The 69880-nt window shown below is 42.4% G+C and overlaps 4 protein-coding genes across 5 annotated transcripts; all 4 read left to right on the top strand.

The window, feature by feature from the left end:
- The first annotated feature begins 12566 nt into the window (after nt 1–12566).
- LOC146753076 (kinesin-like protein KIF20B) lies at nt 12567–21492 on the top strand. 2 transcript variants are annotated; one of them, XM_085531118.1, is made up of 7 exons: nt 12567–12685; nt 12878–13016; nt 14321–14505; nt 17418–17529; nt 17982–18053; nt 18516–18662; nt 20468–21465. In XM_085531118.1, the coding sequence occupies exons 1-4, from the start codon at nt 12635–12637 to the stop codon at nt 17508–17510; spliced, it is 468 nt and encodes a 155-aa protein (XP_085387244.1). In that variant the 5' UTR covers nt 12567–12634; the 3' UTR covers nt 17511–17529; nt 17982–18053; nt 18516–18662; nt 20468–21465. The 2 variants fall into 2 exon arrangements, 1 of the variants encoding a protein (XP_085387244.1); XR_014940296.1 differs by lacking the exons at nt 12567–12685; nt 12878–13016; nt 14321–14505 and adding an exon at nt 16582–16764 and having other exon boundaries at nt 20468–21492.
- A 112-nt stretch (nt 21493–21604) lies between these two features.
- Nucleotides 21605–28582, top strand: LOC146753075 (kinesin-like protein KIF20B). Its single transcript, XM_085531186.1, has 5 exons — nt 21605–22054; nt 22549–22610; nt 24129–24324; nt 26764–27967; nt 28408–28582. The coding sequence occupies exons 1-5, from the start codon at nt 21862–21864 to the stop codon at nt 28565–28567; spliced, it is 1815 nt and encodes a 604-aa protein (XP_085387312.1). The 5' UTR covers nt 21605–21861; the 3' UTR covers nt 28568–28582.
- A 365-nt stretch (nt 28583–28947) lies between these two features.
- Nucleotides 28948–41624, top strand: LOC146753074 (kinesin-like protein KIF20B). The gene is made up of 16 exons (XM_085531083.1): nt 28948–29083; nt 29484–29544; nt 29790–29915; nt 30179–30318; nt 31515–31670; nt 32599–32789; nt 33230–33368; nt 34098–34220; nt 34617–34778; nt 35729–35893; nt 36528–36647; nt 38156–38356; nt 38795–38875; nt 39603–39729; nt 40267–40409; nt 41442–41624. The coding sequence occupies exons 1-16, from the start codon at nt 28961–28963 to the stop codon at nt 41520–41522; spliced, it is 2139 nt and encodes a 712-aa protein (XP_085387209.1). The 5' UTR covers nt 28948–28960; the 3' UTR covers nt 41523–41624.
- An 8784-nt stretch (nt 41625–50408) lies between these two features.
- Nucleotides 50409–52968, top strand: LOC146753073 (uncharacterized). The gene is made up of 5 exons (XM_085531082.1): nt 50409–51411; nt 51834–51905; nt 51997–52098; nt 52807–52907; nt 52951–52968. The coding sequence occupies exons 1-5, from the start codon at nt 51384–51386 to the stop codon at nt 52966–52968; spliced, it is 321 nt and encodes a 106-aa protein (XP_085387208.1). The 5' UTR covers nt 50409–51383.
- Nucleotides 52969–69880: the final 16912 nt, after the last annotated feature.

Raw genomic sequence — 69880 nt, 5'->3', positions numbered from 1 at the left:
ATTGAGTACTTCTTCCCTAGAATCCCGTCATTTACCTGAAATAAAAGAAAAATACTCAAATATCTGTGTACAGAAAACTCGATTTTTTTGGTAAACAACACTCCGAAATCCTTTGACGGAGTTCCTGAGCAGCAGAGTGATTAAACCAACAACTGCTTTACCCTTTCTCTTCTTGTAAACAAGTGACAGAACAGTAGAGACCACACTGCAAAAATGCCTCAAGAACTCAGAAACACAGAGGGGGAAGGTAATTGACTGCATTCACACCCTTCCTGTCACAGAAAAACCAAGTCATCAGCTTTGCTGACATCCCGTTCAGACAACCAGCAGTGTTAACTCAGACTTGGAGAGTTACTGATCATAGGAAATAATTCCTCTCGACAGATTTCTTATGGATTCATTTGCTTCCTCAAGGTCGTCCTGACATTTGGCAATTTCCTTCAGCAGCATTTCAAGCCTTTTCACTTCTGCATCCTTCTGCTGTAGAAATATCACATTCCAAACAGGATGAACCAGATCATTTTAGAAACAATTACAAGCCAAGTTGCATTTTAGTGTTAAAAGGATCCGATAAACTTCCATTTCCGTGTTTCAAGTACATTAAAGAAAGAAGCATTAAACCTGGTAAACACAGCATGGCTTCAGATAATGACCACCAAGTGAAAGGGCAAGTAACGCAATAAGCGTCCTTACATTACCGCACTGCTTTTAGATTATCCAGAGAGGCTTCTTGCTCCATCAGAGCTTCTTCTCTTCCATGGAGCTGCAAAAATCAAGGGGAAAAGGTTGAAATAGCTCCAAAACCTGTTCAATTTTCACTTAATGCCAATTTGGCACTATAAAAAAAAAAAAAAAAAAAAAAAAAAGGTTGTTGACTGCTATACCTTTGAAGTAGTATCACTCCATAAAATGATGTACTGTTTGCCTCTGAAATCTCTCTCTGAAATCAGTTAATTCAAATATGGTTGGAGTTTTAGTAGCTGAAGCTGGTTCCAGGTTTGGAAACAGCTGTGACTTCTTTCTCTCCCTGAGAAATGTAAGATCTGTGTCTCCCTTCCAGTGTTTGAAAAGACCTGAGGTGCAGTGAGAGGAGCCAGAGAGTGTTTCTTCTGCTGCGTGTTTTATTCCTCACAGAGTGAAAATAGTCACGTCTCAGAGGTGTGAGAATAATCCTATGAATTTTGTGACCAAAGCTTTTGTAAAGGCTTCTTTTTTACTCAGTGATGTTCCAAACACAGAGAAGTCTAAGTCTGTTACGCCCTTCAGACTTACAAGCCCAGCAAGCATACAAAAAACTTCTGCATAAGTGTTAAGAGCTTTATGCGTCAGCAAGCAAGCTTCCCATTCCTATTTGTGTACAGGTGCCTTATTACACTATTGACAGCTTTTCAGCCTAGAGGTCTGGCGTAGGTTTTGTGTTTCCAGAAAAAATAGCGTGTTGGTAATTTTATTAAGAGAGCCACAAGACAGATTTGGGAAGGGAGACGCACGATCCTCTCCCAAAAGGAAGGAGGCAGCAGTATTGCTGCCCATCAGTCCAAACTGTATCAGCATCTGTCGGTTCCAAATGTCCTTTCCCCACAAAAAAGGCAACACAAAAATCAACTTGGTCTCTCCTTACCATCACCCTCTTCAGGTACGTATCCAGGCTTATTCTTATAACAGAAGAACATTGAAGGCGCATTGAGAAAGCCAGCACGAGCTCTCTGCTCTGGGATAGGTGCTGGTTCATCAGCAATTATAGCACCATCAGATGGAGGATTGTCTGATGGCACAGTCGTCATCTCAGCTTTGGACAGAAATTGAGCCAAACGTGAAGACTGAATTACTTCAGAACAGCAACACTAACCCCACAGTGCCCTTATTTCTGAGCTGAGCTGTCTGCAGCAATGTGTACTACTGAATCAGTGAGTAACTGTGAGGGTTTGACATCCCAGAAAACATTAACCAGCAACTGAAGAGGACTGGTTTCAAATTACTTGGGGGAAGTCTGTGCTTCTTACCAACTAACCTCAGTCTATTACCATGGTAGCTGTTACTGAAACTTTTACTGTTCAAGAAGTCATCCTTTAGTTGCATGCTCCTGAGACAACCAGAACACTGCTCTCAGTCTCTGAAATGTAACAGACAGGTGCATAACAAATATTATAGGTATTAGATATTTGAAACGCATGTAATTACACACCTGAACAACAGATACTAGCAGACTAGGTTGACATTGTGAGTTAGGATTCTGACAGGATCAACAGTTTTCATCACTTGCTTCATTTTGGACTAGGCATACAGAACAGCTAAAGAAAAAGACATTTTCGAGTAATTCTGAGTGGTCTTTGGAGCATCTACTTGCTCAAGTTTAAAGGAGAATCGCTGAAGAGAAGCTCTGGTATTAGTTTTGCTTGGATTCCGGCAGGCAGTGCATTAGGAGGCAGCATGGTTGTTTCTCACCAAACAGATTATACAGTCCCATTGACCTTCCTGCCTTTTTAGCAAAGACAGATCCACATTTCTCTTGTGCAGTATTACGGCTGGCTTTGAAACTTGCAGCACATTCAGTAAGAGAGGGCCATTACTGTGTTTCCCACATAGCTGGATTTGGGCTTTGGCATGAAACAGTGCCACAGTGTAGCTGTAAGCAACACCACGGCATCTCTCCAAACAAGCTGTAGAGCAAGAATGACTTTGTCAGCTACTGACAGATCTGAGAAGCATTCATCAATGATCTTCATTAGGCAGTGCTTTCTTTGAAGACAGGGTTTGTGCTCTTCTTGTGCTTCTGCACCATCATTCACCATCATTCACAAACTCATCTGCCTTTCTTTGCCAAAGCTAAGCAACAGTATTTAGATTAATGAGAATCAGCTGGAATGCAAGTAACAAAAAAGCATTTGGGGTAATGCAAGCTAGGAACCAACCTCGGCAAGATTCCAGTGTGAACCACATTCTTCATAGCTTCAAATGCTAGGAAAGCATCATCAGTTTTGCCTTCAACTGCATCCAGCACTGCAAGTGCTATATGTTCCTCTTCTTCATAGGCTGCAACCTGAAAGACCTACAAGCAAAGTGAAAAACAAGTTATACCTAACGTACACACTGATACTTGGAACAGCTGGTGCATGCCAACAGCCAGGAAGGAATCGGGTAGGAGAAAGTTAACAACATTGCTCCTTTTCCTCTAAGACAAGAAAATACTTCTGGAAGAAAGTAGGTGCTCAGGGAGGTCAGTGTCATCCAAGCAGATACAGTTCTACAACTAAGAGAAGTTCTCAACAAATACTGTTTCCCCCTTCACCAGATACATTCTGATACTACCAAATCTCATCGTTAGCACAACCCAAAAGAAACCCAACAACAACAACTACAAAATAAATAAACAAACACAACAAAAAGCCCAAGCAATGTAAATGTGGCTCATTTCCAGCTGGGACAGACCTGCTTTCTTCAGCTTGTCAGGTATGATGCAATGTGTTGGTTCTAGGAGAAAAGCAATGCTGATAACACACCAATGTTTATAGCTCCTGCTAAGCATGTTGTGCACAGACAAAGCTGTTCTCAGGAAAGGATCCAAGGAGCTGGGAAAGAACAGAATTAGGACAGCTGGTTTACGCTGGCCAAAGGGGTGTTCTGTACAGTATGGCATGGTGCTTAGCCATCTTCTGGGTCTAACCACAGCCAAAAGCTTGTATATTGTCATATAACACCCTCTACTCTACTCTTAGATCAATCCATCTGCACCTGAATGTCCACATGATGGAAATGCTTGTAGAGAGGATCAGTCAGTTCAGGAACATTTTTGTTCTCCCTGATGGTTTCCAAGCTAATCAGAAGTTTCTTTGCCCAATGTATTCCTTCTGGTCACAGAACAATTCAGACTAGCACCCTGTTGAAGAAAAGAAATAGAAGCTATCTCAAAAAATCCAAATCAAGTGTTACCTTGTTTGGTTCTTACTGGTTTTTCCCCATGTGCCGGGCTGTGTGCTCTGCTGATTCCCATTCCTGCCTGTTCATGCAGTAGGGACCAATGTGCAGCAGTCTGGTATTTATAAGGAAGACTCTTCTAATGCAGTCTTCAAACAAGAATTTACCAGCAGTTACTGTTAATTGTTTATTGCCTTCACCCAGGACTTGGAAAACCAAATCTAGAAGGAACTGCATTAGAAGACCAGTGGATTATTCCAGCTTGCAGTGCCCACATATTTGGGAAGCTTGCTTCATCACTTCATTCCTACATTGGCAGTGAGTAGTTACAATTGCTTTATCTTTTTTGTGTTATCACAAATGTTTTAGAGCAAACAGCTGTGTCTTGTTGTGTGCTTTCACAGTGCCTGTACGTGTTCTGGTAACCTGCTTTGGATGCCTGAAAGCAACTTTTAACTACAGCATAAGCTCTTAAAACTCAGAGGATCGAGGTGTACCAGCAATTTAATCTGGTGATATTATCCTCAGGATGATAGGAAAAAAACTGGACTAATGTGACACTGCCTGCTGTAAAACCAAGTTTCTGTAGAACTTTAAATACATTTATTAAAATCCCCTCTCCAAACCAGAAGCACATGATGTCTGTTCAGCCTTCTAATTTCACGTCTTGAAACAATCGAACCCAGCACGCCCCATAGTACCTCTGAGCATGTATTTCTGTGCTTCATGCTAATATGTTCCCAATGCAGCATTTGCCCCCACACACCGTGTGCACACAGCCTCACCTGGCATAAACAGCTGTATGCGCACAGTGCTGCTGACTTCCCAGCACAGAATGCCCTACCACAAGGTCTAGCCTGGTTCCTTCCAAGCTGCTAAGAGCAGACATAAAACACGCGTTGTTTTAGTTTTGACCATGTGTGTATAGTTATACAACTGAACACTTAGACAGCCAATAGGTAATGTAATGTAAATGTAAACACAGGGTATACAGATGCTTCATAGAAATGATTAATATGATAGAAGGATAAAGGGAAAATGCTCACCAACACTGAAGGTCCACAGTAAAGTCAAAAAAAAAAAAAAATCACCAGAGGAAGAAATCCTGCCTTAGATCTGGTCAGCCCTTACATGAGATCTGGGAGAGGTGGAGCCAAGCTCCACCCCTTCCAGTAGCACAGCTGAATTACCTTCACCTGTGCTCCTGCAGCTGACTCATTGCTTGCCTCAGGTGGTCAATCAGATGTTCAGGCTGTGATCAACAGTTTCCCATACACTTTGTTAAGGTCAAAATACACTTCAGAAAAGCTGGTAAAGCAATTGCTCTGCCAGTTGTCCTCCAACTTTGCTGTCGCTCTAATTTGGCTGTTAAGATCTGCAAGCTCCACCACAAATTACACACCAACTTTGCTTTCTTTCAGAGCTGTTTTTTGAACACCTGCCATGTGTTCAAGGGATGGACTTCTGCAGGGACACTCCAGAACTGGTTGGGAACGCAGCTGTCTCAAGCAAACACAAAACAGTCCAAAACTTACCTGAGAACATCTGGCACAACTCCAAACTTGAGTTTCTCACAATGGTGATGTGTTGGTGCGTCTGGGAGGAGGTGACCCAAATTTACAAGGTGGGCATCTCTGTCCTTTTTCCCAGCTGAAATGCGTTTGAGGATCCAGACTCAGCAAATATCTTCTTGTCTTGTTTGCATTATCACTTCTGTCTTCAGATTCATTGTGCTGATTCCCTTAGTTGTCAGAGGGAGTGGGGTGTGACCAGGACTCAGCCGGGCTGTGATCAAACTGCATGTACAGCCTCAGAAACTGCTCAGGAAATGGTTGAAAGAGCCACTTCTTCTTCCTTGAAACTTCTGGCCTGCTGCAGCTTTGATTCTTTAGGGAAGAACAGACATAGCTGTGATTGTCAGGGTCTTTGTGGTTTGATTCTGGTTTCTGGGGCACAATGAAGTGCGTGGAGTGCAGGGTGATGGCACTCTAAGGACATTTCCATTTGGGTTGGATTTCCAGGTTGCTATGTTCAGTTAGGGGAGTCGTGGCACTGAGGTCTGTGTGCAAGGTCTTGCAGGCAGGCTCAGACTGTGCTGATGGCTGAAGTTGCTGTCTCTGTGTGCTTGCAGCCAGCACCCTGCTGCCCAACTCATGCCACCCACGTGTTTCCCTGGCGTGTTGAAACAAGCAGGAAATCCTGAAACTTGGGAGTTTCAAAAGCAGTGTGATTTGTCTCCTCGGGCAAAGTCCTCAGCCAGAACTGCAGTAGAGACACCCCCTGGAGCCAGCAACTGGGGGTCGAAAGTACTGGATTGGAAGGGGTCAGTGCCAGGCACCCAGCTAACCTGTGGAGGTAACAATGTGCCTAGAACTAATTTGGCCCTGGACTTCCAGAGAGCCTACTTTGAGTTTTTTCTGTTGCCTACTTGGAGGAATCTCACAGGCTAGAGTGCTCAAAGGTAAGGGGGCCATGAGAGCTGGGCAGCATTTAAATAGCGCTTCTTTGGAGCTCAGGATTGGTGCATCCCTCAGAGAAGGAAATAGGGAAGGGGGGTGTCCTGGAAATGGGTGATGCTGAGATGGTGAAGATGTTGAACACCTTCTTTACTTTGTTTTTCACTTCAGTGACTGCCCCTTGGGACTCCTGGGCCCTGGAGGGAAGAGAGAGAGCTTGAGAAATGGAGAGCTTCCCTCTGGGTGAGGAGGGGGTGATCTGAGAGCATCTGGTTGGGATCAGCGTGCACAATCCATGGACTCTGATGGGATGCATCCACATGTGTGGAGGGAGCTGGCAGAGGTGATTGTCAAACTCTTTATCATCTTTGACAGGTCTTGGAGAAGTGCCTGAAAGCTGGAGGAGAGCCTGTGACACTGCAGTCTTCAGAAAGGGCAAGGAGGAGGATCCGGTAAACTGCAGGGCAGTCAGTCTCACCTCTCCCTGGAAAGGTGGTGGAACAGCTTGGTCTGGATGCCATCTCCAGGCAACTGGAAGGGAAGAAGTTTACCAGCAGTAGTCAGCTTGGATTCACTGGGGAAATGTCATGCTCAGCCAACCCTGCAGCCTTCTGTGATGGCATCACCAGCTGGGTAGATGTGGGGAGAGCAGTGGATGTGATCTACCTTGACTTCAGCAAGGCTTTTGATACTGTCTCACATGACATCCTGGTAACAAAGCTGAGAAAGTGTGGGATAGATGAGTGGATGGTAAGCTGGGCTGAGAACTGTCTGACTGTCTGAGCTCAGAGGGTTTTGATCACCAGCACAGAGTCCAGTTATAGACCTGTGGCCTGCACTGTTCCTCGGGGTTTGTTCATGTGTCTGGTCTTGTTCAGTATCTTCACTGATGACCTTGATGAGGGGATAGTGTCCACGCTCAGTAAGTACACCTATGATACAAAGCTGGGAGGAATGGCTGACACACCTGAAGTCTGTGCTGCCATTCAGCAAGACCTGGACAGACTGGAGAGCTGGGCACTAATAAACAAGAAGTGGTTTAACAAAAGCAAGTGCAGAGTCTTGAATCTGGGAAGGAATAGCAGCAATTATCAGTACAAGGGCATGCAATGTTGTGTGGGCACATGGTGTGCAAAGGAAGAACAGTGCTGGGATGGGCTGTGGTGGGCCGAAGATGCATAGTGGACCGAAGATGGTAGATGCTACTCTGGACCAAAAGTCATGCAGCAGCTCATGGAGTGTCACTGGACAAATCAGGCTGTGCGCTGTTTGTGAATCTCTAATTGTGATGGTTTATTGATTGACTGCAATCAAACTACAAGTACTGAGTTGGGCAGCAACTGAAACACTGCGCACTGCAGACGCTGCCTTGTGATGTTTCTCCTCTCAGTCTTTCAGCTGCAGCTTCTGCATCATCTCTGCAAGGCTGTTCATCGCTGCGGAGAACTGGAAAGAAACAAAGCAAGCGTAGAAGTAGGACAGAAACAATCTAGGGAGATCTCATGAAGAAACTCTGACCAGTAAACATCCAGAATGGCCCCGTGTGGAACAGCATGTTCCTTTCATTCAGGTCACTGACACTACTTCCCAGGACACACTGCCTATGCTCTGTCGTGGAAAGGCTGTTTCAAAGGTTGCAGTGCCCGACATGGCAAGCTTCTTTATCACAGCAAAACCTTCTGGCTGTTACCAACCACATCCTTCTCAAGACAGAGGAAGGCATCCAAGCTCCCCATGGCAGCTCTCACTGACAGTGTCATTTCCTCAAACACACAGCTGGCTGCTTTTCTATTCCATTGCTTCCCTCAGGATTTTACCATCTCTTTCATATCTGACAGATGGAGGCACTGAGACCAACAAGAAAATGTGTGTCTGTGTTCACCAAGGACTCACCTCTATATGTGCAGCTCTCTGAGAAGCCTTTTTCAATTCCCTTCTCCTTTCTTTTTGTCATTGTCTTCTTTCTATAAAGCAAGAATACCAATGAATTCATTTTGTTAACAGCAAAACTGCAGAAACATGGGTGCTGTGAAAACAAATGGCAGTCCAAAGACAAAGCAAATGGGACTAGGAAGTCTCTCAGACATTTCCAGGGGGACATACAGAAGACTACTGTGAAGTTAACAGAAAGAGATGCATTTAGGTATGCTGGCACCTCACTGCCTTTGGACTTTGTAGCCTTCAACTCTTATCCAATCTACAGAGCAGGAAAAAGCAGGACGGTACCTTCACCAGGACGGTACCGCAGCACCTTCTTACCTCCTTGCTTGGAGCTCAGTGCTGGGGCAGGCCCAGGGTGTGCTGCTAGGGCCGGCACACTGTCTCTGTTCTGGCCCCTGGCTCTTTTGGTAGCAGGCAACTGCGCTGCAGTCTGTTTCTCTTTGTCCAAACCCTTGCGTTTACACCCAGCCAGGGTCTTGGAGACAGAGCTGGGACCTGCTGTTACAGGAAGCCCTCCAGCCTGAAGATGAGCTCCCTCCGAAAGCACTTCCTGCACCACTTTCACATAGATGTTTCCATTTGGCTCCAGGCGTACATCTGTTATAATCAAGAAAGGAGAAGCAGTAAGATTTAAAGAGTGACCAAGGCTAATTTCTGTAGCAAAATGGGCCACAATACTAGGAAATCTCATCTTGCGTGTTCACAGTAGCGGATCTTAGGATCTTAGCTGAAGGGTGGGTTTGCATTTCAAATCTGGACAGGGAAGGTAATTGTAAATCCCAGGGATGAAGACCTCAAGCAACACGCAGCAAAAGGAGTATGAAGAAAGAATGGACAGAAAGCCTAACTAGAAAGACATTGAATTAAACCCTGATGCCTGTTGTGCATCTGTACCTCTCTTGGGTTCCACGTCACAGGCTGCAGTCCTCTCCAGACTTTCCGCAAGGCTGCGCTTGGCTGGAAGACCGCTTGTGTCAGCTTCTGGCAGAAAGGAACAAGCAATACTTGAAGAGCATCTCCTGGGAGGAAGATTTGAGCGCAGCCAACCACCAACTTCCACTATTCAAGTGTAGTTCCTACCACTTGCCTTTTTGCTGCTACAGCATGGTGCCATTTCTGCAGTAAGCACAGATCTGCAGTGGACTTCCTTCACTCTTCCATCACACACGCACCCCTTCATGCAGCCCTATTTAGAAATACCCACATTCTGGAAAATACAGACAAAAAAGAAACAGGCAGAAAAGCGGCACTAATACTTTGTCACTGGTGGGAATCTCCACAGAAAGTGCTGTGCTAAAGGTGTGAGGTTAAGGGATCATCACTATCAAGATAAAAGTCACAGCATGGAAGATTTAGCGATGGCGTGCTGACTAGAAGGAAAAAACAACACTTACCTTGGAGCTTGTTCATTTTCCCTCCTATCATCGGATATCTTATCATCATCTACGTAGCTCTGAGGTTGGCCAAAGCCTGTTGCCATGAACTTTGCTAGACCAACAGTGCTGTGGCTCAGAGGTATTACACCAGCACATAGCATAGGAGAACTCCATAACCCAAGTGTCGAGGGAAGAAGAAAGGGGAACTGTTACAATTAATTACGTTCACTAAATTGGTAATTGTAGGCTTCTTGTCACACACTACTGCCTACAGCAAAACAGCACAGATGTTGACAACTGTGATTTCTGCATACAAGCAACCACTCGAGGCTGAGCACACTCTCCTGTCTCTTTGCCATTCCTAGAAAGACCCAGAAGAGCCCAGTGTTCTCTTGCTGTTAGTTTACATCCTCCAAGCACTTCCAAAGGCACGCTGCTCTGTAGAAAAAGCTGAGCTGCCCAGAAAGTTTGTGCAGGAAGAAGGCAGCAGTGTCAGTGCACGTCATCCTGGGGGATCTGAATGCATTTGTGAAGAGAACAGGGAAAGAAGAGGGAAGAGAGCAAAACCAACAGGCACTAGCACTGCTGCCCACAGGGGGCGGGGCTTGAGGCAGGGCCTGTGCCAGAGGGGGGCCTGGCACAGTTAGGGCCAGCTCAGGGCCCAGAGCAGAGGGGGAGCAGGCAGAGGCAGGGCCTTGGGGCCCAGGATGGAGGAGGACCAGGCACAGCTGGGGCCAGCTCAGGGCCCAGAGCAGAGGGGGACCAGGCACAGCTGAGGCCACTGCAGGGCCCAGGTGAGAGGGGAACCCAGCACAGTCGGGGCTGCTTTGGGGCCTGGGCCGGAAGGGGGCCCGGCACAGCCAGGGCCTATCCCCCTTTTTTGCACATATGAAATGCTCCCAGCTGTGCTGCACAGCAGAACATCTTTCAATGGAGATGAAAGCTTGTGAAATGAAAGAATCCTTTCTTATTTCTTTCACATTTGTGTTTGTTGACTGCAGTTCCAACCAGGTGGACTCGCAGTGTCTTGCAAGTGCCACCTGGAAGCAGGTACAGACTGGAGACACAGCACCCTCAATGTCCAGGTGAGTAACAGCAGCCAAGGAGGCCTTTGGGCTCTGCAGGGTCCAAGTGTGGAGCATTACACACAGGAACAGCTGAGTATAAAGACAGTGGCAGAGCTGCAGAGCTTGCCATAGTAGGGAGGCACAGTGGCTCAGCTCATTTCCCACAGTAACACAGGAAATAAGAGCCATGAGGGAAATGCAGATGCCTTCTGCCCCCATCAGAGGGGAGGAATGAGCTGCACTTCCACAGAGACATTCCTCTCACAGCCACTCACACCTCAGGTGTGGAGGGACAAGCTGGGGCTGCTGGTGGCAGCTGTGGAACACTGCCATCTGTGGTGCTCCATCCTGCCCTGGAGGGGCTTGTAGAGCTGAGGACCTTTGTCACTGCACAAATGACTGCAAGCAGAGATGTAGCAGAGGGAACATAAAGCATTTAATAACTTATCATACAAAGCAATGAGTAATAGAAATGACAGTATTTCCAACCAAATATCCCCCATCCTAGCAGTCATATCTGATCTCTACAGTCCCACCCAAACAATTTCCCAGCCCCCTCCAATTCATCCTCACTATCCCACCCCTGAATTTCCCTCCCCCAATTCCCACACAGTAATTGCCCACACTAATTACCAGCATGCAGGGCATGGGGAACACCTGTTCCTTGTGTGCAGGCACCTGGAAAAAAAAGAAGTGTCAGGGAATTGGGGGTCTGTAGCAGGTTGTGGAGGCTCTGTATAGAACATAACCCCAGACCACAACCCCATCAGCTGCTGGGGCAGCAGCATCCCTGTCATTGGGGGATGTTGCCAGTGGTGGACAGGGACACAGGGAGAAGCCACACCTTGGTGTAGCTCTGATCTGCTCATGTCCAGTCCAATCCTCTATAGCACTTTCCATCTTCTGTCCTTTGTTCTTAACCGTATCCTTCCTTCTCTTCTGCTCTTTTTCTTTCTTTTAGGTGTCTTACCTGTATCTGCTTTTCCCCTCTTCTGTTCTTTTACTGCTCTGGTCAGCATCCAGTGTCTGCACCACAACTCTAGGTTTTGGGATGGAGAAAGGTACACAGGGCATAGATTTGTACAAGAAAAGCTCTCTTGCTGTGCCCAACAGGTGACAAAAAGGGGCCCTCAGGACCACAAAGGCAGCTTGTTTCTCCAAAAAAAAAATAAACTTAATTCTTTTCTTTATAAGAAGCATTAGAATCTTATAGAGAAGATGAAAATCATCTTCACTATGCTTTTAGACTGCGCATAGACCAGACCAAGATGTGTGGTGTTGCTTTGATACCTTATGAGGAGCACCGGTATCAGTGGATGAAGCTAACATTGTCTCAGAAGCACAATAATGGAGTACTTTTGTTTATAGTTGGCCTGAATGCAGTACAGGAGTGTGTTGCAGTAGTACTTGTTCTGAAATTCTAGGCTCTGACTAAGAAGTTTAGCAGGGTCCAAAGCACTTGTGAAAACAGTAAAATATTATTACTTCCTGTGTTAACAAATGAGTCTGTTACAATAGGATGATGAAAATAATGCTGCTTTAATGTGCTAATCATCAAACAGAGGATCTAGTCAGATTTCTAACTTCCAGCTCTTTAATTTTAGAGGTCTAGTTTGGAGCCTAGGGGACGCATACAAGTTTGCCTGCGTATTAAACCCTTTACGGCACGGGAGAGAGCAAATGGGTCACCGGTAAGGCATTTATTTAATCATAAACAAAAAAACAACCCTTAAAGTATATATGTTTTCTTTCCTGTAAGATGACCTTTTAAAACCTTTTTCATGCCTGCATTACTTGTGCTTCCTTGTAATAGGGATGTGTTTCACTTGAGGACTCAACAAGCATTATACTGAAGTCCCCTAAGAGCTCATTGGGAAGAATGAGCGATAAAACTTTAGGACAGGCAACACAGAAGTTCACCTTTTCACAGGTAAATTAATTGTCTTTAAATGATTTTAAGTTATTTATGGAAAAAGTTGCTTGTCTTCTGTTACTTCATATAAAGCAAACAAGTTTTCCTTAACTGTCTTTAGAATTATCAACGTGTATCTGACTCCTTACAAGTACCTAAATATTGCTTAAACAAAATAAAGAGATTAACCAGCTTCTTGGTAACATTCAGGTGTTTGGACCTGAAGCAACTCAAGAAGAATTCTTTGAAGGTACTGTGAAGCAACCAGTGAAAGAGTTCTTAGAAGGATGTAATTGCCTTGTTTTTACGTATGGCGTTACAAATGCTGGGAAAACTTACACATTCCAAGGTATGAGCAGAAATGCTTTTTCCTTGAATTAATTTCTTAAAGTGAGAACTACTTCTAGAAGAGAGAGATGTTATGACTTCTTACCTAGTTACTCAACAGGCCTTGTACGTTGCCTTCTTTTGAATACTAGTAGCCTTGAAAAGTCGTCTTCTTCCATAACAAATATTACTAAATTTACAAGTGTGTAAGACAGCATACACTACAGTAACTTTGGTTTTTGTTCCTACTATAAATGCGTGCATCTTAAATGCTGTTCTTTATTTGAAGGCAAAGTATGTCTGAGTTTGTTTGATTTATTGTAGGCAGAAATTAAACATTCTGAAACATTTGATCAAGGTATTTCAATCTTTTTCCAAATTTCTGATTTTAGTAATAACAGCAGCATAGAAGATTGTGTTCCCTGAGCTTTAGTAGTACAGAAATAATACATCAATCTCCTTTCTGGCTGGGAGCAGTTGTTTTTTATGTTTAATATTGTCATAACAAATGAAACGATTGGGTTCACAGGAAACAAATTCCCCTTATTTCTGTTATTTAGTGTTCTGTTACTATGTATTTCCAATAGTTTTATATGCGTGGAGCTGAAGACTTTCCCATAGTAATACCTTTTTAGGACTTAAATATTAAGAATCAACAGGGTAGTATGTTCAAAAATTATCTTTCTATGCACCTTCCATACAGCACTATAGAAATTCTTCTGCGTATTGTCCTCTCTTGTGTTCATGACTGACTTTAAAACACTGAAGCTTGCTTGGTATTTAGTGACAGTGGAAAAACTAAGGCGTGAAGTAGGCAAGATGTGGAGGTAGTTGTGTGCTCCAAGAAAAGGCAATGGGAAAGGAGCTGAGTTACTTTAACAGTTTTTATGAGACTTGTAGATATTTCTAAATAGGGTTTGTGGGACGAACGGAATGTTGTAGCAGAGACATCACTCTGGTTGTTATTTCAGGGTTGTTTCAGAGCGGGAAGGGAGCCTGGTAAACAGTTGAAAATCTGCACGTCTGTTAAATGTGGGAGTTTGCTGTGGGTTATTTTTTCTTCTTAAGGCTAAGCTTATGCAGAATATTCTGGCTGTTTTAAAGTGATGCCCTGTAATGTCTAAGGAATGGGATGTGAGCTGGTGCTTAAAGCCAGTATTTTTCAGGGAACAGTCTAGTAACACTGCAAACATTGCTTCAGACTGTAACTGGCCTCTAAATTCTTTGTGTATACTTTGAGATTAGAATCAGTTATCTTTGTCTTCATTTATGTTTATATGTTGCTTACAATAGTAACCTGGCCCTTCTTTTGTGTATTGCTTACAGGGACAGAAGATGATGTTGGTATTTTGCCAAGGACGATGGATATGTTGTTTAAAACTGTTGGAGGAAGGCTATACACAAAAATGGATCTGAAACCTATTCGGTGGAGAGATTACGTAAAACTGACTAATGACAAAGTGAGAGAAGAAATTGCTCTTAAAAATTCGTTGCTTCGTCTGACAAAAGAGGTAGGAAACTACTTTATAAAGAAATGATGAGTACATGCATCTTGTGATAGTTCAGTGTTATCCTTTCCATTCTGTAATGAAAGAGGGTTCTGTATTTACACACAGTTTTCTATTTGTCTTTCTGTTCCTGCTGAAAAAGAATGAAGCATCTTATTAGTGGTGTGCTACACCACACTGGGGTATTTTAGTTGTGGAGTATGTTAACTTGATCTTACTGATGAGGTGGTTAAGTGTGGACTTCACAGTGTGAAAGGCAGGTGGCAGTAAAATTCCTTCTGAATTATTTCAAGAGCACAGCTGAGTATGAAGTCTGGCTCCAATGATCTTTAAGTATTTCGGGGAAAAACAACACCTGTCTTCTACATGAACCAAAGATGTGTAAAACTGTTCTAGGTTTAGTGAGTATGTGGAAAGAAAATGCAGTGGACAGCTATATGCTGATCTCATCCTACTCCATTAGAGAGTTAAGATGTGATCGTGCGATATAGGTGCCTCCTCTAGTTTCAAGACCCGTGTTCCTAGGTAAAATACTTGACCTTATAAGCTAAGTAGGTACAAGCTTTGCTGACTATACAAAGCCAGATCTGGGTGAGTGTCATGTAGATGAAAACTTCTATGTTAAAAGTTTTACTTCTAAGCATACTGTATCTGGTAGGTGAGATTACTCCTCTTCAGTAGATGAGAATTTCTTTCTACTTTTGTGCTCTATAAAAAAGCAACACAACCTGAAGCCTGGGAACTGAGTATACATCTATGAACATCATGAGATCTACATGTTGGGAGCTATTCTGTATTTTCTATGACCAAACTACTTAAAAATATTATATTTACAAAATTTAGTCATAACTTCATTTGTGTAACACTTTGATAGCCTGAGTTAAGAAATAATAAGCTGCTTATCTACATTAAGTGATCAAGTATTCTACCTTAACTTCCTTTTCTGAGAGTTGACCTAATAAGCCATAGGATATGGAAGTCCTGAATTAAGAAAATCCCAATAAGAAAAATATTTCAGGAGTCCAAGATTCATGAAGGGTAAAATGCAGGTTATAAATGGGCTATTGAAAATCATCTTATTAAATAACTCCTTTTCCTGTTGGGGATTCTCTCCCTATTTGTTCTTTTTCTTTCTGAATCAGGAAGCTGAAATGCATCAGATCTTATAGTAAAGGAATTGTCAGAAATGAGTAGTAAGGTGAAACCAGTCAAAATGTGTAGCCAGGATTTTTGTGTCGGCACCTTGGAACTATACTGTATTGTTTTCTGGTAGAGCAATACAGCTGCTTTTAAAATAAATAAATAAATAAATAAATAAAAGCAACCAGTGGTGTATTGGTGCTGTACATCAATAATAAATCCTAAAGTCTCTGTTTTCTTTCGTAGGTAGACCATCACAACAGCACTAATGACAAATCCCCAGCTGATTCTAAGGGTATGTTTTATATTAAACAGTAGCAATTAGAAAAGCTTCTGTAAGGTCAACGACTGGCTTTTTTGGCTAATGCTGATAATAAAAGGATTATTTAGCTTTTATTTGTAACAGAATGGAATAATGGGCAGGACATCTGGGCAGAAAACAGAAGGAATAAAATGGCTAGGAGACTACTGGGACATCTATCATAACCTGGTTTTATGAGGTGAAAGTAAAACAAAGAAAAAGAGTATGATTTGTGATAAGATCTCTAGTGGTTTTCCGACAGGCCTTTAGGGCACTTAAGAACTCACTAAATACTTTTTTTTCCCTAAAAAGTCAGAACGAAGTGTCTTTACTAGTTCAGTTCTCTATATTGTAAAGACTGAAGAGTTCTGAATATTTCTAACCCAACTATAGATGTTAGATTGGGTTTTGGAAGTGAAAAAGCAAGCTTTATAGCAGGCGTGTCTTTGCAAATGTGTAGGGCAAGCATCTTGATTTCCAGATACTTGGTGTTTGTATGAGAGGTGGGGATTCTCTGTGTTTATGTTCTGGGAAAAGTTTTAAGCTGTAAGCTTAACTATTACTTATTTTTAAATGCAGCTAGTTTTACTGTCTCTACATTGACTTGTAATATTTTCTACTTTGCAGGTGCAGAAAATCTCTCAGAAGGATCAGACCAACTTAGCAGATTATCTATAGATGATTTTGTGAAGTTCTCTGGGTTTCATTTTTTGAGATTTACAATGAATGTTTTTATGATTTACTGGCTCCTTTATCAAATGACAGAAAAAAAAGGACACTTTGCCTTGCTCAAGACATCAAGGGATATTCTTATGTAAAAGGTAACTAGAATACTTTGCAAACTGCCAAGCTTGTCATGGAATAGTGTAACAACATTTCTTCTGAGATAGAAAACTCTTAAATGTGTTCAGTGTAGCTCTAGAAGTGTCTGCTTGAATGTGAAGGCAACAAGCTACATGTACGTATCTGCATCTTCAACAGTATTCTCCTTATTCCTGTACTTTGCCCATAAAGCCTGTGTGAACTCCACTGCCTTCATCATCCTTGAAAATGAGAGCCATACAGTCGTTATAATGCAGACAAAATCCAGATAACCCATCCCCAATAAAAACTACAAGCTAAAACAAAAAACTTCTCAGATTGACTTCTGCACCAATGAATACAAACTTTCGGCTTCTGTAGTTTAAGAACTTACCTTTTGGACTTTCAGTACTAAGGCTGCTTGCTTAATTTGGATGGAGCATACTTTAATATACTGGTAGGATAAACTGTTGTGCTATACTATACCTTGCCCTTTTCTGTGGGAGGAAGGATCTTAGTCTTATCTGCCATCAGCTTGTCGTATGTTTGAGGCAGAGTCAATGAAGTATTTTATTGTCTTAACTAAATGTTCTTAGTTTGTATACCTTATTTCTTGTTCACTTTCTCTTTTGCTAATGAAGCTTGCAAAAATCACTTTTCCTTCTTTTGAAAGGTTTGCAGTGGGTTCAGATTTCTGATTCTAAAGAAGCTTTCAGACTTTTTAAACTGGGACAGAAACACCAGAGTTTTGCAAGCACAAAGCTAAATACTTGCTCCAGCTGAAGGTGGGAAACTTTCACTAACATTGGGTGTAACATAGTGTGGGGAAGAGGGATGAATGAAAATATTGTTTATGGCTTTTTTTCGGGGAAGAGGCTTTAAAAAGGCTTGATATCTAGTGTTCCATGTGATATTTTGTGACAGTTTGTGATTCTAGTGCTTTGAACTAGAAGGATTAGTCCTTCAAGCAGATAAGTGCATACAAAAGCTAAGTGTTTTATCAAAAACTCTCAACAAAATAACTAAGCCTTCTTCCATGTAAGTAATGGTGGTTCATGAGGGGGAAGAAAAGCAAAATAAACCAAGACAGAATGTCTCTTTGAAAGGTTTAATGCATCTAGTAGAATTATTGTTAATTGAATCTGGAATAAATCCAGCAGTGTTTTGAACAGATGTTACAGATTTTAGAAAATGTGTGTATTTCTGGCTATTGACCTTGCTTCATTTCTCCTTTTAGCCACAGTATATTTACAATTAAGGTACTAAGAATTGAAGACCTTGAAATGCCACGAGTGACACGAGTCAATGAGTAAGTTCAGAGCAGAGTTCCCTTCTTCTTTTAGGATGAAATTGTCAGTTACTTTCAGTATTGATGTATTGATATTGGGCTACGGACACTAGGTTCCCTGATACAGCCTCCTGTATGAGTGGTGGTTTCCCATTTCCTGTCATTATGCAGTACTAAACCATCAAGTTGTAATGCTGTTCTATATCTTGTGCCCACTGTTCCACACAGTGTTCCTTTATCCTTCTCACTCAACTTCTGAACTAATGTAAATCCTCAGAAGGAAGAATATGGCAGAAAAATGGAAGCTGTGTTGGAAAAGAGTTTGGCAGGAAGTAGTGTGCAACTTCACTAGGAAAGCAACATTAAAAAGCATGAAAGGGTTCAAGAAATTGTTCCTCTAGGAGGAGTGGTTATGTTGGAAATGATAAATAATCAATGTACATTCAAAGGCAAGAAAACTTAATTTTCCTTATCTGCCTTCAGATTATCACTGTGTGATCTTGCTGGTTCAGAAAGGAATACCAAGACGTGCAATGAAGGTGACAGACTGAAAGAGAGTGGAAATATCAATGCATCTCTCCTAACTCTAAGCAAGTGTATTAGTGCACTCAAGATCAGTCAGCAGTCAAAGTAAGTCCTTGTACAAACTGTAAACTAGTTGTAGATTTCAGATATCATGTACAATGTTTAAACTATTGTTTAAAATGCAGAGTACGAAACTATGTTATGAGTGAAAACTATCTGTAGGCTTCTGCAGATGTGTGAAGACTTAATGATCTAAGAAAGTGATCTATAAACTTGCCTTCTTTTTGTTGTTGTTTTTTTTTTGTTTGTTTGTTTTTTCAAATAAAACCATTCCAGTTCTAAATTTCTGAATGTGTTATCATAGACTTAAGCAAATTAGCGTTGTGGGTTTTTTGTTTTTTTTTTTCTGGCCTTGCCTTCTCAAACAAGTCCTGGGGCAGATTATAAAATTTGTTTTCACTATTTTCACTTTAAATGTGTGAAATGTTAGACCTTTTCCTCCTTTGTTAGTTAGTTGCATTTATCATTTAGTTCTGCTGTAACAGTTTTCCTCAGGGATATTGCTGTGCTTTGTCCTAGCCAAGAGACATGGTCAGAACATATATATTATATATATATAATTTGGAAAAGAAAAATTATATAGAGATATATATAATTACATATATACATATAGATATATATAATTACATATATACATATATATATATATTTTCCAAATCTTGATGCAACTTCATCATTCTTTCTGATCTAGCTAACCAAATTCAGAGAGAAGAAAGCCTGCTTGCTACTTCTGTCTGAGGTTGTGCTCTAAATGAGTGCAGACAGAGCTTTCTGTATTTTAAACAATGTAGTATTTATTTACAGTCACAGCTGGATATAATTGCAGAATTCTCTGCTGATTCTCATTTGAAGGTGTCTTTCTGTCCCAAAGATTAGGTGAGCTCTGTGTTCATGAAATGCCACACTGTGCCTGGTAGCCTATTGAAATTCTGTTATGCTTAAAAGTAGATGAAAATAGGCCTTGCTACTGGATTAGTCTCTTATCTGTCTGTCCTTTCTAGGGAAGAAGGATTCCTTAAAATTAGCTGCTGCTTAAAGTGCTTTGATTTATTCAGAACTGTTTTATTTGTTGGTCCTGATCACTTGAAATTTTAACAATATGGGGGAAATGTAGTGATGACTTTGATAGTAATTTTCTTTAAAATAAGAACTCATTTACCACTCCTGCACTAAAGCTACTTATGGGTCACTTGTGTTGTGACAGGAGCGTAGCTATGTGAAGCTTTTAGCTCTGTTGGCAGAATTCAGTAGCTGTAAAGAGTCCAGCAGGTAACCTCACTAGAGAACAGTGTGTTTAGTCACGCTTTAGGAGTTCTCTCCTAATTTTCTGTACATCACCAGCTGTTTGATTCAGTGACTTAACCTTGGTTTAGGAAACACCAGAGATGTTGTGATAAGTATATGCTTCTTTATTTCCAAAGTATTTACTATTGTCCTTTCCTAGAGACAATATACTGAGAGAGTGGTTATCTCTGATTTTGTTGGGTACTGTTTTCTTAGAAGTAGATAGGTCAGTTTGCCAGATGTGGTAAGGGAAAGAGAAAGGTGAGAGAGAATTTAAGCTAACGTGAGGCTGTATGACCTATCTTAGGCTGGATGTTGAATGTACTTTTTGTTTTAAATGTTCTCGTGGGTTGTCTAAGAAGATAATGGCTGCATAGTAGCTGGAACAATCATACAACCTGTCTGCAAACTAGCAAAAAGATTAAATTCAAAACAACCCACAACTCAAAATGATTTAAAGACTAGTGCAGTTATTAATGTGTTGTCTTCCACTTGGATAGCTCTCACATTGAAATGAAGCTGTTAACTTCTGCTAATGGGATTTGTTGTGGTTTTTGTCTTCAAAGGGTGCAGCAGCACATACCGTTTCGTGAAAGTAAGTTAACACACTTTCTTCAGGGATTCTTCAGTGGAAAAGGGAAGATACACATGTTAGCAAACATCAGCCAGTGTGCTTCAACCTATGAAGAAACACTCAATGTGCTAAGATTCTCAGCTATTGCACAAAAAGTGAGTATGTTGTAGTCTATTTTGTTGATCAGTACTTATGATTTGCATTTAAAGAAAAAATTCTGTTCTTCTAAGAATATGAATCTATTTGTGTAGTATCTGTAGTGAATCTGGGTGTTTGTCTCCATACAGCAGTCAGGATTTTTAATTTAGTGTTTTAGTTGAGCTTAATTTTCCTACAGAGTTTTCTAAAAATCTCTACTGGGGTCTTTGTGTTTCTTTGGGGTGTGAGGGCAGAAGCATCTTCTGAGAATCTCATTCCTAAAAAGTATTCAACCTAACAAGAAGCAACTTGTTACATCTGGAGGAGATTTTATGCTATTTACTTAATTTTTCTCTCTTCTCAAAATATGATCCCATGTAGGAAAGCAAATCCAGCTACCCCATATGTTGCTGCTGTTGTAATTTTGAATATTGTCCAGTTCAAGTGTTGACAAAAGAAGTGGAGCAGCAAAGAGTTTGAAAAGCTGTGTTATGGCCATCAGATGCTTCAGTGGGAAAGTGGGGGTTAAGCGGAATGGGTAGGAGTGAGTGCTATGATATAACACTGAAGAAGTTAAGCTGTCAGATCAGTGCTACAGTCTTGATGGAAAACTTTGAAGTGCTGAGAGTTTGTGTTTGAAGCACAATTGATGGATGTGTGCCCTTGGATTGTGGCCTTATCTGAAAGAGGTTAAGTGTGAAAGTAGAGGGAGCAGCCTATGAGGGTGATGTGGCGCTGCAAGACAAAGAACTGAAAAGATGATGATCAGTTGCATTGAATGCAACTGGAAAGTCAAAACATAAAAAAAGCAGAAATCTATGGCTGCATGAAGTGGCAGTTCTTGTACATTGTTTGCCTAGTGAAACTCTTGAGGTTAAAAGCAGGATTGGAGTCTGCAATAACTCCTTTGTAATTTCTTGAAAACTGGTTTAAGTAGTGACCAAACATCAAATACTATAAAATATATTAGCAGTTACTAGAATGCCACTTATCTTCCCCCCATATGAATCACTGTCATGTTGTATGTGAATTTGTGAGGTGGGTTTTGAAGCTGAAATTAAAAACTTCTTGTATGGCTGTCTTCATAGTGGCTATCCAGACTATCTGTAGAAATAACAGCTATTATGTAGTCAGCTATTCAGCAGTTTTAACTGATTATAAATTACGTTTCAGGGTGGAGAACATAGCATAGTGCCTGACACCTGTGTTGATACTGAGGGCATTCTTGATTCTGTGCATTATGATGTCATGGATATTAAAGAGCAAGCTGAGGCAGCACATAGTTCCATTGTATCCCTGGGGGACCCAAAGGAAGATATTGGCTGGTTTGAAAAGCAGCTGGAGAAAACTAACTTTGAACTGATGGAGACCAAAGAAGAGCTAACAGAGAAAAACACCAAACTACTTAAAACTGAAGAAGAGCTGATGCAGAAGAGCAAAGGTGAGTTATGCAATGTGAAAGGTAGAAGACAGAAATAGTTCATTAATCTAAAATAGAAATAACCAGTTTGAGTAGGAATTAGAGGAGATGTTCTACCTTTGGAACCATAGCCTGTAGATAAATGATAGTTTGTTCCTTGTGTATATTCAGGTTCAGCAATTCCACGGTTTTTGGTTATTTCTTTTCTTTTTTCCCCCTCTCCTTTAAACTGCAACTAGCAGCTTTACGCTTTCGTAAGTATGGGGTTAAATGTCTATATCTTGATTTTTACTTTTATATTGTAATCTCTACTCTTCTTTATGTCTTGTTGATGCAATGTTTTCGTTCCAAGAAATATAGAAAACTTTTGAATCACTCCCAATAAGTGAAGACCACATGCAAATTAATTAATCTGTTCAAAAGCTACCTAAACATTAGAATATCTGGAAAAATTGCTTACTTAATAAATTATCTATTGGCTACTTATGTAATACAACCTTTTCTGTGTGTTACAGACTTTGAAATGCAGATGATTAAATTAGATGAGTCTGTTGAGCAACTTAAAGAAGCAACTGAGGTAACTTTATCAAGATGTTGTGTAAAATTGTTTTAATTAATTAATTAATTAATACCAACTTGTGGTAGCTTAAAATGCTATTCCAGTAGGCTCCATTAATAGATTTCTTACCGAGCTTAGCTTAACTGAATTTGCCTTTAATGCATTGTGTAATTCAGCTACTTAACACTACATTAGAAACTGATGACTGAATTTTTTTTATTTTTTATTTCCAATCTCAATCAAGGTGCAGAAAGATGACATTATTACAGAGCTACAAGACTTAAAATCTCATTTAGAAGAAAAAGTAAAAGATTATGTGAGTTTTACACATCTCCGTATCCTTATACAAAAAAAGAAAAACACTAATTCTATGCTTGTAATCAACACATTTTTGGAAAACTGATTTTTCTGTATGTAGCTGGAACTCGCTTGAAATTGTAAACAATTCAAATTTATCTGAAGGTAGTTGTTGTTAACACAAACAACAAAAATATCAGCGTGTTCCACTAACTCCTGCCTCACACTCCTACATCAGAGGAAGAGCAACAGTAAAAGTATGTTGAGTAGAGTTGGAAGTACGAGTAGGAATGGTCAGGATATCTCCACGTTCTATGCAGTTCATAAAACTTTATCCTGACTAATGTACTGCGAGCTACTGAATATGTGAAGACTAGCTTGATTAAGTATGCGTGCATACCACTTCTGGTGGTTTTTGTTCATTTTTTGATGTTTGGTAGCCTGAAGTAGCTCTGAAAACATTTATAGTTAATTCTGTCACTCAGATCTCTAACCTTGTAAGCTTAGCAACTTGACCCTTCTTAGTCTTTGACTGTCTGCATCACTGCAACTTAGTATTTCCATGGTATTAAAGCTGACTGTGATGAGTAGTCATGTCCTCACCTATTACTTCTTCCAAGAACAAGGCTCCAACTCTATCTGTGAGATTGTGTGGCCTGAACACTTCTGAAGCTTTTCTTTTCGTAAGTTACTAAAGATGAATAATCAGTCCTTGGCAGTGCCAGCATGGCTTAACAATCGTCATCTTGTAAGTAAGGAAGCTTCACTTGTGGTCAAGGACACAATCTAAAATATGCGTGACAGAGCTGACTAAGCTTTAAGGTTGGATTATATCTGTCACGATGAAAGTGACTTTAGCAGCTTAGCAGAAGTGTGATGTGATGAACTTGTATGAGAGCTGACCGTTTGCTCTTTGACCATGTTTGTAATTTTGTTGACTTCTTGGAAACAGGAAATTCTTTGATAAACTGGTAAACTCTTGATTGTGTGCAAGTCTTTTACTTTGTAACCTGCTAGGCTCTTGCTTTCCCTTGTATACTCTACCAAGTATTGCACTTGTCATTATCTGAAGGTGTACTTGTTCTGTCTGCTATTGAGATTTGTAACTGATGTCTATAGAGTCACTGGGTAAATATTTTAGCTGTATGGTTTTGTGTAAATATTTGCCTACAAAAGATTACTGAGACTTAAGTGCTCCTTTTGTTAAGCTTCAATGTAACTGATCTTATATCAATACAGGAAAAGACTACCTACCATTTAACTACCATTAAAGCAGAACCGGCAGAAGAGAACACTAATAAAGGAACTGAAAGCAGCCAATTTTCAGTGCTTTCAGTTAAAGCACTGAAACAAGAGAAAACTGAGTTGGAAGTGGGAAGAAAGCACAGTACTGACGAAGATAAGCCTACTGTGGAAGAGCCACCTCCAAAGAAAGGTATAGTTTCTTCCATCCTTGAACAGGGTGTCTTCCAAAACAATAAATTGCTTCCTATTCCGGATAGGAAGCAAAAGGCTGTGAGGCGCGTACCTTATGGTATAAGGAGAAAAGCCACTGTGTTAAACTGTAAATAGAAGTAACTGTTATGTAAATATCCCTTTTTCAGAAGGTCCTATGCTGTTCATTTTTGAATGCTTAAGAATAAAAGTTTTTTGCACTATTTTTTTCCTTTTTGCTGCTTTTTCCTCATCTGTTGATGCACTTGCAGATTTGGTAATAGTTTTAAAGCAGTTTCTTTAGGATTGTTTCAACTGCTGTTGCTGATCTTCTGAGTAGCATCAGCTGCTCAAGTGCTTTTTTTTGTTTGTTTGTTTTGTTTTTCCTGAAGCAACTATCAAAATTGTTGACGACCTGCTAATTGCTCGCTCATGGGCAATATTTGAGCAAAATGGTTTGGATAAGCTCTGATGCATTTAACTTCACTTCTGGGCACAGCTGAGCATCAGTGTTCCTAGAATTACGGAAGGCATATACAATGTAGATGGGAAAATCTAAAACTTAGCTGTATTCCCTTCCTTTCTTGTATTCCTCTTGCAAAATATGTGCAAGGGAGAAAGTCAAGGCCTTCTTTGGATGAGATGCTGTTCTTGGATGATTTGTCCCTGCTGCCTTTATTTGGCATAAATATTGAATCCTAATGTGACCACTGAATGGCATCACATATAAGCATCTTACCAGAGACTGAGGGAGGGATGTGGACTCCTCCATACTCCAAATAGTAGTGGGTTTGTTATAATCATATGACCAAAGCTCTCATTTAAAAATTAATGACAGCAATGTTCCACATAGGAATTAAAATGGGTAGCTGATAGTCACAATATCAGCATGAAGTTTTCTGTTAAGAAGTACTGAGTATTCAATCATGTTAAAATTTTATTCTATTTGTGAGTATTAATAGCGTCCAATTTCAAAAAACTCTTAATATATATTCTTTAGCTATGTTAAATATACACAGTAGAACAATGAGCACAGGTATGTTGTGCTGGTTCTTTTGTAGAATTAGTTATATAAGTAGCACGAGCAAAAGTGTTTTAGGAGATGCTAGGTTATCTCAGCTTAAAGTTCAGGGTATTTAAACCATTCTCTGAGCTTTTAGGTCTTGTTTCCTATGCTCTGTATTAATGCTTTTTCCCTACTTCCTGTGTAAGGAGCTTCTAGACTGAACATTACACATCTTCTCCCTAGTCTTATTTATCTTGCTTTAGTGCTTGCTTGTTGTTTTCAGCATAAAGTGTTTAGATTACTTATAAATCATATTCCCCTCACTAGTGTTGCTGGGTGAGCAGTCAAAACCCAAAACCTGGTTTGGGGTGGAATATGCCACTGCTGTTTCTTCAGTATGACTTTTAAATCAGTTGAGGGCTGTATATAAAACTCCTTAGATGAGTTAAGAGGCTGTTTCCATGCAGTACATGTGAATCTGTATGTAATGCAGGCTGCACGCGGGCACTATAAAATTCTTCATTGTAGTAATAAAAGGAGTGTACAAGAATCACCATTGAATATATTGTTGTGGTGACCAAATCCCTAGTAAGTCTTGACTTATATTTATTTTTTTTAATACTTAAAGTATGCATATTATGGAATGGACATAACTGGATTCTAAAGCAATGATGAAATACAGCAGAAGTCGCTTTTGATAGAAAGAAAATGCATGTGATTTTAGCTAATTGCTCACCAGTTAAAGAAAAAAACAGCCCCAAGCTAATGGAATATTTATGGAAACTTGAATCTGCAAATTTGTACAACTTTATGAGTGAACTTTATATGCAAAAGAGTAAGTGTGGACAGAAGTAGGAATCCTCATATTTTGTTTAGAGATCAACTGAATAAGAGAGACAGATATCAACACTTAAGTGATCAACTTGTCCAGAGTTTTATCTTTCTTTTGAAAGTAAGAGGACTGTGAGTTTGAATGAAATTTCTTAGAGAACTGTTTATCTATCATTTAGATGTAGATGGAGTGATTCTTGGCTGCCTTATAGGGATTGCTGAAGCACGGAAGATAGAAAGAATATAGCTGTGAATTATCTATCTCGTTCCCATGTTTCTTAAATCTAATTAGATTTTCTACTGGTGTGGAGTTGAAGGTTTGAGTAGTGCCATGGTAAAAGTGTTCTTCCAGACTGAAAACCTTTTGCTGTTAATTCTGTATAGAAATATGAGGCACCTGATTACGTGTTCAGAGGACTTTAATTCCTTCACTAGTATCAAATACTATGTGATGTGAGGGTATGGCTTGCATATTACGACAGTGTTTCACTTAGAAGTTGCTACTTGGTGTTGTGAACTGCTATGTAATAATGATTTTAATCAATCTGAGCTACATTCCTTTTCCCCTTTTTTTTTTGGTTTGTTTGTTTGTTTGTTTTACAGTAGTTGTAAATGAGAGAAAGAAAAAGAACACTGTAGAGCAAAGGACAATTGAACACATGAAACGAAAGTGCTCCGCGTACCGAAAGGAAGTACTAGCACTGAGGGAAAGAACTGAAATCTTGGAACATCATTTAACTGTGCTTGAAGAACAATGCAGAAGAGAACAAAATAAAAAAGAAGATTTCAGTAAGCAGGTAACAAGCCTGCGTATTGAGCTTTCTTTTTCTGAAGAAACAGCTGATGCCCTCCGTGAACAAATTCTGCAGGGTCAAGCTGACTATCGGGAAATTGCTTCTGAACTGGATGAACAGAAATCTATAAATATGACACTAGAAGACAAAAATGCCCAACTAACTAACAACATAGAAGTTGCCAAAGAATATATAATTGATAAAGTGTCACAAGTAAAAGAAATGCGGACCAAATTAGATGAATTATACAAATGTCACTTAGAGTTTCACGCCATCGGTACTGACTTTGTCAGTGTAAAGGATTCCTCAGACTCTGAAAAAGATGAGACAGGGACATCTCAAATTAGTTCTGCATGCATTCAGTCACAGACTTCTTCCATCTCAGATCTTGTGCAGGACCTCTCCTTTAACTATAGTCTTGAAAGGATTTGGGAAGTATGCAGAAATATTGTTGATGTTTCCTCACAAAAAAGTCAGCACATCAAAGCACTGCTTCAAGACAATGAAAACCTAAAGGCGGAACTGAATAATGCTGAAAATCATAATCGTCAACTTGCAATGAAGCTATGTGAGATTACAACTCACACTAGTCAGGAAGATGATCTTGTGAATCAGTTACATGAGCAAATAGAAAAGAAAACTCAGGACATTGAAGAAAAGACTGCAGAAGATCAGAGAGTGATTGCACAATTTCAGGAGGAAGTTGCCAACTGTGAGGTAAAAATAAGAGAGCTTGAATATCGCCTGGAGGCTTCCAAGACAATGGAAGACAATGTGTCAAAACTCAATGAATTACTTAAAGAAAAAGAATCTATTATTGTTAATCTAGAGACAGTTACAGCAACTCTGCAGGAGAAGTCTGCAAATGCAGACAAAAAGGTTGAAGAGTTAAGTAGCAAAGAAGCAAATCTGATTCAAGAAGTTATGCAGCTGAAAAACAGCTTGGAGCAGATGAAACACTCTCTTCGGGAAAAGGAAAAGAGTGAAATGGAGAAAGTGCAACGTATAGAATCGTAAGTAACCACTGAGTTAACTTAGAGCCCTTTGAGAATGAACTAGAGTTAAAAATAGTTAATGGGAACATCCCTTCGACTTAATGCATCTGCATGCTTATCAATGGCCAAACTACTACTTTAGGATGCTTTGGTATGCTACTTGAGTTCCAAGGGAAAACAGGAGTGTACAAGGAAATGAAGAATAATATGGGGATTTCTGGTGGTTTTGTTGTATATCCCTCAGAATAGCATCTGAATAATTTATTGCTTCAGAATCTGATTATGAGAAGCAAGCTGAAATTCAAAAGTAATTGTTTAAATCTTGTCACTGGTCTGGATAGATTTAAGAGCCTATTTACAAATAGAAACCAACAGGCAGGGCATGGATGAAGCTGTAATTGCTGTTTCCATGAGATGTGTAACAGTAATGTTCTTTGTGTCTTTATTTTTAACAAAAGGCTAGAAAATATTCTTTCTGAGAGTTCTGCCCTTGTACTGAATTTGAGAAAAGATTTGCAGAGGAAAGAAGAAGAGTATGCAGATCTAAAGGACAAACTTTCTGATGCCGAGAAACAAATTCAGCAAGTACAAAGCGAGGTTTGTAACTCCAAAGCCTAAAACCTAAGTCTTGTGAAAAAACGCTGATAACTGGGAAGAAGAATGCTATTTACTTGAAGAGAAATAGACTAATTTCCAGAGGCTCTTTAATATAAGCATGTATATTTTTTTTCTTCAATTTCAGCTTCAGTGATGTTAATAGTTAAAATTTAATTATTAAACAAGAAGATATTTTAAAACCCATTTTGCAGGATCTTAGTCTGAAAGTTTATTGGGTGTGCTTGGGGTGGAAAATTGAAGCTTAAAAATGAATTCATGTCTTCCTTGGTAACCTTGCACTTGCTGTCGTTTTCCTACTCAGCACTTGTTTGTGAATTCCTCTTTATTTAACAAAGAAGTATTTGGCCAGGTTGGATTACAGAAGTCTTTTAATGAACCGTGAGCTGTGCTTACATGTCCACGATGCGTTCTGTGGAGGAATCCCTCAGGATCAAGACGTATGAACTTGAAAGGGTTATTAACTATTTTAAGGATGAGCTGGATTATAAAGACTTCTATATCCAACAACTTAAGCAGGTATTTTTCTTGCTCTTTTTTTTTATTAAATGAATGATGCAGGTTTTCCAAGCAACAGGGAAAAGGTCAAAAAAAAAAAAAAAAAATTGGAGCAAAATGAAAGTGACCAACTGAAATTAGTGGTAGACCATGAAAGATATTCAAATAATTAGTCACTACAGAGCACTGGCAGATTGCTTTTAATACAATAATCTGCATAGTAAATACATATGTAATACATGCATATAACCTGATCTTGTTGAGTGACATCACAATATGTTAATTGAAATGTCTTACCATAAACTCTTTTTATCAGCTTGAGTCCTTATTTATGCTATATGAAAAACTTATTAATTCTAGGCTGTCTTAAATATTCTGCTTGTTTTTACTGTGTATGCTTTTCTTTCAACATGAAATATAGGAGCTGGTGGAAACTGAGAGGATGGAAGATATCTCCAAAGACTATGACCAACTATGTGACGGTCAGCCATTATTTGTGTGTGTGTGTGTGTGTGTGTGTGTAATATCCGTGTAAACGTTGTCACATTGCTAATGACTTTGAGTCTTCTGTGTTTCGATTTTAAAACATGTCTGCATATATTTGTATGTAAATATTTCAATGGAGATGCTCTATTTCTTTTAAAAGAACTTTTGCTCATGGGAGAATCTTGATTTGAGAATAATGGGAGCTAGTAGGGAGTTCATCTGTAAATTTTCAAACCTTCAGATCTGTGTGCAAGGGATAGAACAATTGAAGTTATGCGGATGGCATTAGAAGAACAAGAGGAAATGCAGCTTGAACAAGATGAAATGCTTCAAGCTCAGTTAGAAGAGAACCAAAAATTAGCTTCAGGTAATCTTTCCAGGGAAAGGGAGCGGGGATGCAAAAGGGGTTTAGACGTACTGTGATAGCCACTTCCATTTTCATGTGACTGTTACTTAGGCATTAACGTTCCATAGTAAACAACAAATCTCTTGTAGTTAAAGGCTTCTGTTATTTCTTTATGTCTGTAGCAGATAAAACCAAAGCGGCTTTAGTAAAAAGTCATTGGTGTGGTATTTCAAATATATATTTGAAATGATATGCTATCTAACCTCATTTTGTGTATTGAGTAGAACTGATTGCATGGAAACAGAAATACAGTGAGCTGGAATACCAGAGCAATGGTGACTGGCAGCAAAAGAACAACGAAAGTGATGAGGCAAATTTGAATGAAAACAATACAGAATTAATAAAGCTGCAAAAAGAGCTGGAGGTAACTTAACTTCAAAGTTGTAACTTGATAAAGTAAACTGTTATATTGATTACAGAAACTTCCTGTAAAAGCTGCAGTGCAACATGCAATAGGGACCAGGTGCAGCTTTTTTGTGGTACGTTAAGAATGGCATCACTGATGCCCCCATAGTATAGGAAGTGTAGCCTTCCCTACATTATGCTGCCATGAGCAGTGCTTCTTTTGCTGGCCTCTGAACAGTTAGTTGTCTTATCCCATCTGATGTTATTTTTTGTTGTTGTTGTTTGTTTGTTTTTTTAAATAAAAGTAATGGGCTGGCAGTGGGAGTTTTCTAAGTGAGTATACAATAGGTTCCATCCACTCTGTTAGTGGAATGGCTCTGAACTTCTTTCCTCCTTCACCTTGAGTAAGCTTATTCATGATATTTTTTTTAATGTGCAGAGCCAATTCCCTTTTTCAAGAAGAGGGGAAAGTTGAACATTCATTGCTTCATTCTATACCACGTCAATGTGCTATAAGCAGAGTATACTTATACAATTGTTGTTTGCAAGAAAGGAATACTAACTCAAAGCAAATTGTAACTTACGGTGTGTTTGTCAAAACTGTTTTCTGTTAGTTGCTTGGGCAACTAATATAAGCTATCGAAATCATCATCTAAGTTTATCACCAGGAAGCCTTTTTTGTTGGGCTGCGGGTCTACTAATTTTCCTTGGTTAAAAGACTTTTATTTTTTCCAAGCAGTTTCTCAGGTGCTCTGTCCTATATATGAGAATGTCTGCCAGTAGGTTTGATAGGAAAGGAGACTACTCCTACAGTGTAAACTGTGTTGCTTTTCTTTGTCTTTCAACCCTGAAGGAGCTGCAAGTTTTTCTACAACTGCTGCAAGGCAGCGTAAAGTGTTAGAAGTTTTTAAGTTAAAAGAGTTTTTCTTATACTGACTTTTGGTGTAAGTTCTGTAAAGCTTGTGTGAACATTTATAAAGAAAAATAGATGTTTTATGGAGGCTCTCCAGTCTGAATAAGAAATACTGGAAATGATTATTTTTTAATGGAAAAGAACTAATGATTATCCAATACCTGCCTTTGGGAATATTCTGTAGTAAAAACTGCTAATGTTTCTGTTATCTTGCAGAAACAAGTCTATTTAATGATGACCTGGTTTTTAAGACTTTTATTCCTTAATGACTCACTATTTCATTTTTGGTTTCTTTGAAACAGGAAAGTGAGACTAAGTATCAAACTGATAGAAAAAAGTGGCTGGAGGAGAAAGAAGAGCTCCTAAATCAGATAAAAGAAGCTGAGAATCTTCGCAACAAAGAAATGAAACAATTTGCTGAGGACCGACAACATTATGGAAAGCAACAAGCAGAAATCGTAAGTGATGAGGTCCTGGCAGAGTTGTCTGGTGCCTGTAGTTTGGAGACAACTACATACCAAGTATTAAGAGTAAGGGTGCATAAGAGCAGCTTGTCCAAGTCCCCTTGCTTTCTTATGCGGCAAAGCCCATATGAGAACTGCTTGATTTGGAAAAGGAAGGAATGGGGGGGCCACAAAAAGAAAGATCTTTCATAAGTGCATAATGAAATGTCATGTATGTGGGACATCAATAAGAAAATTACAGTTGAAAAATAGATCACTATTTAATGAGGTTAAGAAAGTATTTTGTACAATAGCTTTTGTTTGTTCTCTTTTCTGCAAAGCAGAAGTCCATTAAGCCTTTATAAGGAAGAAAAGGCAATTGAGTTTCTAAAGAAACCCCACAAACTTCTCTCCAGATACTGAATAAAAATACTTGGTCAAACGGCCACAGTTTTGCTCCTTTATCACTTTCCAAATAGTGACTGATAACAAAGTCACTAGAGTTACTTGAGCTGTTTGCTGGGCTCTTGTCATGTAACTTCTTAAACTTGTGAATCTGTACATTCTGCAAAGCTTTTTTTACATCTGGAAGTAGTTAGTCCCGACTTTCTGGACCTGCAAGCAGCATAGAAAGATGTGAGGAGCTTAGTATTATTATCACTTTGTGACTTTATTTTCCTAAAGCTCATTAGTAATCATTAAATGAGCAAATTGAAGTTCTTAAATAATACTAATATTTTTTAACAAGGAGAGTAATGTAGGTTGTCTAATAGAAGCATGGTTTTGCTTCTGTAAGTTTGTAGTGCAACTAGTTCTAGAGCTCCTGTGGATCTTGAAGAGATCATACATTTACTAAGACTGTAAAACGGTGCTAACTACCGAAGTGTTAGAACAGTTCAGTGTGTAGTAGGTGATGTTCACTGTTCATCTGTTCTTCTTTTAGGAAAGACTTGTTGCCCAGCTGGAGGAAAAGGACCGTAATCTTCAAAAGTGGCGTGAGGAGAGAGATCAGTTAGTAGAAGCTTTGGAAGAACAGCTCAGAAGTTTGGCTTTAAATGAAAGCTTGGAGCAGATGAAACACTCTCTTCGGGAAAAGGAAAAGAGTGAAATGGAGAAAGTGCAACGTATAGAATCGTAAGTAACCACTGAGTTAACTTAGAGCCCTTTGAGAATGAACTAGAGTTAAAAATAGTTAATGGGAACATCCCTTCGACTTAATGCATCTGCATGCTTATCAATGGCCAAACTACTACTTTAGGATGCTTTGGTATGCTACTTGAGTTCCAAGGGAAAACAGGAGTGTGCAAGGAAATAAAGAATAATATGGGGATTTCTGGTGGTTTTGTTGTACATCCCTCAGAATAGCATCTGAATAATTTATTGCTTCAGAATCTGATTATGAGAAGCAAGCTGAAATTCAAAAGTAATTGTTTAAATCTTGTCACTGGTCTGGATAGATTTAAGAGCCTATTTACAAATAGAAACCAACAGGCAGGGCATGGATGAAGCTGTAATTGCTGTTTCCATGAGATGTGTAACAGTAATGTTCTTTGTGTCTTTATTTTTAACAAAAGGCTAGAAAATATTCTTTCTGAGAGTTCTGCCCTTGTACTGAATCTGAAAAAAGATTTGCAGAGGAAAGAAGAAGAGTATGCAGATCTAAAAGACAAACATTCTGATGCTGAGAAACAAATTCAGCAAGTACAAAGCAAGGTTTGTAGTCAAATGAGATATTTTTTTCTGTAAGATTATGCTTGGCTTTCTGCTGTTAAAACTTCTCAAACTTTAACTATGAAGCTGGAAATTTCACACTAGTGTGGCTAGCAGCAAATCTTAGGTAAAGTTGCCATTGAAGCTCTAGAGGGGACCAGAAGTTAAAACATGGTTTCGCATAGATAATGAACAGAGGAAAGTAAAGTTGGTTGGTAGTCTGGAATAAGGTTTGTGAAGAGAATAGCTAATCTGCCTCTGGAGGGGACTTGTTATTATCTCTACGTTACTGGTGACTTGCCATTGGTATCCGTGGTAACTCCAAAGCCTAAAACCTAAGTCTTGTGAAAAAACGCTGATAACTGGGAAGAAGAATGCTATTTACTTGAAGAGAAATAGACTAATTTCCAGAGGCTCTTTAATATAAGCATGTATATTTTTTTTCTTCAATTTCAGCTTCAGTGATGTTAATAGTTAAAATTTAATTATTAAACAAGTAGATATTTTAAAACCCATTTTGCAGGATCTTAGTCTGAAAGTTTATTGGGTGTGCTTGGGGTGGAAAATTGAAGCTTAAAAATGAATTCATGTCTTCCTTGGTAACCTTGCACTTGCTGTCGTTTTCCTACTCAGCACTTGTTTGTGAATTCCTCTTTATTTAACAAAGAAGTATTTGGCCAGGTTGGATTACAGAAGTCTTTTAATGAACCGTGAGCTGTGCTTACATTACAGGTGTCCACAATGCGTTCTGTGGAGGAATCCCTCAGGAACAAGATGGAAGAACTTGAAAGGATTAATAACCAGTTTAAGGATGAGCTGGATTATAAAGACTATACTATCCAACAACTTAAACAGGTATTTTACTTGCTCTTAATTTTTATTAAATGAATGATGCAGGTTTTCCAAGCAACAGGGAAAAGGTCAAAAAAGAAAAAAAATAGAGCAAAATGAAAGTGGCCAACTGAAATTAGTGGTAGACCATGAAAGATATTCAAATAATTAGTCACTGCAGAGCACTGGCAGATTGTTTTCAATACAATAATCTGCATAGTAAATACATATGTAATACATGCATGTAACCTGATCTTGTTGAGTGACATCACGATATGTTAATTGAAATGTCTTACCATAAACTCTTTTTATCAGCTTGAGTCCTTATTTATGCTAAATGAAAAACTTATTAATTCTAGGCTGTCTTAAAGATTCTGCTTGTTTCTACTGTGTATGCTTTTCTTTCAACATGAAATATAGGAGCTGGAGGAAAAGGACCATAATCTTCAAAAGTGGCGTGAGGAGAGAGATCAGTTAGTAGAAGCTTTGGAAGAACAGCTCAAAACTTTGTCTTCTAATGCCATACAAAAAGAGACAGAAATAGCAGAACTGAGACAATCTGCCTTAATGGATTCAAGCAAGGTCAGCTCTCCTTTCCTCCTACCTGCTTAGCTACCCATAAATTCTGTAAAACTCCTGTACCTGCTCTTTTTATTCTGGGTGTGGTTCTGTTCTTGAACACTGTCGTATTGACATCATGTGCAACTAACCAAAAAAAGCACCAGCTTTTATTTTTGTTCTTCAGAAACAGAATTTCTGTTAATTACTAAAATTTCAATTTTTTCAGTAGTTCAGATAAGCAGATGTCAGTTTGATGCTTATGATCCTACAGTCAGACTGGACATCTGTAGCTTTTTCTGATAATTCACAGCATTTCCGGAACCCAAGCTAGGCTCAATACTCAGATGGTAGTTCTGTCTCAGGTTTCTTACTTTCTTTGCTTTCTCTGAGGTAGTATCTACAATGGCATGAAAAGACAGAAGGGGACGTGGAGAGAGATTAAGGGAAGCATCAAAAAGCAGAGGGGGGATGATCTCTGGAAGTTGCATTTCTTATTTCAACATCCAGCTTTTAATCAGGATAGCCAATCTAAGCCATAGCATAGAATTTCAGAAGCTAAACAGAAGACTAAATGAGTTGTGCTCTTTTGAGAATGTTTGGATTCACTTTCTCTGAGAAGAAAGATGTTCTCATAGCAAAACTTCCCCTACAACTGCCGACTTTCTTACAGTACCGAGGATTTGGGAACAAATAAAAGCTCGGGTTATTATATCTTAAGGGAGATGAAGGCTGAAGCACATAAGTAAAATAGAAGAATCAAAATATATTGTATTACAACTTCCCAGGCAATTCTGTGACTACTGCACTTGTAACAGTGACCGTACAAATCCGTGAAATGTTACTGTTCTTGAATAGTTAAGTGTTCTAGCCTGCAATTCTAAAACTGATGCTACTAAGTAATTGCAATACTGCTTGTGTGTGTTAATTCCTTTTGCCAATCCCACAACTCAGCAGTTTTTACTGTTTATTAGGATAATGCAACTGTGATAGAAGTGTTAAGAAAAGAACTGGCTGACAAAGATGACTTTATAAAGGAATTAAAACAACGCATTAACCACAGTAGCCCTCAGTGTTTGCCAGAAATACCTTTACTTGAAGAAAGACAAAGTAGAAGGAATGACTCTGAAAATGAAAAGGTATGATTATATTTATAGAAAGTCAGTACTTAACATCTTGTTAACCCCTTTTTGTTCTTCTGTTTTCCTAGGAGATACTGGAGCTAGAATCATTTTTCTTAGCATATAGTCCTTTAACTACATATTCAGTGATGAGTACTTGTTGGTTCTTTTTGTCTTCCACTCAAACATGAGCTCTTATCTTCTCAAAACTATTTTATTTACTAGAACACCATCTCTCTGTGTACATTATGGAACTTTTCCATGCAGTTTTCCATGTATTTGTATGTGGATGCTGAAGATTAGGCAGAGGTTTAGCCTTTGGTGTTCTAACATAGCAGCTGTGAGCGTGCAGAGTATGGGGGGAATGGATGACAAAACGACCAGCGTTACAGATTTTGTCCCTAAATAATGTCTCGCTTTCTCTCTTTTGGAGGTAGAATCCTGCCTGAGACTGTTAGTGAGACCCAGTAGTGTGTATCTGAAGATCACACAATGAATAGATGTTACTACCTTCCCACACTTGTGCTGTGTTTCAGCTTACGTGTTCATGTGGCGTCTGAGCTTGAGGTTTTACACTGTAACTTTAGAAAACTCGAGATATTTTGGAGGTCTAATGCATAGCCTAATCTTTACTCCTTTAAAATATTTACAGCCTAGGAAACAACAAAGCAAAACTAAAACTGGAGAAAGTATTCCATTAAGATGCAAAGCTGAAGACAATTATTTGTCACCTCCATGTACTAGGAGCCTCACTTCATTAAATGAATCTGAGGTTAGTATGAAACTTCAGATCTGAAAATGTTGTGATTGTATTGCTTTTGATAAGGAATGAGTAGGAAAAGATCTCATGTTCTCTAAACAATTCCCAAGTTTTAATTTATTTATCTCTTTCAAGGTGATCAGATCACCTGTTTTTATAGCCTTTGATAGGAATAAAAGCTGTTGAAACAATTGTGTGATGAATTTTTGTCAGGTGCTGTTGAAAACTCTCCTCATGTTAATGCTTATGAAGTGGCTCATGATTAGATAAGTTACTTGGAAAAAATTCATGGAGCCACTGAAACGGGCACAGCAAATTGAACTTATTTTCTTCCTCTGCAGGATTTCTGGATATTGTTTTGTTAGCAGTTGATGTTAACCATTCCTATATAAGTTTTTAATTGCTAACTTTCATAAAATAGCAGTTACATATATTTTAAAAACAAAGTATTTATTAACCAACTTAATTCTTGGAAATACAGTGGGTGGTGATACTCCATTCAGATTCTTAGCAGAGCCTGATAAAGTGGCTCTGACTACTTTTTGTCTTTCTACAATCTTTGGTAACTTTTTGAGAGGAAGAAGACTCCCCTCAGGGGGTCAGAACAGTGTAAGTAGTAAAAGCTGCTAGTCTGTGTTTGGGACACTGGAGTTTGCTAGTTATTAGCAGCAGTAAAAGCAGCCATCTACCATTTTCTGATGTCCCCAACAGCCTGTCTTCCATGTGTTCAACCAGCATCTGAACTCATTTTTGATATGCTAGCTGAATTCCTGCCATAGAGAAGGAGGAGTCCAGGTGATCTCAGTTCTGACTTTGTTGTTCCTGTTGAAAAAAACAGGATTGGGTGGATTGTGGACAGTAAGTGCTGCTGGGGAAATGCATACTGACATTTCCCTGTCACTTAGCTGTGCATTTGCTGCCATTTGACCATGAGCAGGTACATGATAGCCTTCAGCTTAAGTACGGTGTCATTGCTTGAATGTCTGTATTCTCTCCAGGGAAAAGATAGCAATGGAGTTCTTTAATGACTTGTACTGGGCTTGCACCTTGCCAGCTGGACCTTACTTATGTAAATAACATCTCTAGTGTAGAAGAGGAAGGGCAAATTCCCTAAGATTAAGCTGGAAGTTAATCGAACACTTGAATCAAATGCTCCTGTTCCTGCCCAGTTCTGACACAGCAGAGTTGAGATGAAGAAAATCGTGTCAGTTCTACCACCACTCTCTATTTAAAAAAAGTGTAGTTGTCTGTGCCCTTGTGAAAAAATGACTTGTAAAGTATCAGGCTCAGTTTAACATGGAGAACTCTTTTTGGGATCATAGATTGGAAATAATTTTAAATGTAACAAGTTCTAGGAAAGAAGGGTAAAACTCTGCTGTAACTGAAATAGACTCCTTCTGTTACAAGTGTTCTTACAGCAGGAAAATCGAATGCTTACATATCCTTTTCCAGATGCTTTATAGCTTTTTAATCTCATGGCTACCTTAACACTTGCACTTAAAATTCTTCTGTGCTATCAGGAGCATTTGGAAACTGTCCTCGACTCTTCTGGAGTGTCCGCAGAAAATGGCAAAACTAGTCGGTTCCCAAAACCGGAGCTGGAAATCCCACTGACACCTCTGCAACCTGATAAGACGGAGATAAAGCAGCACGGCAGCATGATACCTTTAGGAGTGAAAATGCCTAAGGCAAAAAAGAAAAGAAGTGATGACATGGATGAGGTATGACCTAGACCCAACAGAAAACAAAATATCTGATGCCTTTTTACCATTCTCATTTAAGCATTAAAAAAATGCTATTTCTACCTCAGTAAAGTAGTTGAAGAATTTAATCAATGAACTGCTTTAATGAACAAAACTAATAGCCAAGCTCAGTGATAATGGTTTAAGAGAAGGGAATTTCTCTTAACTCCATTGTGTATTTTCTTTGAAACCTGTAGACATAAATCAGCTTTTTAGACATCATGAGATGTCTAATACTGATATCTTAATGTCCTGTTTTTATAATTGAATGCTTATTTATTATTTGATTTACAGTGGAATAGTTACCACTAGCAGATACTTCCCTACTATTAGCAAAAGTGTTTAAAGTGTTCACTTTTGTGACATCAATTGTTCTTTCCAAAAGAATCATGGCTGAAACTTGTCTTATTTTCCCAGGATTTTGTGAAAAGTGAGAACACGAAAAATACAAAATGTGTCATGGCTTTTAATTCACCCTCTGCAAGTGACGAGAAAATGGTTGGTTTTTGTTCTAGTTTTGAAGCTAGCTTGGGACTTCCTGTAATTGTGTGGTCACACGAAATAAGCAGTGTCTTATCCTTATGTGTATACCTGAATGGGAATCTTACATGCTTATGAGCTCTTCCTATTAAATTCATAAGCTAACCAAAGGGCAAGTCAGTCTGTCCCCAGAGCGTGTCATGGCTATACTGTGTAATGATTTGGAGGGAAGGATATTGCACACTGAATAGTTGGGAAGAGAAGCTTTAGTGTATTATCGTGTGCTTTTGTAAGTGAAGCCCTTGTATTAAACTAAGGTTCATATCATTAATATGCATGGCAGTTATTAAAAACAGATGTTCACATGTGATAGCAGTATCCTTGGCATGGTCAGAGTATGAGTAGTAGATTTTTCCCATCTGTTGTCTTCTGTTTTGTATGTTTGTTTATTTTATGTAATTAGAACAGCTTATGTAAGAAACAACTCCACAGCTTGGGAGCTACTTTTAAAGAAACTACTGCCTTATTAAGAAACTGTAAGAAACGTATGCCTTGAAATAGCTGAGATTTTGACAACTCCCTAAAGGGTATAAAATTGTCTACATTACTTGCCGTTGTGGTATCATCAGCATAATGAACAGAGGTGTCAGTAGTAAAGCTCAAAATGTCAACTTAAAATAACGTTGAACTAAAATGAAGTTTAAACAATGCTCTTGTTTCACATGTTCACATCTCTGTTGAACAGAAATCCGGAAAAGACTACTTCCTGAGAAAGCGAGTACATGCTTCAAGACTGACTAAAAAGAAGGATGAAACACTGCAAAAAGTTGGAGATTTTATTCAAAGCTCTCCTTCTATTATACACTCTAAAGGTTGGTGTAGAATAAGTTTTATTCCATGTTTTCTAGACATTGTAGAATGGCTTGTTTCTGCTGTAGGCTATTAATGTATGTGTTCTTAGACTTGTCTGCCATGTTAAGTTGTCCTTTGATTTATGAAGTAAATGCATTTATTCGTCTCTTCAGAGATTCATTATTACATTTGTGAAAACCTACAAGTATACAGAGAAAGTTGGTTCTGTCTTCTGCTTCTGTCAGCACGAAAGTTAGGCCTGTTGTTTAACTCCTGCTGAAGTTTCTGACTTCCAGTGACTTCTGAGCCATGATTGTCTTTCATACTCCATTTTAATGCGTGCTTTAAGCTGCCGTACCTGAACCTATAAACATTTTCAGCTATAGAAGCAATAAAGAACCTCGATGAACAAATACAATTTCTGAGTATTTTCACTTAAATTTTACGTGTCATTCATAAACCAAGTTTGTTACGAAGCTTTTTTTGCATTCAGTGATTTAAAGACTCACAAAACCAGTAAGTTGATTGGTTTATGTATCAAAACAAATTTCTTCTAGCCAAGAAGCTGATGTCAGCAGTAAGTTCTCCTAAATCAAATGAACCTGAAAGTCTCGAAGAAGGAGAGACCAAGCCAAAACGATGCAAAAGGAAGCTGTATTCCACTCTCGTTTCTGGCCCTCTAGATATACCTGCTTCTTCGGTAAGCGATTATACTGTAGTCTTGGCTTAAAATAAACTACTAAGGAGTCCAAAGAGACTGGAGGTTTCATCTATTTGCAGGAGGAGGTTGAAAGTACTGAGGTATTTCTTTATTCTACCAAGTCATTCTTGTTGGTCTTCCTGCTGTTCTGTTTTATTTTGACCTCAAAGATCTCTGTGTTTGGCTGGCTTACAGTTTACTAAGTAGGTGATGTAGCAATCACGGAGATGTCTTGTAATTTGGAATCATAGATAATTTCAGTGTGTCGGAGTGGGATTATTCTACTACACGCTTTTCTAGAGCACAACTTAGACAGCTTTTTAGGTATGCTTAAACTATGATCTCCTATGTATGCTTAAACTATGATCTAAGCCAACTTGCAAAGGATCTGATGTGCCAGTTTTATGACTCTGTCGGCAGCTATTGTGCTAAGAACATTCTTGCTCTGTTGGAACTGCATCTTTTAATTATATTAGAGTCCTTTTTCTGTTCAGCATAGTGATCATTTGCCCATACTGTAATATCCCTCTGAATTTTTTGATGATTTGACGAATGATAGGGGCAGAAACCAAAATGTTATATTTTTTTTGTTAGAGGATGAAGAAGATGAGACAATTTCTTCTCTCACTGTAGTTCTGAGAACATGGAACTGAACCGAGAACTGAAATTCTGGGCAAGTCATAGCTACAGGGATTGAGGCTAAAAATGTTTTCTGAACGCTTCATGTTTCACAAAACAAGTATTATAATACTCTTTTGAAAACAAGTATTTCAAAATGAAAGCTGCCTTCAGGCTTTCCTCAGATGTGTGTGCTTTTTTAAGATAAACAGGATTTTGTACATTCTCCATATTTGTTCCTTGTGATTAAGCTGCATTAAAATGATCTCGGTATCCCATAGTTTTCTGAATAAAATATAATAAGCAAATGCTATTCTGAAATCCATTTAGGGGAAGAAATATGTTTGCGTGGGTCAAGAAGAGCTTGTCAGTCTTGTGTGAAAAGATGAGTAACTTTTGAAATGTTTTCTTCAGGAATCTGAGGAACAAAAGAAGGAAAGTGATCATCTGATCATCAAGCGACGGCTGAGATCCAGAACAGCTAAAAAACCTTGAAGAAGCGTGTTTGTTCCCCTTTCTCAGGACATACTTTTATCGTATTATTAAAACTGGTTGTTAATAAACAGTAACAGTTACTCTGTTGTGTTCTTAAATTTGTATATATGTGTACAGTGTCTCTCTGACAGTTCAAACTGACTCCATTGAGGCTGAAATAAATACAAGCTTTCTTAAACTGGGTTTGGATTTTATTGTGGTTAAGGGTTTATTTATTTTTGTCTTGCCTCCCCTGTATAGGAACAGTATCTCTAGGACTGATTGCTATTTACCCATTGTGCAGTAATAACTGTACTTGTTCAGGATGGCCTGGCTTGCTTTTTTCACGTGACTGGTGTACTTAGCAGAAATCTGGCAGAGAGAAGAGCATGAATACACATTAATATTTATGTATACTTAATTTTTGGGCCTTTTTAAAGAATTTTCTTTGGAGAGAAGATGGTGCCAATTCCTCAGTGTGGAAGAAAGGTGCTTTCCCTCACTTGTGCAAATTCAGCTTTAACTTAATAAACTTAGAAAAATAAACCCAATACATTTGGGGGGAATTCTAATATCCCAAATACTGTTCTCCCCCTCAGTGAGCTTCAAACCTTTAGATGCTGTTGGATGAATTAGCTGAAAGGTTCTCAGCTGGCAGTATGTCCTTGTGTTGTCTCCAAGTCCAATAGTTCCTATAGATTCAATTGCTCAGGAGGTAAAAACATGGATGAAAGCCGACTTGGGTGAATATTTGAGAGTTTGATGGGAGTGAATTGCCTTAAAAGCAGCTGGTGATAGAACAATATACTGATTGTATTTAAAAAAACCCACAATCGTACTATTTGTTGCTGTGCCGATAAGCTTTCTCCTTGCTTGTAGGCTTGTGAGATCCAGGTTTGCAGAAAACAATCTGTGAAAAATCATGGGAATCGTGTGGTTTTATGCTCAGCAATCTCATTAAAAACTTGAACTGACTTTTAGAAGCTTTTCTCCATGGTGTTAGCTGGACAAATCTTCATGTGGATGTCAACATGGAGGCTTTTATTAACCTGGAGTAGAAAACAGCATTCGTACCTACCAGGTGAGATGGGCAGCTACTGCACAGGTACACAGAAGAAACTGATGGAAGCATAAGTACTTGAAATCACCCTCCCTCCTATTTATTGACCTATGTATGTGAATGCCGTGCATGAATGCCTCATAGCCAGATGTCAAAATGGAACAATGCTGCCTGAAGTGGTTGGTGACAATATGGAAGACGGTTCTGATTAGCTGCAGTTTGCAAATTACTTGCAAATATTTCATATCCAGAAGACTGCAATTTATCAGCCATGCGATATTGGAGGCAAAGTCATTGCAGGGGATGGGAGTGATCTACTTGTTCCAGAAGCTGTTAATAGAGCTCTCGTTGCTACTGGGTACATCATGATATACACTTAATTACACTACTTTTCAAATGTTATTTTTATTATGAGAACAGCCTCATTGCTGCCTGCTGCTGCATGGGAAAAGTAGTTGCACACTTGGTATAATTATATGTGGTTCTCTGCTGCAAAACTGACCTTTTACAAAATGTCACATGTGGTGTTTGGTGAGTCTCAGGCTTGCCTAATTTCTGTGCATTTTCGTAAGGCACAGCAAGTGCAGAAAACAGGTTGCTTTGTTTAGGGAAAAGAAAAACCAACCACAAATGTTTAGCTGACTTGCGGAATCAAACTCTATAATCCAGAGATGGGTTGTAAAGCAGGTATGTTTATTCCAGCGTTGCGCAGCGCCGGGTGCAAGGGGGATAGCTCCTCCAAACCTGCACACCGACTTGTAAAGCCGTGATACAGAAAGCAGGCAGAAGAAACATCCTTCAAATCCAGAAGGTAAACTCCACCTATTCATTCCTTAACTGGGTTAATAAAGTGCATGGATTTGCCACCACTGAGTGTATGCATTCAACAATTCTATTACTTGCCTTCAAGTGTTGTACCAAACTACAGCACTTGAAAGTCTTCTATCCTTCTACAGTTCTGTATCCTTATAGGGTACCACTTTACCCTGACTGGGCAATCTCTTGCTTTTAACTTCTATTCAGGGCTTCATGTTTGGCCCTGATGCCCACACCCCTAAGTGCATCATGTTTGATATTGCTGTGACTCCTGGGGTACAACATTGTTTTTCCCCATTTGTGCTAATGTCAGACTTACAGTTTTTAAACAGTCAATATTGTTGGACCCTTAGCTCCAGTTTTATTAAATTTCTTGCCAGAGCAACCTGGCAGGTACAAGAATTTCTGTATTCCTACTTAGTTTATATTTAATTAATCAAAAAAAAAACCGTAAACCTTTTCTTGTTGGGCAGTAGCTTCTATTACTGTTACAAAGCCATCTATGAGTAGTAAGAAGCACCCATATCCACCAGAAAATAAATCTCTTTATCCTGCTTCCCTAGATGCAATTTCCCGTTGCAGTTTGCACACTGCTTTCCTTTCAGTGGGGCGGAGCCCTCCCTGGGCACTTCAAGCCCCCACTCCCCCCACCTCTCCCTGAGGGGATCTCTGGGTCCTACGGCCCTATTCTGGCACCACAACAGTAACAGCTGTTATTATCACCAATTCCCTTACTATCTGTTTGTCAAGCAGTTTTGTTTTCATATCGTTCACCTCTTTTCAGTCCTGACATCCCTGTTATACCTTGCCAGTCCTTCCTCCTCCAGCCTGTGTCTGTCCCAAACTTTCTCACTTTCCAAACTCTCATCATTACAAAAACTACTAACATCCTATTTCAGTTTCACCTCCTTCTCTCCAGGTGTCCAGTGCTAACACTGGGATTTCAGGTTTCCTACATCTCTGCACATGAAGGCTATTCTCACTTCCATTGCCCCCTCCTCCCCACCTCCCCCCTTTGCTGCTTACAGCAACAGTCTCTGTACCCGGCTCTCTCTCACTCCAAGAGTTCTTGCAAGGGGGGGGGGGGGAAACAATACAGGGGGTTGCTCTCATACCAGCACACATAAACTCACTTTCTCTTTAACCCTTTTTCCTTTGTACACGATTTCACTATTTGTACCTTCAGTTACACTTTGACACACCCTCAATTATACTTTCTGTATACCAATAGCAATTACACTTTCTTATACCATCAAAGCAGTTTGTCCCATTCCCTTCAAAACCCACAGATCAAACAGTACAATTTTTCAGTTTCCACAAACACCCTTAATACCACATAACTTTCCCTTAGCAATCCATATCATTCAGTTCCTTGGGCTGTTCCACCCTTATCTTTATGGCCTTATTTCATGTTTTTCTTGATTCCCAATTTCATCTTTATCCCCTAGTTTTAATACAGTATTCTCAAAAAGTGGTACTGTCATCCCGGTTCTCTCTACCCCTGTTATCTTTAAGGCCTCATTTGTTAATTTGAGTCCTGACACCTTACGGGCCAGTGATGAACGAGCTGTCCCAGTATCAACTAAAACCACAACTTCTTCCCCCTCAGGTCCCACTTTTATATTTACCAGGGGGTCCTGATGGGACCAAAGTTTTGAAAGCCCCAGAAATTGATCTAATTGTTCTGCTACTCTTATAGAATCTTCAATTAAAGATTTCATTTCCTTCTTAAAATTTCTAATTTCTCCACTAGTGAGTGGGGAGTTTACATAGCATATTTGTCCTTGTCCCAATGGGACCTCCCATAAGGGGTACACTGAGGTGCTGGTACAGCTAGTGTCTGGGAAAGGAGAAATTTTTATGTCCCTTTTACATTGTTTTAATTCTCTCCTGAGCCCAGCATGCCCCTCTTTTCTGTGAAATGTCCCTGTGTGCTTTACCATTTCCTCTTACTGGGGCAGCGCCTGTCTCCCTTTGTGCTACATTGGGGTTATATGGGGGGGAGATTCTCAGGAGGGTCCCATTGATTAGTTCCTTTTTCTAATTCCTCTCCTTCCTGGTCCGGGCCTTTTTACTAATAACAGGCTGATTTCTTGTATCCAACAGGCAGCATATTCTGATTCCTCCTTTGAAAAGGGGTTTTGTTCTTTACATATAAATTCGAGATCTGACAAACCCAACCTTCATCAGACCCATATTTTGGCCAAATATTGATTTTTCCTGTAGTGGCTCTCTAGGCCATATCTAACACAATATTTAAACATCTTTTCCCTATCCTTTTTCCTGGTTTTGGGATCATTTTAACTCGTCCTCCAACTTATATACTAACCACCAATGATTACATTATTTGATGAGGGTGTTCTTGCTTAGAGTCCCTCCCAGTTCCCCAGCAATATCCCTCCGATATGCCAATATACATCCTAAAAGATTTTCTTAGGTATCTCTTTCCCTTATGTTCCTACACACATGAGGAGGGGGAGCAATGGTTCAAAAACAAATTTCGTAAAGTTAACATGTTAAAGCGGAGGTAACACAACCCTACTGTTTCTCTAATCTGGATCATTATCACATTTAAACCGCAGTATTTTCTACAACAAAAGCAACAGGGTCTCGATACTAATTGTGGTTTGCCTTTTGTGGGCTTTTACCCCGCAGGATCATCTGCTTCTGTCTTTAGTGAAAGGACTCTCCCTCAGCAATCCCAGACCCTGGAGGTTGATGAGAGAGTCCGGGGAATGGGAGATTTCCCTTTAGTCAGGGAAGAGGTGGTCTGTGAGTGCCTAGGAAATATTAAGGTCCATAAATCCATGGGACCTGATGGGGTGCATCCGCGGGTGCTGAGAGAGCTGGCGGAGGTCGTTGCTGAGCCGCTCTCTGTAATGTATCAGAGGTCTTGGAGAACTGGGGAGGTGCCTGAAGACTGGAGGATGGCCAGTGTCAGTCCAGTCTTCAAAAAGGGCAAGAAGGAAGACCTGGGTAATTATAGGCCGGTCAGCCTCACCTCTGTCCCAGGGAAGGTGATGGAACAGCTTGTGCTGGATGCCATCTCCAGACAACTGGGTGATAAGGAGGTTATCAGGAGTACTCAGCATGGGTTCACCAAGGGGAGGTCATGCTCGACCAACCTGGTGGCCTTTTATGAAGATGTCACTAGCTGGGTGGACGGGGGGGGGGGGGGGGGGCGGTAGATGTAGTCTACCTTGATTTCAGTAAGGCTTTTGATACTGTCCCCCATGACATCCTTATAACAAAGCTGAGGAAGTATGGGATAGATGAGTGGACAGTGAAGTGGGTTGAGAATTAGCTGACTGGCAGAGCGCAGAGGGTTGTCGTTGGCGGTGCGGTGTCTGGCTGAAGGCCTGTAACTAGCGGCGTCCCCCAGGGGTCTGTACTGGGTCCGGTCTTGTTCAACATCTTCATCAACGACCTTGATGAGGGCATAGTGACCACCCTCAGCAAGTTTGCTGATGACACGAAGTTGGGAGGATTGGCTGACACACCTGAAGGCTGTGATGCCATTCAGCGAGACCTGGACAGGCTGGAGAGCTGGGAAGCAAGAAACCGGATGAGGTTTAACAAAAGCAAGTGTAGAGTCTTGCACCTAGGGAGAAATAATTGCATGCACCAGTACAGGCTGGGGGAAGAGCTGCTGGAGAGGAGCTCTGCAGAGAGGGACCTGGGCGTCCTGGTGGACGACAGATAAACCATGAGCCAGCAGTGTGCCCTTGTAGCCAAAAAAGCCAATGGCATCCTGGGGTGCATTAAAAAGAGCGTGTCCAGCAGGTCAAAGGAGGTGATCCTCCCCCTCTACTCTGCCCTGGTGAGGCCTCATCTGGAATACTGTGTCCAGTTCTGGGCTCCCCAGTACAAAAAAGACAGGGATCTCTTGGAAAGAGTCCAGCGGAGGGCCACAAAGATGGTGAAGGGCCTGGAGCATCTCCCCAATGAGGAGAGACTGAGGGAACTGGGTCTGTTTAGCCTTGAGAAAAGAAGGCTGAGAGGGGATTTGATCCAGGTTTATAAATACCTGAGGTGTGGGGGCCATAGTGGTGAGGCTGGTCTCTTTTCAGTAGTGCGTGGGGATAGGACTAGGGGTAATGGGATAAAAGTACAGCATAGGAAGTTCCGCACGAATGTGCAGAAGAACTTCTTTACAGTGAGGGTGACGGAGCGCTGGAACAGGCTGCCCAGGGAGGTGGTGGAGTCTCCTTCTGTGGAAATATTCAAGACCTGCCTGGACGCCGAGCTGTGTGATGTGGTGCAGGGAGCCTGCTTTGGCATGGGCGGCGGGACTCGATGATCTCTAGAGGTCCTTTCCAACCCCTACAATTCCGTGATTCTGTATTTTTTTAAACACTGTGTTTTTTAAACGAGTTATTCCCTGACAAAAAGGACTTTTTAGTACTGGGAGACGTTGCTCAGTACTTGACACTGCCCTCCCCATGCCCATTTAAATCTCCCGCTGTTGCCAGGCAACGGCCACGAGCTGCGTCAGCGGCTCCCGCCAGTGCTGCCAGGCTGCTCCTTGTCACGGTTTGAACGAAAAGTCCACCTGCGTCCATGACAGGGGCCGTGGGCCCCGCAGGGGCCCTCGGCCGAAAGGAAAAAAAGTTAATTAGGAAAAGAAAACAGCGGCAATGATCTAAGGAGGCACACTTATTTACTAAATACTATATCGAAATACAGGATAACACAATATAATACAATATAATTGAAAATTGAGCTAACGAATCAAGCAAAATAGGAGAGAGAATGAGTCCCGTAACCGAGAGGCCTACTGTGAAATCTAGGCGAACGGCTGAAGGCTCCCACACACTGCCCTGAACGCCAGAACTCGAAAGACGTCAGTCTGTTCTGCGACAGAGTTAATATAGAGTCCAGGTCCCGTGACCCATCGTGTTGTTCTCTGGGAGATGTAGTCTTCTTCTGTAAGTTGCAGATTCAGTAAAATTATTCATGCTTTATATGATGTTATGATGTGGAATACTGATAGCAAAATTACAAAATTATTAAACCATGACACATGGCTAGTTTCTCACCATCCCAGAGCATCTTGTTATTCTCACTGCCCTTGCAGGTGGCATGACTGTTAGATTAACTGCACCGTGTTTACGACCCTTCTCAGCTAACTAACTGTAAAAAACCACTCTCTACACATGATAAGCATCATTTCTGTCCATGATTAGAAATTAGGTCCTAGTAATTGATTTAATTGCTCTGCTATTCTTACGGGATCCCCAGTTAAGGAATCAATTTCCTCCTTGAATCTCCTGGCTTCTCTGCTAGTAAAAATGGCAGCTTAGCATGCCCTATTTTCCTTTGACCTAAGGAGACTTCCCTAAGAGGATAATGTGAAGTATTTGTAAGGTTAGTTTTAGAGAAAGGAGAACTGTCCAGGTCCTGTTTACACTGTTCCAGTTCCCTCGGTAATTGAGAGTGCATCCTCCCTCTAGTGCCCTGCATGGGATCAGCAGCTCAGCCAGCCCCCTTCTCTGGAGGAGTTGCTGCTGCTTGCATTGATCTAGAAATTGTGGGAGTTGAGGGGGGAAGGGAGGGAATGTATCTAAGGGATCCCATTTATGATCTTTCTGCTTTTTTTTTCTTTTGAACTTTGACTCCTTGTGAGGAACTGTTACTTCTTGCACCCATTCAATGTCATAAGCCAATTCTTTTTCAGAGAAAGGAGTATTACTGTTTACATATAAATTCAAAGTCTGACAAGCCCAATCTTTGTCAGACCCCTATTTTGGTCAAAATAATGATTTTCCCTTTAGTGGCTCTCTAGGCTTTTTGTATACAATATTTAAACATCTTTTTCCTTTTCTTGTCCACAGTTTTGGGATTATTTTTCCAATTCTGAAGCTTCTTCCCAAGGGGCTTATCTCCAGGCACAATTCTGGGGATGCTTTTCCCTTGTACTTGGCAGCTCCTATTCCCCTTATCTCCAGAATGATGCTGTGAACTACTCAGCTCACACGATTCTTGGATTTAGGGCCCATTCCCTCTGGAGTACCTCGCTCTGATTCTCGGATTATTAGGGGTGTGCTGCTGGCACTTCATCAAGTGCACAGGGTACCATACAGCAACAGCGCGCTCCCAGACTCACCTGAGTCCCAAGACTCACCTGAGACTCAAGAGACCCCCCAAAGCAAGAATTAAATTCCCTTGCCTCTGTCTGTGCACGAAATTACTGAGACAGCAGGAGTCAACACCTGTGCCTTAGCTTTCATAGAGCCCATCAACTGTTATGTAACAGTTTCCTATCAGCCATCCCAAGAAGTCACCTCACCACCCAGGCAGGACCGCTGAAATCAGTTGGGTGCACCTCTCCTGTTCAGGAACCCCAAAGAGGCGATAATAATCCCAGGCCAGCAATTGTAGTATTGATATGATGATTTTATTCAAAGTCTTTGTTAAACAAAGAGGGAAGGAAGGGAGGGGTGCGCTGGGGGAAAGGGGGCAGAGGAGGAGGGTTGTTGTCAGACTGTGAAATCAATTTTTTTTTTCTTAATTCTGCATCAGAAACAACATTTGATTCCCATGCTCTCTGCTTGGTATTTTGTCTTTTGACGCAAACACATAAGCCCCATTGGTGCCTGGTTCAGCAGTCCAGCTTGTATTTCAGCCATCATCCTCCACACTGGAGAGGATTTATCCGCTTGGCTTGCTTAATTGCAGCACGTTTCACATGCGTGGATAACCTGTGCATATTGCGTCACTACCTCTGTGGCCTGAGGTGTTGCACCAGGCTGGAAATAAATAATGCCTTCTTGGGGTTGTTGAAGCTCTGCAAAAGTTTGCCGAGCAAAGTTGTGGATGCTCCATCCCTGGAGGTGTTCAAGGCCAGGCTGGATGGAGCTCTGGGCAGCAAGACTCTGTGGGTGGCATCTCTGCCCGAGGCAGTGGGGCTGGGGTTCTGAGTTCTTCACTGTCCCTTGCAAGCCAAGCCATTCTATGATTCTGCATTTCTCTGATGTAAGCACCAGCCCCACACAGCCCTGGTGCAGTGCATCACAAGAGCAACAGCCTGCGGGGAGCCGCCACCCGGAATCACAGAGATGTGAGGTCACAATGCCCCATCCTATGACTGTGCTGAGCTGCGTCATGAGCTCACAAGGCCTGGCTGCAGGCTTGGCTCAGTGCGACACTCACTGTGGCTGCAGCGGTGGTGTTGGAAGCGTGGTGCAAGTGTGGGGGGGGCCATGGACCCTGCCCGCCTTGTTCTCTTCCTCCTATTGGTGGCCATGAGTTTTCAGGAGAGCTGTGCTGCTCCGTGGCGAGCACGGGGAGCAGGTGAGTGGGTAGAGATGGGACCCAAACTGAGCAGCGCTGGGAGCAAGAAGTCAGGCTGTGTCCCCACGGCCCTGTAGTACACTTGCCTGGGGCCTGCCTTCCATGGGGGTGTTGCTGGGTAGGGGGTGATGGGCAGCACTGCAGGAGCCGGGCAAGAGCCCGTGGCTGCGCTGCTCCCCAGGGCTGGCTCCAGCCATGCCAGGCTGTAGCTCTGCTAATTGCTGGCTGCAGCACAGCCTTCGTCCTGGGAGATGCCCAGGGAGAGTTCAGAAGAGGCGTGCTGGGCGTGCATGAGCATTTCTGCTTCAGGCTCATGGCACTCCCCAGTTTCCAAGCCAGAGCCCCAGTCCACATCCCAGGGGAAGAGACAGGTGTGCTTTCCTCCAGTGCCTCAGTGTGACCTTGCTGTCCATCAGAGGCCTCCCAGTAAGAAAGCCCTGGGGGGCTGCATCTTCTTCCACGTAATCTGTGAGAGATGTGGCACGTGGCCCGGAGAGAGCACTGCATACGCTGCCAGGTGCCAGCCTACGGGTCATCCCGTCCACCCTGCAACTTTGGAAATCATGACCTGAGTTATTCTCCACATCAAGTTACTGAGGGAGAAGGAGATCACACCATATAGTGCATATAGTGGGAACTTATCTCATCTGTTCTTGATTCTAGATGATGAGCTTCGTGCTCCCTTTCCGGATGCTCCTTTGGATCCGGACTTCATGCCTGTGCCTGGGGGACAACCCAGGGGTAAGTTGTGAGTGTCTGTTTCCTTGGAGGCTGAAACGTTCATGCTCTCATGGTTTACCTGGGTGCAATTTTACTGGAGATCCTCTCCAGGTCTTCCAAGCCTGTTTGTGCCCGGAAGGGTTTGCACAGATGAGCCATGAGTATTTTTTCTCTCAGAGAGCTGCCACGTTTCAGTGGGAAGGTTACCGCTGCCCCTCTGCAGCTGAGGGAGCCCAGACCTTTGTATTTGGGCTGTGGCATTCCCCAACCACCGCCAGACCCTACAGGTCACTCAGGGAAAAGGAGGCCCCCACATGTGCCGGAAGCTCTCCTCACCCGTGTCTGATCACACTTGTGTCTGCAGGCCCTGTCCCCTGTATGCTCTGCTACTCAGTTGATGCTGTAGTGTGTGACTAAAACTTTTCATGGGTCTTTGGTTGCAGAAGTGCCCCCAGTGTGGGCCTTGCCCGGTCATCGGTTTCCTCCTGTGCTGGAGCCCAGCTGGAATCCCAGCAGTGAGTACTCTGTCTTCACTGACTTGGCTGACTCGCCGCTGATCTTCAGATCTTCATGCACATGATATTTAACTTCATACATTCTGTTAAGGTCCAGAAAGAGAAGAGGATGAATCCAATCGAGGAAAATACTCTCAGGGCTCATCCCGTCTCCTGAAGCGACTGCTGAAGGAAATGGAGAAGGCAGAGCGTGGTGGGTATACTTCAGTCTGTTCACTGTGGGACCTGGGAAGCTGAGGTGTGATATACAGGTGTGGGCAGGCTGTAGCCTGCACAGCAGGAAGGGATGGGTCAGAGCCGTGCTGCAGCCGTGTTCCGTGTATCACCTTGCAGGTGCTGTCAAGCACCAGAGCTGGTCTGCTGCCAGATGGTCTGCATCCAGCCAAGACCCAGAGGCAGCTGCTCCCCCAGCACAACCATTACTTGTCAGAGCTGCTTTGTGCAGTCGTTGGCACCCAGATGGCAGCAAGTGGCAAAGTGGCAAGCGCTGTGCTTCTGTTCATCCAAAGCCCTCCGTGCAGCTGAGCAAGTTCAAGGCAGGAGGAGCATCCCGAGCAGGGTTGGCTGCCTTTGCTAATGCTGGAAATGAGGTGGAGATGCTGATTTTGAAGGCTTGGACTGTGTGTTAGATCTTGGATTTCAGCCTGCAGCTACCTGGCTGTGACGGGCTGGTGACAGCACAGTATGTGAGGGCCTTGCACAGGAGCTGATTCCTCAAGAGGTGTGAGGGAGTCAGCATTGTCCAATAGCTGGGAGGGCCCAAATACCCTTGGGTAACAGAGGGGCTCACAGTGTACTTGGGGGGGGGCCTGGACTTTACCTGAGCTCGGGATTGGAGAAGCTCAGTTTTTGATGAGGGCACGTGACATCCCAATCCTACTGCCCTGCTTTCTTTCTAAAGGAACGGACCAACAAAGTGAGCCGGATGCACTCCAGGAAGGTGGATATCACACACTGCCGGTCCCGGATGCGCTGCAGGAAGGCGGATATCCCACACTGCCCGTCCCGAACAGAGGAATGCAGGCAGCACCAACCGGCATGCCAGGTAATTTCTGTCCTATGATCATACGGTGTCACGAACCAGAGTCACTGCGTGCCTGCAGGCTCTTGCTGCCAGCTCTTGCGCACCAGGTCAGCAGCCAGACCTGAGCGTGTGAGCATAGAGCACATGTAAAAGAAGCAGGAGTGTTTCTCCCCTGGGCTGGCTCTGGCTGTGCCCTGTGCTGGCTGAAGCCTGACCTTCAGCCTGGGGGGCGTCCCACAGGGGGAGCTCAGGACACGCATGCCGGGAAAAGCGTGAGGGATTCTGCTCTGTAGCTCTCCCCACGGACCAAGCCCAGACCCCAGAGTACAGCCCCAGCTCTCGGCCCAGAGGAGGACACGGGTAGTGCCTGTGCAGCCTCTCTGTACCCAACGAGAGGTGGAAACAATCCTTCTTGTCCTCCGGTGATTCGGCACCAGAGACGGAGGCACCCACTGACAAAATGACCTCTTGGGTCCATGAAGCACACTGAGAGATTATCTGTAGCGCAGCTGAAGGTAACGTGGGACATTGTCTCATTTCTTCCAGGGATGAACACAGGCAAAAGCACAGAGGATGCTGCTCACACATCTGTGCGGAAGCGCCACATTCCGGTGATGGTCTCAGCGATGCTGCTGCCTGCGCTGGTGCTGGCTGTTGGTTTTGGGATATGGGTGCTCAAAGACTACCTGTGAGTTGGCCTTTCCCCAGCACACCTTATTGCTGCATTTGGCAATGAAGCATTTGTGGTGCCAGGATCCTGGACGGCCAAATCAGCCGCTGGCAGTACACTGCCAGGACTTAGGTTGCAAAGTCTTTCAAGTTTCCCCTTATTTCCTGTCACTGAGTAGTGCTTTCTGAAACTCATTCTCACAGAGCGCACAAGAGGGAAAAGAGAGCAGCAGAAGCAGCAGATGGAGCTGGGGAAGGCAACGAGACAGATTCTGACCCAGTCAAACAAGAATCTCCGTAATAGCTCCAGTCCGTTCCATTCTGCCATTGAAGAGGCCCGAAGTCTTCAAGGTCATCTGGAAGACTCGGAGCTTGAACTCAAAGTCATGAAAGAGATCCTTGGGAACAGTCCTGAGTGCTGCCTTCTGTCAGAGGACGGCCCTGAATGTGAGAGCAGAGCTTTTGTCCTTCATCCTGCATTCTCCAGGACAGGTATCACCAGCAGTTTGAAGATTCTTAGCTCGACACAGCTACATTCCTGTTGAGGGTCCTAATGAGGACCCAGAAAACGAGCTTCCTCTGACTGCTGGACAAAACGTAATGTCTTTGGAGATGTGGGTGAGAATGGCTGGTTTCAGGGAGAGCTGACAGATGGCACAAGAGGACTGGTCCCTTCCAATTTGATTGCGGAGCTTTCAGATGATGAACTGGATACACCTGGAGATCCTGTCAGAATTCCTGCATTGCTCCATCTGCAAGACTACCATTGCTCCACTCAATGGAACAACTCGATGTTGAGCAGAATGTGGTTGAGCTCCTTCGGGAACTCTCTGAGGCGACTGACAGCGGAACTGCAGAGCTTTATTGTATATTAAAAACAACCAAACAACTGTCCCCTCCCTCTCCCTTCCCCTTGCACCCCTCCCCCCCCTTCCCCCCCCCCCCCAAAAAAAAACAAAAAAAAAAGACAAAAAAAACCCCCAAAAACCCTAAAAAAACAACAAAAAACAACCCACCCCCAATAAAACAAAAAAACAAAACCAATTAAAATCTCAACGCTGTTCTTTTTCTGGGATACACTGAGGTGACGCTTCTTCTAGCTTAGACTTTGCAATGAGTTTGTGTCACGGAGTTCTCTCTAGAGCTCACTCGGTGACAGTGGGAACAAACCCAGGGAGAGAAGGAACAAAGAACCTCCCCTCTCTAACAGCGCGGTGCGGCGCGGCCGAGAGGGGAAGGGAAGTAAGATTGCGAGTGGGTCTAGGAGGGAAAAAATGAAAAAAACCCAACAATCTGAGAATGAACAGCAGTTTAACGAACCCAGTGACACTAAACAACAACGATGTTGCAGAACGGTGGGAGAAAAGCAGACGACCACACCTGTCATTGACATGATCAGCGAATCTCCTTTATTCCTTGGCTGCGTGTACCTTTATAATACGGATAATTAGCTCATACATATTGCAAAAGTGGAGCTCATCATTGGTTCCCAATTACATACTATCCCCGAGTATCTTAACAGCTTGTTGTTATCATCCTGAAAGCTACTCCCTTGCTGAGTTCCCAGAACCATGGCTAGTTTCTAACCATCACAGGGCATCCTGATGTTCTCACTGTCCTTGCAGGTGTTATGGCTGCTTGATTAACCTCACCGTGTTTATGACCCTTCTCAGCTAAGGGATCTCAGAACTGCATTGCTTGAACTGGTGGAACTTGTTGAAGTGAACTGGGATGAGCAAGTTTTAGAACTTAGTCAGAGTGCTGTAAAAAATGGATAATCTCATGAGTATTAAGGTACAGGATTGCTATTTCTGCACTGAATTTGTTTTTATTTTACATGGCTGTGATCTGAAAGTTGCTTGAAACGCAGGCACCTAGGCACTGTTGTGTAACTGAATTTCACACATGATAGGTCCTGAAATATCCTGGAATCTAAAACTCTGACTTGTTTTAAGTCTGCTGCTTGAGTCTAATCAGGGTCATAGTGTCTGTGTGCAGTGTTTCTTTCCCTGTAATGCTCCACATCATTTCATTTTGGGAATATTGTAGGAAATGGACTATGTGCCATAACTGTTGTTAGAACAAAGTATGTCTGGTGTGATCTTATGCATAGGTTCTGTAACTGCTCTTCACAGCTCAGGTGTTTGACCTTCTTTTTGGTGAAGTGATGAAATACTGCTGGTTTCTATTTGTGCTTCTAGGCACCTTGAAGCTCTTAGGAATAGAACAATTGTCTCCAGTTCTTTTCAATGATATCAGTAACAGCTCGAGTGCTGCTGCCCACTAGGTAGACCCAAAGAAGCGGATTACAGTGAAACAACACACGAGCTGGACCTGCATGAGGATCACTTTCAAGACAGTGGCTCTGTTCCTTGAAGCCTATTTGCTTCTTCCTGCCGCCACTCTATTACCAAGTATCAACAGCCTCTTTCATGATTCAACTTGCAAACGTTTGACACTAACCCTTGTGTTTCTATGCCTTCCTAGGTGATTCGAGCCCTTGTCAACCCCAGAGATCCAAACCAAGTAGTGATGTGCAGTGTGTTTCCATCAATGGAGAGTTCTTATTAAGCACGAATTGCTGCAATTCGGATGACAGCCTTCCACATGGTAACAGTGATGGACACAAGGGGCTCATCCACGTTCATGCTCTCATATCTCCTGGCTCTGCTGAAGATGCTGACCTGAGCCTGCCAGACACAGCAGTCACCTGCCTGGATTGTGACCCAGCGCCTTTGCAGTGCTGCCCATCCCAAGCACAGCCCGAGTGCCCCAGCAGCAGCACCACCATGCAGGAGCAGGTCAGCATCAGTGAGGTGAAGCTGAGCATCTTAGATGGGGACTTAGAGTCAGGCTGCCAGTCCCAGGCACCAGGCAGCAGCACAAGCTCTGAGCCACTCTCATCTTGACAAGAGGAGTCCCATCTTCACCCTTGACCTCTCAAGCCCTCCTGTCTTTTATTGAATAAAGTCACTCATGCTCAATCATCGCCTTGACTGCATTCCGAGTCTTCATTCACAGGGATTGGGATGAATGCAACAAACAGCAAGGCAGCTAAGCTTGCAACACTCTGGCTGTGGAGTTCGTGCAGGCAGAGCTCTGGGTTCCCATTTTGCCTGGCTTTGGGATGTCTGCAGCAAGATCTCTACCATTTTGTATGGGAGCAAATAATCTCTAGCATCCAGGTTGCTGCTCATGATAATCCCAGTCTTCCTGGCTGTTGCTTTGTGATACTTTTCAAAGCCTTTTGATACTCTTTGATGCCTTGGCTGCTCCCTAACACCTCTGTCCTCCTGCCATGTTGACTCATGTCTCCCACTTTTAAGCTGGCTTTGCAGATCATCTCCAGCCCTGTCATCATCACGCTGCAGCAGGAGGTGCTCACCTGGCCCAATGTCTGGCAGTGCTGCTTGTTCTGCAGATGAGCAGCTGCCTCCTCATCTCTTCAGCTACAGTAGTTTTTCTCAGGGAAGTTAGATGCAGTGATGCTCCTCTGGATTTGGTGTGTTAAATCCATGCTGCATGGCAGCAGTCAGTGCAATACAAAGGTGTTCTGTGTGCCACAGCATTTCTCCAGGGGCTGCCAAAGGTAGAAGCACAACACAGCACCATCCTTCTGACAGTAATGTCTGTGAGTGTTAGACATGTGAGCACTGCATCATCCCCAGCGTGTCAGTGCTTTTCCACACCAACCTGACTCTCACACTCTGCACTGAATGTAACTCTGCTCTTGTGGAGACAAATGCTTTCTGTCACATCCTCCATCCCTGCAACCATTTGCCGGTAGGCAGCTCTTGCAGAAGAATCAAGCAGCAGAACCTTTTGCTCACCCTACAGCATGCAAATGCTATGAAAGCAGAAATAACCTGGCATGCTCTGGGTCTGCAAGGCTGCACAGATGGGAGAGGTAGATTGTGGTTTTGCAGTGGAGGTTTCCAGTATTTTCAGTACATAGTGTAGGCCCTAAATGAATGTATAACCCTCTTGTAAAACAGCTGTATAAGTAGTTTTTCCACCAAGAAAGTTGCTGAACAGAGTTAAGTTCAGACTGGGGGCATTCTGACATGGGTAGAATTGAGACAAGCACAAGATAAATACAGGGTGGGTAGAGCCCAGCACAGGACAGAATGAATGTACTGACTTTTGGAAACATTGCCCTTCTCTGTCCGCAGAAAAGTACAAGGCAGACCTAAAAACAAGAGGTTGGTAATTGACCTTATATGGAAATGAATCCTAGCAACAGTCTGGAGGAGTCTGTGAGCCTGAGATGCTCAACCAATGAGAGCCATGAGAGCATCACCTGCATTGGGTTTAGGGCATAGAACAGAATTGATTTCACTGACTGGTGTGCAGTTTCTCCCTTGCCAATAGGGGATGTGCGCGCAGTATTGCAGTAATGAATAAGCACTGCTGCTATCGCTGCCATCTTCGCCTAACTAGAAATCTTTGACTTTGAGAGTTTCTCACACAAGGGGAGAGGGTAAGAAAGTAAAGAGGCACAGAAAACTAAGGAAAACTGCTCTTCTTATCTATAAAAATTGATACAATTGATGCTGACGTGATTTTTTAAAATTATTTTTAATTTTTACCCAGTGTCGGTTAGATTGTTTTAAAATATCCACACACCAAAATCTGACTACCAAGCAAATGTAATGAAAATGAAATGAAGGTGAGTTAGCGGAAAGCACAAGGCCATAATATATTAGGCTCTAGCAAATTTACAGGCAGTCACTGCATGAAGAGGTAGATCTGAGTTGCACATTATATGATTCCCACAAAGATTAATGAAATCTGAAGCTTTCAATATATTTTTTTTATTCTTTTTTCATTTCATTTTTTAAACACCTGACCCAGACCCCAACCCTCACAGGAGCTGTAAAGATAACAGCATTAACCCGCAATGTAACTCTAATCCTAACCCTTACCCTGATTCTAAAATCGTCTCTAACTCCAAATGTAACAACAAAAATGATGCTAGAAGTTTGTAGCAAGAGGAACCTTAACCCTGATCATAATCTAAAAAACAATCAAGGTAACAATAATCTTTACCTTAAGAGTAATATTAATCAGAGCCCAGATGATGCCTGCATCCAATCAGAAGCATGCTTTGTATTATTTAAGAGTTGTATTTTTTCCAATGAACTCTCTCTATTATCACTTTTATAAAGTAACAGAGTCTGTTCTTTTTCTCCTGACACTGTGCCTTACTCCAGACATCCCCTGGAAATGACCCAGATAGGGCACCATCAAAGTAATGCTAATAGTAATGTCAACCCTAAGGGTATCTCTAGCCTCAGTGTTAATGGGACGCTAACAACAATCCCAACAGCCTTAAACATTCTGGTGGTGTGAAAGAGGTGCTGCCTTGCACATGCTGGGCAGTCCCATTGCCTGTTAAATGCAGGCGGCAGCGTAGAAACATGATGCCCGTGGTCAGAATGCCCTGTGGCAGATCCTGGCACCGGAGAACTGACCGGAGAACCATGAGAGAACTGACAACAAATCACTCGACATCAGAACCGACCCAGTGGTTATTTACAAGCCTTGGGTGACCCAGACAGGATCTCAGAGTGGTGAATGTAGGTACAGAAGTTGTTACTACTCTGTTTCCTTCTAAAAGCTGCTCAGCTGCTTTGCGTTTCAGACCATCCCTGGCTTCACTGTGTGCATGTGTCCAATTGATACCAGGTGGTTTTTTTTCATCTCAGAAGTTGGGGGGGGGGGGGGGGGGTGGGAAAGGGACATCAATTCAATTACTCATTTATTTATTGACAGACATTCACGTTTGCTACGTTTGGAGAAGTTTTTATTTGTTTGCTGTGGTTTGGTTTTATCTTTTTTCTTTTTTTTTTTCCCCCTTCCCTCCTCTTCCATCTTTGTGTTCTTCCCCTATAATAAAACGGGAACGGATCCCCAGGGTCTGTCCCGCAGACGTTCTTTCCGTGGTCTCTGCTGCCACCTGCTGGCCAATACACGGAACTGCCACTGTTGGACGTTTGGTGCCGCAGGAAGCACAACGCAGATCTGAGTTCTGACCGGTCTACGCAGCAAATCCGCCAATCTTTATTGTGATAAGCCCTCCACATGGCATTGCGCATGCACTCGAACACGCAGCAGGCATAGATTTCTCCTAACTCCTTGAGGAGCAGGCAAGCAGAACAACTGAGCGCACCACTGCTTGTGATTGGGCCACCCCCATCATAGAGATGTGTGTTAGATCTTTTACCCACCCCTGGACTGGCCTTGTTGTTTAACGATAACCTCTGAAATCTGAGTTACTGGTTCTACCACCTGTAGTGTAGAATAGGTAGCCAATAAATGCTTTTCAACTGTGATGTATCTTTATTCTGCTCCATGCCAAACCTGTGACGAAAACCTCATAGGGGTTCACAAAGAACTCTGGCTCTGCCAGAGCCCCCATCCAGACCCTTCTGGAGTTACATTCACATCTAGTTTGGCTGAAAAGGTTGGACTGAAAATACTCAGTGCTTGGGCCTGTTTAACAGATATTTTTTCCTGATTATGCTGTCCATCGATCTTTTTAAACTGAACTCCTGCTCTAATCTGGTCTTTAAACATTTGTTGTCTCAAGACCCTAATGGGTCCAGACTGGATGACCTTAGGGGCTGGACGCCTAAGTCATGGCAGCAGATGGTTCTCTGACCTTTTCACCACTATTCAGAGCCTGCATCTGGCCGTAGGCACTCTTGTCTCCCCATCAATTGGGCAGCCTGTTGTATTACAGCACCTGAGTGCCACTGGGGGGTTCAGTATGGATAACATAGACCCATACTGATGTAAAGGTGATGGCTGTAGGATGAGATCCCTCATTCCTGATGAAACATTTATTGACTGGGCTCTCAAAATCATCTTCATAGATTGCCTCTTTCATGCCTAATTCTCTAATATAATTTTGTTAGTCCTCCATAGAGGACCACAGGCTCGTATTTAATGGTATGTCTTATTTGGTATTCTTATTTGGCCATGTTATATGACACACAGCCATAAATCATTCACTGATCAAATGGCTATCCTCATTATGTTGGACAGAACATACAGTCTTTGCCTGAGGGCAGGGTGAGTAGTAATGGATGTCAGTTTTGAAATTTCCAGTCCATTCACCACAGCGCTTTCTGCCTCCATGTCCCATAACCAGAGCAGCTATGCTGGCATGCTCTCTTGGTTTCTGTCTAAACCACTGTACTATATCCATCAGTTCAGCTGCTGCATTATGGGCAGCAGGGTTTGGGGGGTTGGACACTGGTCAGGGCACTCCCACCAGCCTATCCTGCATTTTTTTTTTCATTTTAGGGTTACAATCAGTCAGATCTCAAATAGATCTAGTCCAAATGGAACCTCAAAATCTGACCTTTTAGTGCCTTCATTTACAGAGTCCATTTTATACAGATTCCCTTGTACAGGGTCCCCATGGTCTTCCAGAGAGATGTTCCTGATCTTCCATAGGAGAATGATTGAATTAGGTTTTTTCCCCATCAAAACTGCCACCTGTCTTTCCAGTTTTTCAACACTGTCATTCAATAGCTGATTTGCATCAGCCTGAGCCTCTTCAGTTATGTTCAGACAGTTCAAGGCCATCAGCAGTGGCCATGCCACCATGAACGCAGCTAACTGTCATTCTCAAGTTGTACGTATGTCTTTGCTAAGACCATGGAAATACTCAGTCAGGTGGGCCAGGGACTCATGGACCCTCCCTCCGTCCCACACAGGGCCCCATTTTTCAGTGACAGAAGCAATGCTGCATTTTGAGGATCCTATGAATCCCAGGACATGCCCTGACAAAAGGTCATTCAAAGGGGTAGTCTTTCCCCATCCAAACAACTCCATGATATTCACAGAATCACAGAATTGTAGGGGTTGGAAGGGACGTCCAGAGACCATTGAGTCCAACCCCCCTGCCAAAGCAGGTTCCCTACACCATGTTGCACAGCTCGGCATCCAGGCAGGTCTTGAATATCTCCAGAGAAGGAGATTCCACAACCACCCTGGGCAGCCTGTTCCAGTGCTCTGTCACTCTCACCGTTAAGAAGTTATTGCGCACATTAATGCGGAACTTCCTATGCTGAAGTTTCAGCCCGTTACCCCTAGTCCTGTCCCCACGCACTACTGAAAAGAGACCAGACTCACCACTATGGCTCCCACACCTCAGGTATTTATAAACCTGGATCCTGTCCCCTCTCAGCCTTCTTTTTTCATGGCTAAACAGACCCAGTTCACTTAGTCTCTCCTCATAGGGGAGATGCTCCAGGCCCTTCACCATCTTTGTGGCCCTCCGCTGGACTCTTTCCAAGAGATCCCTGTCTTTTTTGTACTGGGGAGCCCAGAACTGGACACAGTATTCCAGATGAGGCCTCACCAGGGCAGAGTAGAGGGGGAGGATCACCTCCTTCGACCTGCTGGACACGCTCTTTTTAATGCACCCCAGGATGCCATTGGCTATTTTGGCTACAGGGGCACACTGCTGGCTCATGGTCAATCTGTCGTCCACCAGGACGCCAGGTCCCTCTCAGCAGAGCTCCTCTCCAGCAGCTCATCCCCCAGCCTGTACCGGTGTATGCAATTATTTCTACCCAGGTGCAAGACTCTACACTTGCTTTTGTTAAACCTCATCCGGTTTCTTACTGCCCAGCTCTCCAGCCTGTCCAGGTCTCGCTGAATGGCAGCACAGCCTTCAGGCGTGTCAGCCAATCCTCCCAACTTCGTGTCTTCAGCAAACTTGCTGAGGGTGGTCATTGATGAAGATGTTGAACAAGACCGGACCCAGCACAGACCCCTGGGGGACGCCGCTAGTTACAGCCCTGCAGCCAGACACTGCACCGCCAACGACAACCCTCTGCACTCTGCCAGTCAGCCAATTCTCGACCCACTTCACTGTCCACTCACCTATCCCATACTTCCTCAGCTTTGGTATAAGTATGTCATGGGAGACTGTATCAGTTATAGAGGTTATAGAGTTCAATTCCTGTAGTCAGTTTGGCGGCCCAGGTGGGACCAGCTCTGTTCACTGCAGGACCAGCTGAGAGGGAGACACTTTTGGCGCACCCTGAGATTTCTCTGAAGGACTCCCTTCCTCACCTGATCACTGCAGGGACAGACAAGGTCCACCCATAGGTGGACTAGGTATGTGTATGGTAAGTGGAGCCCATATGTCTTGAGGAGACATCCTACACAGTTTACAGCCATACGTGCTGCTCCCAGGGAGGTGAGCTCATGGCTTTGGTTGCCAGCTGGGGTAGGAAGACTCCTTGGGTGAGTTCCTATGAAAGGGAACTATATGTCATATGAAGGGAAACAAGAACAAGTACTCTCTCCCAGGTGGTTGGCAATAGGAGGGGCCTAGGTTGGTCTCTCCTACAGGTATGGGATATAATGGATAGCCTGTCAAATGGTAGCCTGGGTTCTCCAAGTTGTAATCACGGGGCTTATAGGTTGTATGTTCAATATTATCATCTGCTTTAAGTGTTTGGTACCGTGTGTCAAGCCGACTCTGGGAAAAACATTAACGTTTGCAACTGGTCGACCAGAGTATGAGTGTTATTAAGATTCCAGCTAGAAAACGTTGTCAGCATTGTGTAGTATGAATAAACCATGGTTTTTGATCTAAATGTCAGAGTGAGTGTGGTGTGAGTGAGACACAGAACAGCTGCAGGGTGAGTGCCAAGTCCTGACCCGTGTTTCCTTCCTCCTGTGAGTAAAATGGCCAGACACGGACAAAGTGAAAGACTGTGTTGTCTGTCCACTCATATGTACTTTCTGCTTGTATGTAAGAAGACAGGAGTTTGTACTCTGTAGATTAATAAGATTGTCCTGAGGAGAGGTGTACATTCCACCCGACCAATGAATGTCAACCCATTTATGTAATACTATGTACTGCTTGTGAGGAAGTGTGTGAAGGAGGTGGTTCAATCAGTGCTGGTTCTGTGGCACAGTGTTTATAACTGAAGAATACAGACTGTATTAAGGGAGTTTATGTGAACTGAAGAACTGTACTGTTTGACAAACTGTTTTGATGGTATAAGAAAGTGTAATTGTTAATTATTTATGAAAGTGTACTTGAGGGAATGTGGAAGTGTATCTGAGCATACAAACAGAGGAAGCATTTACAGAGGAAAAAGGGTTAAAGCGAGTTTACCTGCACTGACATGAGAGTAACACCCTGCACCGCTGCCCTGTGAGCTGAGCAGAGCAGAGCAGAGACACAGTCCCCATGTATCAGGTAGTGTTATTCTGCTTACCAAATGAATGAGTTCACTACAGAAGAGGCAAATCTTCCCCTCTGCTCCATCTGTGGCATACTCTGGAGTTCAAGGCATTGCAAAGCTATGGCACATCTATTTTCTTTCAATGATGACACTTTAGTGTGCTCTGGGCTCTCATTTCAATTGCATCTATAGAAGTCTAGGGTCATACCAGCTGACAGGAAGCTGGCAAATGTCTCATTGTAAGGAAGAGCAAGAAAGATGACATGGGCAATTATGGACCTGTCAGTCCAGAGCCTGGTAAAATTATGGAGAAAATGATGGTGGGAGTTATGGAAAAACAGCTGAAGGACAATTCTGTCATTGGTCGCAGCCAACACAAGTTTGTGAGGTGAAGGTCCTGTTTAATTTAAGCTCATTCTGTGACACAGTTATCCGTTTAGTTGACCAAGGGAAGCCAGTTGATGTAATCCTTGAGGATTTCAGTGGAAATTTTGACACTGTTTCTCACAACAACCTTCTGGACAGAATGTTCTGCATATGGCTAGACAGAAACACAATGTGGTGGGTGAGCAGTTGGCCAGTAGGTCAGTCCCAAAGGATTATAGTCAGTGGGTTCCATCAGGCTGGTAGATGGTCACTGTCGGGGTCCCCAGGGTTCCATTTTGGGGCCACTTTCCTTTCATGTTTATGCAGATGACTTGCATGCAGGACTAGAAGACGTTCTGAGCAAGTTTGCTGATAAGACCAGATGAGGAGGTGCTGTTGCCTCCACTGAGGGTGGAGAGGACTTGCAGAGAGATGTGGACAAGTCAGAGAACTGGGTACCAGTTGGTACTAAGCACCAAGTGCATAAAGTATAACAAGAACAAGTGCCTGATTGTGCACCTGGGTAGGGGCAATGCTGGACATACACACTGACTGGATATGGGACACTGGAGAGGAGTCTGACTAGAAAGGATTGGGGTGCTGGTCAGCATCACACTGAATGTGAGTCAGCAGTGTGCCAAGGCAGCCAGGAAAGCCAACGGTCCCCTGGAGCGCATGAAGCAACTTATTGCCAGCTGGGTGAGGGAAAGGATCATCCCTCTGCTCTGCATTGCTACTGCCTCACTATGTTCTGGGCACCACAGAACATAAAGGACTTCAAACTCTGGGAGAATGTGCAAAGGAGGGCACTGAAACCGAGAGATCTGAAGTTCAGAGTTTCACAAGGATTGACTGCTTGTTCAGACTGGGCCCTTCTTACATCCCTTCTCACATCCTGCAATGAAACATAGGTCTCATATGGGACATGAACCTCACAGCGTCCTTGCACCACATGTAGAGCCTGGGATCTTCTGTCCCCATGTCTTTCATTTAACATCATACAGACCTCCAACCCATTGCCCCAGGAAATGCCCGGAGCCAACATGAGATACAGGATCTCTCTACCACTGGTCTTGTAATCAGGGCTTGACCTGTCTGCTTCGTAAGGCAAAGGAGAGGTTTCTTAGCATGCCAGTGCCTTTGCCTGCCTGTAGTCATGGCTTCCAGTTATCTTCTCTAACAAGTCCCTTGGGAAGCTTGCTTGTTAATGTTCCTCAGTGGGCCCATTAATACTCCAAGAAACTTCACTGTTACTTCTTACTTTGTCTTGTTGAGCACTTTGTGCAAACTGGATGAACTCAGCATCAAATGCACCCTGGGACCATTATAACCTAAAGAATCTCCTGTGCCTTATGCCATCTTGTTATCTTCTTCAGGTTATCAGAACTTGTTCAGCAAAAAGGAGGGATATCTGGAGAGAGATTAAAGAATCCATTATAAATTTATTTTTCTTTATTTATATCTGGGTTTAAAGCAGCACTGTGCAACTGATACCAATCCAGGATGTCCCAATGAGTTCTGTACTGTTACTGTGTTGACAAACGTCCTTCTCAACCTCCCCACACAATTTCTGCTCACAATGGACCTATGGGACTTGCATCACTTTTCTTCACATCACTCTTCTCCTCTGCATTAATCTCCTCAGTGTTAAAACTGCTTTGCACCAACTCCCACTGGCTTTCCTCAGAGAACCAGCTACACATGGAAAAGGAAAGATTTCTCTTTTTTATCTGGCCAGCAAATGGAAGGAAAGGTGATGCAATTGAATGAACAGTAAAACACAGTGATCAACTGCATGCCATGTTCAAGCTGCATCTATTGAAATTTGTCTTTCATATGGAATACTTTTAAAAGAAATGATTTAGACTGAGGTAGGATAGGATAGATTGAATCACAGTGAAGTAGTTGACAACAGAGGCCATCAGACTCTGGGAGATGGAGCAAATTCCAGTAATCTTCCTGGGACAGATCAGCCAGGTAGTTGAGAGGTATCAACTTAAAATTGATCAGGACTTGTGAGTATTTCACACATTGAGATGGGTTAACACATTCTCATTGATTTCTATTTTTGTCTCCAACTCTGTTTTTCACTTTTACTGACATTAATGAACATCTTTCAGACTTCGTGCCTTAATAAAAAAGAGACAGTGATTGAGAAAAAGTATAAGAAGAAAAAGAAAAAGAATAGATAGGAAGGGATAGATCAAATCACAGTGAAGGAGTTGACAACACATTCCATCAGACTTTGGGGAGATGGAACAAATTCCAGTAATCCCCCTGAAAGTCAGAAATCAGACAGATAATTGGGAGGTATCTGACTGAACAAAGAGCAAGGGATGGAGAAATCTGGAGGGCAGTGGGAGTAGTGTGTGCCCAAATGGCCTGCTGAAAACATGCCCTTAACCATGGCCATTTATTTAGGAGAGTTGAAAACACCTGGAGGATGAGACACATCAAATAGGCAGCAGGGAAGAGTAGTGCTGGGCACCGGGCTATAGTCACAGGGCATTGGCACTGGCACCGCTGTCTGTGTCTCTGAACCTGAAGGCATTTGTGTCCAGCGAACACAGTTCTGGAAAACATTGTAGTTTCAGTAAAAGAAAAAAAAAAAGAAAGAAAGAAAAAAAAAAAGACATCAAATCACCTCAAAGATTCATATATACAACTTAAAATGGAACAAGACTCATGACAATTTCTCATGTTGAGAAGGGTTAACACATTTTCATTGATTTCCATCTTTGCCTTCAATTATTGGTTTCAGTTTTATTGACATTTATGATCAACTATTAAGCTTACAGCCTCAAAATAAATAAATAAATAAAAAGAGATACATTTGCATCTTGCACATGGCCTGATGCCCCTTTGACCTTCACAGTTCCCACAAGTCCTTTCATGCCGGAGAGTATGAGATCCAGCAGAGCATCTCTCCTCATTGGTTCCTCCATGGCTTGGTCAAGAATCTGCCATCTGTGCTCTCCAGGGATCTGCTGGATCCCTGGCACATGCCCTGCTGTGCTGTCCCTGCCGCAGATAATGGAGTGACAAAGGCCACCAAATTGGACAAGGGACAGACAACATCAGATTCCCATCTGTCTGCAGAGGGCACCTTCCATTGACTGTCCCTGATCAGGAAGACAGGAAAAGACACTGATGGTCTCCTCTGTTGGCCATTTCCATTAGTTCTGACCTGTCTGCTCTTCCATCCCCAGGCAGAGCTCAGTGCACTCTCACAGACGGCAGTCGCTCTTCTTTGTCTCCTCGCCCATCCATCCTAAAGACTCGGTATCCCCCTTGTGCTACAGTGCAGTTGTGGAAGCCATTAAACTGTGTCCCCGTGGTCCAAACAGGAGCTCAGGCCTGCAGCTCTACCAAGATTTCTAGCTTCTTGTGTGTTGGTGTTTGCATTAGTGCAAAAGCACAGAAGTAAACATCCTCATTGAAAAGCATCACTGGACATTGCCTGACTGGATAGCTCATCTATGGTATCAGTGTGCAGAAGGTGGCACGCAAACATTAGACCGATCGTGGGTCTTGGAGGTGACGTAGCAGCATGGACACACCATGGTCATGGCTTTGCTGAAGGCCCTGTGCTGCACTTGCAGCTGCATGTGAATTCACCAGACAGCCGGTGCTATCCCTTCTCTGGCCCTCAGCTGATGCCCAGGAAGGAGGTGTCTGTCTCAGGGACTTACCACACGGTTTACAAGCACTGGCACACATCAGGAGCAGCCCAGGCATGGTGGGCATCACCCAGTGTCTGTGTGTCAGCAGCTGCCTCCCCGCTGAAGGGCCGAGGACTCAGAGCAGGAGCTCACATGCAGGCAACTCCTTGTGCACTTCTGAACTGAACCAGAGGAATCCCAGCTCCTGTGGTTCTGTGGGGAGCTGAATCCCATTTCAGCTCCAGGATTTCTGTCAAGGGATGAGACTCCTGCACTGCCTCAGCTGGATCACTGCCCTGCACAGGGAATGTCCAAACCTCCTTGTCCTCGTCTGGTTGCCCTTTGTGCTTCATCAAACAAACTATATTAGTACTCGCTATATGTCTCCAATCAGTCACTGACCACTGGACATGTGGTGGTTAATTGAGCAGATTTCAAAGCACAGTCATTATGCTGTTGTCTTTCAGGAGCTGTTGGCCATGAGGACCCAGGGACATGTCAGGGGAAATGAGTGGGAAGGATAAAAATGATATCATCTGTTGCTGAGCTGGGCCAGGCTCCTGGGATACAGGGAGCTCATAAATGAGGGCAGAGCTGCAGAGAGACAGCTGTGCCCAGGAGAAGCTCTCGTGCACAGCACAGCCTGCAGGTGACAGAAAAAGAAGAGAGAAAGTGAAGAGAGCTTGCAGGATGTGTGTGGTGTGAGCAGGCTGTGAGCTCTCTGCAGGAGCATTGCTCACAGACCATGACAAGGTAAGTCTCACTGCAGACCATGAGCAGCTTTTCATAGAGGGTTAACTTAATTTGGGATATCCCATAGCAGATCTGGATGCAGGCACTGCATGTTTCTTTACTGTGGAAAAAGCCTTCTGCTCCAGCTGAGGGCTTCCATACTGCAGTGTCAGAGCACAGCCCTGAGGGCTGCGTGTCCCAGCACGGCTGCAGGCTGTGCAGCCGGGGCTGCAGGCGGGTGCCCAGGGCTGTCCTGCAGAGCAGGGTCCCTGCTGTGCCCCAGGGGCTGTGTGCCGGGTATGGGACTCTGCCGCCTGCCAGGCTCAGCACTCAGCCTGCCCGGGGAGCTGCCCAGGGCGCTGCAGGGAGACGTGTGGGGGGAAGGAGCCCCCCGGCAGGGCTTGTGCTGCCACAGCTGCTGCCTGGGGCAGGGGGATCACAGCTCCACTGCACAACTGAATGTTTCTGAGGGTTCTCTGCAAGAGCAGAGTCAAGGCAGAGATTTTCCATGCCCTGCTCCTAGGAAAGGAAAAAGGATTGGAGGCAGGAATCTAATAAGGGCTGTAAAATTTAAAACACAGTTCTGAGACTCCCCGGTATTTCTTCAATCCATCACTTGTTTTGTGAACAGTCACACAAGTTGTGCTTTCAGCCTTTCTTTCCGAAAGGATACAGTCACTTTCAGTTCTTGTGTTTTTCTGCAGACATTAATAGTTCGCTTATATTGCAAAAAGGCTGATTTCTCTATGAGAAGTTGTAGTGCACAGAGATAGGGGCTGGAGTCTTGAAAAGCAGTTGTGCTAAACAGGAAAATATCCAGGAGGCTTTGATATGATTAGGAAATGAGAAGCAAGTAAGAGCTTCCTCATCTTCTGCTCCTTAAGGGATGGTGTAGCTCATGAAAATAACTTCAAATTCTGGAGTTAAATGAACATTTTGCAAAGGGAAAGAAAATCTTTTACAATACAGCAGAAAGCAGAAAGGAGAACATCTATAGTATAGCAGGAGTGTCTCTGAGAATGGTCTGGGCTTGTCATTACTTTCCGCACTCTGAGCAGGACTTCAAGCCCAGGATCTGCCCAGGAGGGGCAGAATGTAAATGAGTTACTGGAAACAATGAATATGTAGATGAGTTCCAGGAAATTTGTTGGATATGTATCAGCTTGGCTTTCAAATATGTATCACTTCTGCTTGCTGCTGTGCAAGATAGGAGTGATCCCCTTTGCACCCAGTGCCTAATAAACGTATTCCTACTTTATAATCTAACTCTGGATTATAGAGTTTGATTCCACAACTCAAAAC

Source organism: Coturnix japonica, unplaced genomic scaffold (assembly GCF_054131305.1).
Source record: "Coturnix japonica strain WE unplaced genomic scaffold, WE-NBRP24 Scf040, whole genome shotgun sequence".
NCBI lineage: Eukaryota > Metazoa > Chordata > Aves > Galliformes > Phasianidae > Coturnix > Coturnix japonica.
Note: the sequence above shows the minus strand (reverse complement) of the source record. Positions and strands in the feature narration are given on the sequence as shown.

Bases quoted from the DNA above. Each gene is read 5' to 3' on its own strand.
- LOC146753073 (XM_085531082.1), top strand. From the start codon at position 51,384: ATGCCTGTGCCTGGGGGACAACCCAGGG. The intron at 51,412-51,833 runs GTAAGTTGTGAG...CTTTGGTTGCAG, and splicing joins GCCTGGGGGACAACCCAGGG to AAGTGCCCCCAGTGTGGGCC. The intron at 51,906-51,996 runs GTGAGTACTCTG...CATTCTGTTAAG, and splicing joins GCCCAGCTGGAATCCCAGCA to GTCCAGAAAGAGAAGAGGAT.
- LOC146753074 (XM_085531083.1), top strand. From the start codon at position 28,961: ATGTCCACGATGCGTTCTGTGGAGGAATCCCTCAGGATCAAGACGTAT. The intron at 30,319-31,514 runs GTAACTTAACTT...TCTTTGAAACAG, and splicing joins AGCTGCAAAAAGAGCTGGAG to GAAAGTGAGACTAAGTATCA. The intron at 31,671-32,598 runs GTAAGTGATGAG...TTCTTCTTTTAG, and splicing joins GAAAGCAACAAGCAGAAATC to GAAAGACTTGTTGCCCAGCT.
- LOC146753075 (XM_085531186.1), top strand. From the start codon at position 21,862: ATGGATATTAAAGAGCAAGCTGAGGCAGCACATAGTTCCATTGTATCC. The intron at 24,325-26,763 runs GTATAGTTTCTT...TTTGTTTTACAG, and splicing joins AGAGCCACCTCCAAAGAAAG to TAGTTGTAAATGAGAGAAAG. The intron at 27,968-28,407 runs GTAAGTAACCAC...TTTTAACAAAAG, and splicing joins AAAGTGCAACGTATAGAATC to GCTAGAAAATATTCTTTCTG.
- LOC146753076 (XM_085531118.1), top strand. From the start codon at position 12,635: ATGAGCGATAAAACTTTAGGACAGGCAACACAGAAGTTCACCTTTTCA. The intron at 12,686-12,877 runs GTAAATTAATTG...GGTAACATTCAG, and splicing joins AGAAGTTCACCTTTTCACAG to GTGTTTGGACCTGAAGCAAC. The intron at 13,017-14,320 runs GTATGAGCAGAA...TATTGCTTACAG, and splicing joins GAAAACTTACACATTCCAAG to GGACAGAAGATGATGTTGGT.